The sequence below is a fragment of the Atractosteus spatula genome, chromosome 25, assembly GCF_055471065.1.
Source record: "Atractosteus spatula isolate fAtrSpa1 chromosome 25, fAtrSpa1.hap1, whole genome shotgun sequence".
NCBI classification, from domain to species: Eukaryota; Metazoa; Chordata; class Actinopteri; order Semionotiformes; family Lepisosteidae; genus Atractosteus; species Atractosteus spatula.
This window is the reverse complement of record NC_142730.1, coordinates 8,367,040-8,436,544: the sequence shown is the minus strand read 5'-3', so window position 1 is coordinate 8,436,544 and position 69,505 is coordinate 8,367,040. Positions and strand designations below refer to the sequence as shown.

The window sequence follows — 69,505 nt, the reverse complement described above, 5'->3', positions numbered from 1 at the left end:
GACCCGTCACTGTCTCGGGGCAGCTGAAAATAAGTGAATTGGAGAGGGTGGGTCACAGTTCTGGATGTAATTCTTGCCTTTAAGGATTAAATGAGCCAGTTCTGCCCACCTGCCGAACGCCAGTTGCAAACATAGAGCTGAGGTTTGTGCTGATCTCTGAGTCTCTCGTTATCGCCTGCCTTGCTCTGCCTTTTCTGTCACCCCCCCCCCGTGTGTCCATCATGGCTCTGGAAAGTGAATGAAGGAAACGCAAAAACAGGCCATCAACCCCACTTACTGTACGAGCTCAATGCCACCCCTTCATCAGCAACACACTGCTTGTTCAGTACAGCCCAGTAGGTTAATCTGTAATCGTGTGCACAGATAAAGTATACCACAGCTCTGGAAAGCTACCACAGAAGAAACGCCTGCTGTCTCTTATCCAATAGTGGTCTCTGTGCTCTTGGAAACAACTGCATGGGTGTAACTGAAAGTACCCCCAGAATAATTATGCTATTGGGCAACTAAGAGCAGGTGGAGCTTCTGCATAAAGGTGTTACTGGGAAACCAGTGTAGCGGCGAGGCTTAATAATAAGGCAGAATTAAGTGTTTCTGAGCTTCCCAAATGAGGCCCCATTTCTCTGTTCATCTCTGTGGTGCAGCCACAGAGAGACCATTAGGGTGATTTAAGGTTTCCTAGGACAGCTCCCAAAGGGGGGTGCACTTAGCTAAGCCTGGCTATCATGATCAATGGTCGTCCATTGGCGCCTTTATGTCTAGGGAGTGCCAGTTGGACATCTGGACTGCATTACTAAGTGTCAGGACTAAGTGACTCATATCTCACCTTAATCAACCAATCAGGGACTGGTAGGGCCGAGTAACCCACGTGGGACTCTGATGCCCATGGAACTTTCAGCCAATCAACAAGCTGAAGTTCCTCCAGGTAAAAACAGGCAACACAGAGAGCCTGAGAGATTCAACAAGATTCAGATTCAACAAGATTCAGATTCAACAAGATTCAGATTCGGGAGATTCAGTAAGATTCTGGAGAGGATTCTGTGGACTGTTCTAAAGGGAATTCAAAGGAGAATTCCAGGGCAGGACGGCCCAGGAGCAGAAGGCTCCCAAGGGCAGGACATTCTCGCAGCGCGCCTCCTGACCATCCTGAGACTCAGCCCGGACAACCACGGAACGGCCAGTGTGTCCGAGTGCCAGAACTTTCCTTTGTTCTAAGAGTCTAGAGTGGAGGTTGCCAGAGAGTAACCAGCAGCAGGCCTCGTGAACAGATCGGAACTGTGGACAGCTGAATCACTATTCAGAACTAGCTCTTCATCAGGAACGAACCGGTCCTCTTCCTGACTTGCTGGGATCCACAGTCATCTTTTCTCCTGTGCACAAACTTTGCTAGTTAAAGCCAACACTAACTAGCCGGTCAGTGAGCATCAGCAGCGCACCGTCGCAAGCCGCACAGCACAGCCTGGCACGGAGCCAGAGAGCGCGGATTGGACAGCAACAAGCCTGCAGCTGATTGTTTGTGCCTGCAGGAGATCTGAATCCCCAGAAATTGGATGAGTATTCAACTTCAATGCATTACAGCTCGAGAATTCAATTGTTATCCCAACCAGTTGATATCAATTTAATTCCTAAGAGTTATGTACTTGTTTTGAGTATCTAATGTAGAAGTTGTAACCAAGTTCACTTTACGAAACGGTCTTAATGAATGATATACTGAACGTATGTCCTCTTGATGTGTAACACTTCGTAACTGATTGAATATATACCTTTTGTATTCTGATAACCCTCACGATAAGATCTGTTAGGTTTATATGCATATTCTATGTATTAATAAATTTATCCTCGTGTATTAGTACCTGTGTGTGCGCGTTGTTTGAGTTATGTCGCGTGGTTGGATTCTAAAGCCATCAAAAGAATCAACTTTGTGATTTACTGCTACAATTAATAATTGTCTCAGTAAATGCCCAAACCCTACAGAACTGGTGCCTTCAGAGAGCCACTATGATTACATATTTGGCGTCCCTGAACGGCTATGAAACACTACATTTATGGCGTCCCTGGGTGGGCGTGGCAAGACTGAAATGAATCAACCAAGCGGAATAATTCATATAAAACGCCGCGGGTTTCATACACGACAATACAGTGTGCTGAAAGCCGAAAGGAAAAAAGTTCCCCTTGCTCTTTAAGCAGTGCTTGATTGTTTTGTGATCTTTTGCAATCTACCGGGTTGATTGCATACTTGATCTTGTGGTTTTCTATGGTAAAACTGTGATTTCGTACTTAAAAGTAATACTCTTTAAGTTTAACGATGGTTGCTAAAAGGTCTGAATTCGAGTCGCTATTAAGCACTCTCTCTAGCAGCGACAAGTCTGACCACGATCTCTTCCATATCTCCGTCAGCGGAGAAGCTAGAAGAATAAATCTCCATTCATTGAGAGAGCTAGCGAAGGACATAGAGAGATTTGACCCCGCAGTGTCAGAGAATAATATCGAGAGTTATATTCAAGACCTCAGGTATAACCTGCAGTTCCTGCCAAACGCCACAGAACAGGAGAAAGTGTTTCTGGTCAGGAAAACTACCAGCAGAGCTGTACATGAGTGGATGGCTAGGCAGATGAAAGAAGTCTGTAATGACTTTGAGCAGCTATGTCAAGCACTTATCGAAGAATACAGTGCGTTTATTGACCCGACTGCTGCGATAGCCGCCGCTCTTAACATTAAGCACGAGAGAGCAGAGTCCCCTCGCGAATATTACGAGAGACTTAGACGAACTTATTTTGCAGGACGAAATGATGAGGGTTGCGAAGAGAACATACATTTCAAGGGTTTATTCATTGCGAATCTCCACCCATCAGTCAGAAAGATGATCTTAATGCATACAGATGCACAGACCATGAAAGTGACTGATATTAAGAGATTCGTGCAGAAAGCCTGGGAGTATGATGTCCAAAGTCGCTCTGAGCAAAAAGCTGCTAAAGCGACTGTGTTCGCTGTCAGAGCCAGCAGGGTTAATTCCCCCCTGCTCGAAGGAGCACAGGCTCCTGAGCTGGCTAAGCCCCGTTCCAAAGCACTCACATAGGACCGCACCCAGCGTCCTAAGTGCCATGAGAACACCGGGGAAGGGAAAGGGCTAGAAAAGGCTGAACAAAAGGATTCAGTAGCCGCCCGCCTGGCCAGGCTTGAACAAGCTTTATTAGGACAGGGACAACCGCTCCCCAAGGCTGCCGGAAGCGTGAATGAGCTGATACTCTCCACTGGAGGAGGCGGAGACCCGCCCCCTCTCCCTCCCTCAGTCTATCTGATTGAGCGGAAGGGTTCCTGCCTGGATGAGGTCGGCCACTCCCAAGCGAGTGCTGACTCCACCCCTGAAGTCACAGAGCAGGCAGTAAAACACAGAGGAAAAGCACGAAGCTTTTACCTCAAGGCTGCCATGGGAGATGTCTTACCCAGTGAGACACTGATTGACACTGAGGTTGAAAGGTGTTTGATGTCACACGGCAAGCTCAAACGGGTAGAAAAAGAAAAGGGTATGCGACTCAGAGTGGAACCTTTGGTGGATCACCAGAAAGGCAAAGTGTGGAAACAGGTCAAGCCTCCTAAGCCTTCTGTACAGAAGGAAAGGGGGGCCAAGAGGCAGACTGTGCTTACACAGTGCCCACCGAACACAGAAGCCTATGCGGAGATTCCTTCTGTTCCCTCTGGACAAGAAATAAAAATATTTTCTTGTTCCCCGGATATACAGGGAAGTCGTGCCCTGGCCAAGGTCCCAACAGCCTCCATGCCACAGGAGCGGTGCTCCGAGCAGCCGCCTGATCCACCAGGTAAAGCACACACCTTTTACATCCCTAAAGAGGAGCAGATCTCCCCACCTGGCGATGAAAAGGAGCTTTCCCTGTGCACCCTGGCACCCAAGAGGGGTCAGGACCACCACCCTGCAGTGGTGGAAGGGATCCAGATGGCAGGAGAGCAGGTTGGTGATGTAGCCCTCGCCCTTAGCCCTGAGAGGTCCTCTATTAGTGAGGATCTGCTTGAGCAGCTGTCACAGGGCCACCGCCAGGTGCCCCTGGTGCAACATTCACAGGTTAGACAGGAGGTCCAGCTGGACGCTGAGACTACTGCGCTGTGGACACACCTGATCCCAGATGCCGATTCCCTCTGCTGTGACCCAGGGAACCTGCAGTCAGGTAACATTATTTCTCACAACTACCAGGTAGTGAGTGAGACTGACCTGATTGTTCCTGCCTCAACGGCAGGGTTGCCAACACACCCAGTCCCCCAGAAGGGACAGGGAATGAAAGCCGAGCCGGTTTTCTTACAGCCACCAGCTCAGTCTGTCAGTCTGAGTCTGACCAACAGTGGTTCAGCCAGACTGGAGCTGGATGGTCAAGTCACCCGCCTGCCAGTGCAGGACATCGCAAAGAGGGGTGTCAGAATCCCCGCCTGCACTGACATGGGCCTGGTGGGTGATAGCGAGTTCGAAGACAGTGAACTAGCTATCCCAGTGCTGGGGCAGCTCCCTGAACCCCTAGCGAGGGAAGGGGGGAGCGAGCAGGTGTCCTACACCCACGCCCAGCGAACGATTGTAAACATGCCAATAGAGGGATTCCTCAATCAGGAAGTGTGCAGGGTGGACCTGAACAGTGAGAATGGGATAACAATCTCAGATCACTCAGGTGCTCCAGATGACCACTCAGCCGAGGGTCAGGCATGCTCCACCGCTGCACCACCCCCTGCAGGGTTCCTAGAGCACAGGCATGAACAAATCGAAAAAGCAGATGCCCTGGAAATGGAGGAGCAGCATCAGCCGCTGCGTCAGATCTCCCCAGATTTCCAGGATGTTGGTGCCCAAGATGCCACATGGCATACTGAGAAAGACACCATGTACACGCTGCGCCAGCTTAGAAAGGCGACAGTCACTCAGAAGGAGATGACTGGGATCAGCCACCCGAAAAGACTTTTGGGAGGACTGATTGCTGCCGCCACTGTTGCACGTTTGCTTTTTCTGGTAGGTTTGTGTGCTACTGGCACTCTCACCCTGACTGCCCCAAGAAAGCAGGTGTCAGAGATACCAGAGGGTAGTGACAGACTGTATCGACAGCATCAAAAGTTGGAAAGCTTAGGGAAAACCCTACAGGCAATTTCCTATGCAACAGGGTTAAACCTTATTCCCCAACCAGTGGACATGATTGTTGGTGTTATACAGTGGGTTTATGCTTGTGTGCAACAGGCCAGAATGTTGACACAAGACCTGTTAAGGGAGCTTAGTGCCACTGTAGCCAGTCTAACCACGGCACAATTCCCAACCCACTTGATTCCACTCTTCTCAGTAGAGGAGTGTGTGACATTAACCCCATCGTTCATAGCTCACCCAGAAGGCAAACCAAGATTGAATTCGGTTCCAAATCTTGAGATGGGTATGGCTACCAAAGCTATCCATTGGCTGTGTCTAAACGATTCACCAATGAAGGGTGTAAAGCTACTAATGAGCAGAGGAAGGTTAATGAACCCCATGAAGAGCAGGTGGGAAGTAAATGGCTGGTCAGCACACCACGTTTAACTGACACTGTGACTTGTGACAGGCATGATGCAGCTACCTAATAAAACAGTTCCTTTAAGTTCCTGAGGAGGCCATAGTACAGCATGGTAACTTAACACTGTACGGTCTAGAACCAGACAACATAAGACCAAACTTGAGGTCATGGATGCCTTCAGGTGCCACACTAAGGAATTGGATAGAAATCCAAGAAACAGTAAGCCCTGAAGAGGTACAGGTAGTTAGTTTGCTTTAATGGAACAAACCTCCAAACCACCCTAGCAGATACCCAACACAGGTGTTGTGGTTTATCGGGGGGCTGGGAACAGGAACTGGTGTTATTGTAACACTGCTGCCGGGTAGCTGGATCATGACTGACAGTGTACTCTGAATGATGTACTCTTACATCAAGATGTACTCCGGGTAGCATGAATGAGTCAAAGGTAGCATGCCAAAGAAAGGAAGTGACTTCTCCCCAAATATCTACCACAGAGGTATCAGATATTGACAGTGAACTTCCTGATGTGTAATTCCTAGACTTAGATAATGTCTCCTACCGTGTTTATACATACTCCAGATGTTATTCATCCTGTTTGTATCCAATGCTGGTTCTGGTATGAATTCTCGAGGAGTAATGTGGACATTTAAGATTAATGTTCTAATGGCAAGGGACATCACTTAACTCTGTTTTTGTTTTGAAGGCAACAACGCCTCAGGACCTCGTGACCTTCAAAAAGGGGGGATATGTAGCGGCGAGGCTTAATAATAAGGCAGAATTAAGTGTTTCTGAGCTTCCCAAATGAGGCCCCATTTCTCTGTTCATCTCTGTGGTGCAGCCACAGAGAGACCATTAGGGTGATTTAAGGTTTCCTAGGACAGCTCCCAAAGGGGGGTGCACTTAGCTAAGCCTGGCTATCATGATCAATGGTCGTCCATTGGCGCCTTTATGTCTAGGGAGTGCCAGTTGGACATCTGGACTGCATTACTAAGTGTCAGGACTAAGTGACTCATATCTCACCTTAATCAACCAATCAGGGACTGGTAGGGCCGAGTAACCCACGTGGGACTCTGATGCCCATGGAACTTTCAGCCAATCAACAAGCTGAAGTTCCTCCAGGTAAAAACAGGCAACACAGAGAGCCTGAGAGATTCAACAAGATTCAGATTCAACAAGATTCAGATTCAACAAGATTCAGATTCGGGAGATTCAGTAAGATTCTGGAGAGGATTCTGTGGACTGTTCTAAAGGGAATTCAAAGGAGAATTCCAGGGCAGGACGGCCCAGGAGCAGAAGGCTCCCAAGGGCAGGACATTCTCGCAGCGCGCCTCCTGACCATCCTGAGACTCAGCCCGGACAACCACGGAACGGCCAGTGTGTCCGAGTGCCAGAACTTTCCTTTGTTCTAAGAGTCTAGAGTGGAGGTTGCCAGAGAGTAACCAGCAGCAGGCCTCGTGAACAGATCGGAACTGTGGACAGCTGAATCACTATTCAGAACTAGCTCTTCATCAGGAACGAACCGGTCCTCTTCCTGACTTGCTGGGATCCACAGTCATCTTTTCTCCTGTGCACAAACTTTGCTAGTTAAAGCCAACACTAACTAGCCGGTCAGTGAGCATCAGCAGCGCACCGTCGCAAGCCGCACAGCACAGCCTGGCACGGAGCCAGAGAGCGCGGATTGGACAGCAACAAGCCTGCAGCTGATTGTTTGTGCCTGCAGGAGATCTGAATCCCCAGAAATTGGATGAGTATTCAACTTCAATGCATTACAGCTCGAGAATTCAATTGTTATCCCAACCAGTTGATATCAATTTAATTCCTAAGAGTTATGTACTTGTTTTGAGTATCTAATGTAGAAGTTGTAACCAAGTTCACTTTACGAAACGGTCTTAATGAATGATATACTGAACGTATGTCCTCTTGATGTGTAACACTTCGTAACTGATTGAATATATACCTTTTGTATTCTGATAACCCTCACGATAAGATCTGTTAGGTTTATATGCATATTCTATGTATTAATAAATTTATCCTCGTGTATTAGTACCTGTGTGTGCGCGTTGTTTGAGTTATGTCGCGTGGTTGGATTCTAAAGCCATCAAAAGAATCAACTTTGTGATTTACTGCTACAATTAATAATTGTCTCAGTAAATGCCCAAACCCTACAGAACTGGTGCCTTCAGAGAGCCACTATGATTACATATTTGGCGTCCCTGAACGGCTATGAAACACTACACCAGTATGCAGAAGGAAAGGACGAGGGACCAGAAGCAGGGGAAGGAGACGATGAGAAAGCAGAAGGACCAGGCTTGAGCCTGTAGACATGAAGGCCGGGTGAAGAGGAAGACCCGATCTGGATATGTTTGAAACCGAAGAATGAGCGCACTGCTGGAAGCTAATTTCCTGGGAACTCCTTCCGAAACCTGGTCCCATCAGAAGCTTGGATCAAGAAGAGTTTAGCTGTGCAACCAATACAGAGTCGGTGGGCTGCAGAGCTTCCCTAACCGGGAGGGAATTCTACAGAATTAAACAAACTAGTCTTCGTCAAGGAGCGGCCTTGCTTGTAACACCCTTGAATGTTTGCATGTGCTTGGTCCTGGGCTTGTGGCGATGCCCCCCCCCCCCCCACATGCCCCCCCCTTGCCCGAGCCTTTCACGTGTCCACTAATGCTGGAAAACGCTCATGCGCAGGCAAGCCCGGCCAATTAATCCCTCTCTCTCATCTGCAGGAGCCTCATCCTTCCTGTCTCATTTCCCTCTAATCTGATCGGCGTGCTCCTCCATTGACAGTGACCTTTGCAGTCCAAACAGACCGTGCCCTGCCAATTACAGCTCGAGTGAGACTCTGCTTGTTTGCTTTTACGACTGTTGAAAGTCAAAGTCAGCTAATTAAAAAGAAGAAGCCTTGATTGCCTCTCTATATACGTTTCAGTCCTTTATGACGGCCCGCTCCGCTCTCCAGGAAATGCTTGCTGCAGAATTCCCTGCAGGTTTTTATTGGTGCCGCCTTTCAACCTCGATAGTTTCACGTTCTTCATGGTTGAAGGAGGCAGGCCTGCACGCACACGTACCAGGAGGAGACGGCCTGGATTCTTTCTCTACCAGACGGCAGGCTCCCGGGGATCCCTGGGAAATCACTTTCGCCCTACAACAGCCTTGTGAGGTTAGTTCTCGACGTTTGCAAGGGTTTGGTGCAGAGAACTGTTGCCGTCAGGCAAATCTGCATGTAGACAAGTCCACCCCCATACTGTCACGCAATGTACTACACTGTACAGTATGTATTGAAAAGACTATAAGGAAAAATTCCCATAGTCCATCCATCCCTTTGCTAACCTCAATCCAATACAGGGGGGCGGGTATAATAATAATTCCTTACACTTATATAGCGCTTTTCTGGACACTCCATTCAAAGCGCTTTACAGGTAATGGGGACTCCCCTCCACCACCACCAGTGTGTATCCCCCACCTGGATGATGCTCCAGTCTGCTCCCCACACACCAGCTCTCAGTGGGGAGGAGAGCAGAGTGATGAAGCCAGTTCAGAGAGGGGGGTTATTAGGAGGCCATGATTGGTAAGGGCCAATGGGAAATTTGGCCGGGACGCCGGGGTTACACCCCTACTCTTTCCGAGAAGCGCCCTGGGATTTTTAATGACCACAGAGAGTCAGGACCTCGGTTTTATGTCTCATCCGAAGGACGGCGCCTGTTTACAGTATAGTGTCCCCGTCGCTATACTGGGGCATTAGGACCCACATAGACCGAGTCTATTCCAGCAAACCAGTCCGTCACAGGCCACACACAGACACACTCACACGAGGGCCGGTTTTCCCACAAGCCAGTTAACCCCCCAGTGTGTCTTTGGACTGTGAGGGGGGGGGGGGATCACCACTCAAACCTGGGGAGAACATGCAAACTCCCCACAGACAGCACCCCCAGTGCGGGATGGAACTAAGAGCTCCAACACTGCGAGGCAGGAATGCTGCCCACTGCCCCACTGTGCTGTCCGTCCCTCCCTTATTCGGACTATGAAAGTCCGAATGTGTTGGCTTGACGTTAAATAGCCCTGATCAACTAGAAAGAACAACTGTAATCACGAACGTATAGGAATCAGTTAAATGAAACGGCATGAGTTCGTCCTCTGCGTCTGTGATCATCACACCCCACTATAAGGAAGTGGGCTGTAACTGTCAGTGGGCCTAGAGTCGACTCTAGTCGCTCCCCACACTGCTGACACAGAACCTGGAGCATCGGTACCATAGCAACCAGACCAGGCTGAGATGCAGAAGCTGGGTAGTGGGTACTTGGGCACGGGGCAGCTAGTGAGAGGCTCCCTCATGAGCTACATTCATCTGGCGGTCCTCGTCTGTTGCACCACCAATATGAAAGTTGTGCTCAACAACCTTCAATTAGCTTTTGTCCTGCTCTACTCTGTACGGGATTGTTGTTATTCTGCCCTACAATTGCCCCTACGTGAAGAATTCCATGACTCATTTTTTGTGTTCCTCCTTATCTGTACCGTGTCCTTAATTTCACGACCGCTCGGAGTCAGGCACCCTGCACTTGTTCAAACTCTTGGCGGCCTCCTTCAGCGCTGCTCAGACCTCCAGGTCTGGATCAGTCATGGTGAGCCCCAAAACGGGCAGCACTAGTCCCTCCTGGGTTGGTCTTTTCAGATCTCGGACTCTCCGCGGGGCTGGACCGGGTCAGGACTGGGATGGGAGACTGAGGGCGATCAGGTTGGTGTTTCACATGGCTCTGGTGGACCAGTAGGTGGCGCTCTTTCCTTCTGGACTGCAGTTTCCTAACCCTGGCCCCAGCTCCTGACTGGGCACACTCTCCTGTCCTTCTAAGTCAAGGTGATGACACTACTTGGGAAGTTAAAGGTCTGGTCATAAGAGTTGTGTTTTTAACCCCTATGTCCTGGCTGAAACCACTCCGTACTTGTACAATCTCTTCTTAACTTCCCCCTTAATTCACCGGGTGCAGCAGTTTCTCTCCTCTTCCTGCCAGGCTGAGCAGTGGGGCTCCTGGTGCTCAAAGACCGGCTTGGGTCACCCAGATAGGGCTGCTCTTCAGTGGGGGACAGAGTGGGTCCCTCCTAAACGCTAAGCACTGCAGGATCCGCTAACATGAGGCTCTGATTTCCTGATAATTAAAGGTCATTAAAGGCCCTGTTTGTAAAAGTGGGGATGGCAGAGCTGTTGTCCTGGATAAATTCCCTTCGAGGCTTGAATAATAGGGCCTCTCTGAGGTTCGGAATTCATTTAGGGGAGTCCTTTCTTGCAGTGCTGGGGCCCTGGGTTCAATTTCCGGGGTGTTGTCTGGGTGGAGTTTGCATGGTCCCCTCGTGTTCGCATGGGTTTCCTCCAGGTGCTCGGGATCTCTCCCACAATTCAAAGACATGCTGGTGGGTTAATTGGCTGCTGGGAGAACTGGTTCTGGAGTGAGTGTGTGCTCTTTGAAGGACTGGCGTTCTGTCCGTATCCTGCTTTGCGCCCGTTGCTTCCTGTGGGATAAACTCTGGCCGCTAGGACCCTGAAATGAACAAGCGGTTGTTGAGAGTGATGTGATTTCCCACTTCATCTGCGCTAATGTTTAGTGGGATTAATGGTGCAGAATGGCTTGTTTGCGTCACTCAAGTGGATGCTGAATTTCAGCTGTAAAAGCTCTATATAACTACAGTTAAATATTATAATGAATCGCGGGAATCCCACAGCAGAGCGAAACTGTAAAAGGGATATATCCTTGTTTAATTCACCGCGGGGAACTTTCGGATACGGACCACACACCCCCTCGTAGTCAGGAAAAATATTGACTTTTCAAACACATTAACGTCGTTAATTTATCGCGGCTGTGCGCGGCAGCATCTGTCGAAACATCGAAGCCGATTACTGGCTCGGTTCCTGCAGCTCGCCTCGTTAACGGAGACTCAGCGGTTCACACGAAGACATTGCTCTGCTCCGTCGCGTACTGTTCTGTAATTAATGGCCCCCCTGTCAAACAAATTTGATTTTTTTTAAAGAAAAAAAAAGGCTCCCATAACTCAATAAGAAATTACCTTCCACCGTGACTGCGCTCTTGCGACGACGTCTTGTTTATGTGTCATACTACAGTATTTAAACGTGTCTGACAAAAACACTTAAACTCAAGTCAGCATTACAGTGTGTTGTAGACGACACACTGTACAGATCTCATAAAGCAGACCGGAGGAGATTAAACAGAACCTCACACCTCTCTCTCCAAACGTTCCTTTATTATAAAATAACTTGCTTTTGGAAATTAAGCTGTTATTATTACTGAAACACGCGTTGAGCGTTATGAAAAAAGTCTCGCACCCAGAGAAGTGGGTTCCTTTAGCCGTTGTTGAGCGGGTGCAAGTAACTCCTGCAATGACAGTAAACCATTATAGTTTAACCTTTGCTGGATACGTTCCCAGTAGATTTGCATGGGGCAATATGTTTGCTAAAATTGCAAACGTGCGGCTCCCGAGGGTTAGTCATTCATTTCTGAAACAGATCAAACGTGCGCCTGTCCTTGACCTCCTCCAGTAGCTGCGACGGGGCGCTCTTATCGGTTAAGGTCTGTCCAGCCCGCTCTCGGCAGCCCTGACGCGCACTGGAGAGCCGCCATCCCGGCTGCCGCCGCCGCCGCCGCCGTCGCACCCCACAGCGGACCCACTAACATCCCGCGGGCAGAAAATCAAAGTTCAATTCGTTTCACACCAACAGCTTGCACCGGGTGATGTCATTTCTCAACCAGGCACAGGTTCCCTCTGGACCGGCGACGCTCTTATATCGGAAGGTAAGAATTTTTCCACCGTCTATATTTTGAGCCACCTCTAACGCTTCAGGTTAGAGGTTTCGTTTAACCTCATTACGGGACATTGCAAATGCTACTTAAAGCCCTTTTTAAAGTTGTTTCATTTGAAAACTCAAGAGAAATGTCTGTCTGAAGCCGGAGTCTATCCCGGCAAGCAACTGGCGTAAGGCGGGGTACACCCTGGTGGGGACACCAGTCCGTTGCTGGGCAGACATAGAGACAAACACACGCTTACACACACACACAAACACCCACCCGCGTGTCTTTGGCCGGTGGAAAGAAACCGGGAGGAAACCCACACAAACACGGGGAGGACATACAAGCTCCACACAGAGAGCACCCCAGGAATTGAGCCCAGGGTCCCCACGCTGTGAGATCGCAATCTTAACCTTAACTACGCGGACAGCTGGCCACCCCGCTAACCGTAGATAAGAGTTTCTATCACTACAAATCCGCCTTTTCTCTCAGTAGAGGATATTATGGCCCTGGTGTGCTTTTTAATAACTTGATGGATTTAATTTCTATACAACAGGGGGGTAGTGGCTGTGTCGTCTCCGCTCGACCCCGACAGAACCAGTCCACCCGGGTGATAAACCGGGTCTGAGCGGGTGATGCTGCAGCGGCCACTAGTGGTAGAATCCTGTAATGGCAGCCCGCTGAGCACGACTGTCGCGGCGTGTGCGCTTGGCTCAAGCACGGAGTCACTCATTTCAAAATACATAAAGCGTCCCGTCTAATAGAAATAAATATTCAATGATTATATACTTATATATATTAATAATTCCATAAAAACGACCAAAAACGGCGTGTTATCTGTCTCTGTTCATGTTTTTTTTCCGTCAAAAAATAACGAGACAATTACTGTGGGTTTATAACAGTAGTGTGATTATCGGACCCGGGTGCGCCAGGTAGCACCGTCTCGAAACTGGCTTCTGTTTTTTGTCTTCGTTCTTCTGCGCGTCCTAAAACCAGCCCTCTCTCTTCAGATCGGCTCCTGGATGGTTAAACTTTACTGGGAAGAGAGATGGGGGGGGGGTAACATTACAGACGCAGAGAAAACAGGAGCTACAGCCTCGTAAAACTCGAGGGCTTAACGAATTTATCTCCATCCCCTCGCGCTGACCTGTGGCGCGCGGGAGGGGAGGGGGGGGGTCGGAGCCGGTTCGACTCCTATAAATGACGCAGACACCGCTGGAGCCCATCGCATCCCCTCCTCTCTCCTGTACATCACACACGGGTTAGACCCCACCGGAGAGCGCTGGAGTCCGTATAGGGTTAGTGCGGAGGACTGACTGAGAGTCGCCTTCTCGCCACTAGGACAGCGCAGACCAGGTGAGACCCACCGCTTTCAGCATCATCACCATCATCATCATAAAAATAATCATAATTCATAAAAGTAGATGAAGTAGGTGGCTCGGCTGACTCCGAAGAAGGCTCCACAGCCGAAACGTTGTTTCTTTTCAGCTTGGAATAAACCTTTACTTGTTCCATTATCATAATAATAATAATAATAATAATAATAATACAACTTTATATAGCGCCTTTAAAAGTAATATCTCACAGCGCTTTACGGTTGGTGTAGGGAAAAAATCAGTCACAACGATAGCAAGTCACAAGCTAAGGACATATACGAAAGAATTAGACAATGGAGCAGACACAGAGACAGGTCAATGCCTTTCGGGGGAAAAAACCGCTTCTGAGGAGTCCGTTGGAGTGCCTTTCTCCTTTTGAAGGCGGATGGTTTAGCGGCATAAACATAATTCTTTGTGCTTTTCGCGACGGTAACTTTTCGGGATTGTACGCGGGATTGCGACGGATTTATTCTTCCTGAGCGACAGCGCCCGACACAGGAGCAGGTTTGGAGTCCGTTTGCCGTGCTTTGCCAGGTGTGAGCTGCCGTCGACTGCAGCCCGTTCGGGCGCTGACCGCCGCGGTGATCCGTTTGAAAATGGCGTTTTATCTCACAGACCTCCTAGGTCTCCGGGTGGACTGGGTCGCCGGTCAGTCAGTCCTGAAAACACGCTGCGGGTTTATAAAATGATCAAATCCAGCTATTATTTTTCAAAAATCTGAATATTTCAAAACCTGTGACGTGGTATTAGGTCCCGACCGCTTCTGTAAAGTTGCAGCGGCCGGGGTTTATTCAACAGTTTTTATAAGCTGTCATGAAAAAGTTTGCCGTAGTCGCTTTATCTCCGTTTTACATTGAAACCACAGTATGTGACTGGGGCGGAATATCAATTCATACAGTTCACTGGAACAACTTTTCTCGCTTATATTTACACCGAAATCGCAAGTCGTGAAAACGAATTTATCAGGGTCAAGTCAATTCTACATCTTGTACCGTTGCAAAGTCGGTGAACGAGTTACCGCGAGGTAGCAATACTCAGCGACTGGTATTCCGCGGAGTAGTAGCAGATATACTTTTGCTGTAATTTTTAAGGACTATATTTAATAAAAACCATGTTAATGTTAAGCTTAGAATAAGTCTTTAGAAAACGGAAAGATGTAAATTTTAATAACATTGCTGTGTGAATTTGGTCATTTGTTTTTTACTGCTATGGCATACTATATGTTACACTACCCTTCAGAAAAAAAAGTATTATTCCTGCAATATGTATAACGGGTATTGCAGCTACAGTAGACCACTGGCCAAAGAGTGCAGAGATCTAAAACTACCAAAGGGGTAACATCAGTGTGCTGGGGTTCGAGGGACAGTAGTAACCTCCCCTTCAGACTGCAGATTGGGGTGCCTCAGGTCAGAGGCTAATTAATCTTGGTATGTCATCAGGGGTCCCTGGGTCTGGATATCGTCCTCGGTCTTGTTCTGACTCTGCAGACATTTCCATCCTGTATATGTCATCGTTTTCGACTATGTGTTACTAAGCAGTTTGAGAGCACAACGTCAGAGTTCCTCTCATCAGGACAGTGTCCTATATCCCAAAGGGTCTCCAAGTGCTGTACATATAGCAGGGCACCCACCTCATCCCCCACAGAGGACAAGGGTCGGGGAGGAGGGAGACACTGCTGCAGTACACAGTGGAATATATCCACTGGGCAGAGCAGTGGGACTGTGGCTCAGGATCTGTGCCTGTAGCTGGAAGGTTGCTGGTTCAAATCCTGTGACTGGCAGAGGAATCCTACTCTGTTGGGCCTCTGAGCAAGGCCGTTCACCCCAACTGCTCCAGGGGCGCCGTATAAATGGCTGACCCTGCGCTCTGACCCCCAGCTTCTCTCCCTGTCTGTGCCTCTTATGGAGAGCAAGTTGGGGTCTGCGAAAAAGACAAATTCCTAATGCAAGAAATTGTATCTGATCTGATCTTATATCCTGGACACTGGGGTTAAAACTGCAGTGTGATTTGGTGGTATACTGGTTGCTATCTATTAGCTGACTTGAGTTTGATGTCTAGCCAAGGCATTGCTAAACTGGAGCAGCAGGGAGGGGTCAGTGCTTTTTTTTACTAGAGGGTTGTGGGTTCAAATCCCTGGTGTCGACACAGCTCCGTCGCCTGGCTTGCTCCAGTAAAATGCCCGGGAGCCTACCGTGGTTTGTTTCTTCCTGTGAAACTCCCAGCACGGCCCGTCGCATGCGTCTGGATCTGCACGCTGAGCGTCACAAGACGTCGCACAGGAGAGCTTTCTCCAGATGCTCCAGAAAAAGCTCAAATGACACCGACTCCGCTGTTGTGGGTCTAATTCTTATGCGATCACTGCTCCAGGTCCCACGTGGTTCGGGTTTCATCTACAAAGGAAAGCTGCCGTTCGGCATGCCCTCTTATTTAACAGGAAATCCTCGAAATAGTTCCCATTGTGTTTTGCGTGGGGAGTATTTTCCAAAGAGACTGATAATTATTTGATTCGGTTTCTCCGGGTGTTTGGTAATATGGCACGGATTTAACAAACACAGCACCGTCCTGCCAGCCACGAAGGTTCTGTTGTGGAAAATAATAGGGTTAGGGGATTTGAAGTCACGATTCGGCTATTTAAATCCCTCAAACGTTTTTTTAACACTTTTTTAAAGTAAAACAATAACATCAGAGTCAACAAAAACAAAAATTTCCTTCTACGTTCATCACGGATCTAAATCGCTTGCAAACAAAGGACTCTTCACCTTTTCTCATTCCTCATACTCCCTCTCACAGAGCCCTTTTAATAAATTAATTTATTACTATTTAGCGAAGGAATATCACTTTTAATTTCAGAAATAAGTCACTGCCGCAATCTGCATTTGCAAATGTCAATAGCCGTCAAAGTGCAGTGCAGTACAGTGCACTAATATGCGCAGAGCACTTCACGAATGCGAGAGAAATTGCGGGCGAGTCACTCTCGGGCAGGAGGCGGACTGAGAAAGAGCGAGAGCGGATCTCCTGGCTGCTCGCTCGCTCTTCCACCCCCCCGCAGACACTCAGAATCTGGGGGGGTCGAGCGAGGAAATATGGTATATAGAAAACTTCAAAACCACGTAAGGTGAATTCGCGCACAGCAAGGTATTACAATATATAGTTTCCCCACTTTTTCAGTTGCAGTTAATTTGCTTATCCGCGGCGGTGTTTACCGTGCTGTTGCCGAGTCTCACGCATGATTGGAGCTGACAGCGTAAACGTCTTCCACACGGCATCACTAAACCCCAGCCGTTTTAATTGAAATCAGAGCCTACTGTCTTGAACCCCCACCTCCGATCCGATGGTCCTACAGCTGGGGTGGGTCATACCTGACCTGCCAACGCCACACAGCTGCCTGAATTTTAAAAGCCCCCCTATTTAATTCAATGGGGGAGCAAACGTATTGCAATTCAGTGCAATGGCTGCTGGCATTATCGTGCAAAAAAAAGGATTGAAATCGGTAATTAATGAACATTAAGCTTTAGATTAAAATGGTCGTGAGCACTGTGTTTACAAAATGAATAAAAATGTCTTTGTGTTGCATTAACAGAACAGGAAATTTTTCTAGAAGGGAGAAAGACCAAGGGTAATGCCATCATCTGATGATTAAGGCATTACGAGATCCGATGAGATAAAGTGTGCGGTGGGAAGCTTATGGGTTTTTCCAAGTGAGAGTTTACCGGGGCCTGTCAATAAATGTTTGCAATCTACTAAGCCCAGCAGCAACCATAATCACAAGTTATGTACACAGTGGGAAACCCACTGGAGCTCAGCAGGTGTGAGCCTGGCCAGTACCTGGATGGGAGACTCCTGGGAAAAACTAAGGCTGCTGCTGGAAGAGGTGTTTGTGTGACCAGTAGGGGGTGCTCACCCTGAGGTCTGTGTGGGTCCTAATGCCCCAGTATAGTGAAGGGGGCACTATACTGTAAACAGGCGCCGCCCTTCAGATGAGATGTAAAACTGAGGTCCTGACTCTCTGTGGGCATTAAAAATCCCAGGGTGTTTCTACAGTATATAAGAGTAGGGGTGTTACCCTGGTGTCCTGGCCAAATTTCCCCCTGGCATTTACTTGTCACGGCCTCCTAATAACCCCCCATCTCTGAACTGGCTTCATCACTCTGCTCTCCTCCCCACTGAAAGCTGGTGTGTGGGGAGCGGACTGGCCCATCGTCCAGGTGGGGCTGCACACTGCTGCTGGTGGAGGGGATCCCCATGACCTGTAAAGCGCTTTGAGTGGAGTGTCCAGAAAAGTGCTATAGTATAAGTATAAGCAATTATTATTATTATTACTTGAATATGCTTCTTTCTTTTCCAGGAGCGCCTGCTATGGTGGTGACCAGCCCACTAACCAACTCATGACTGACTGGTGATCCTCACGTCCAGACAGGGCGCCATCCCATACCTGTCCGTGAGATGACCTGAGAGCTTCACCCCGAATTCCAGCTCCAAGGAAACCTCGTCCACACCAGACAGAGATCCTCTCCAGCTCCCATTCCCCAGGCTGCAAGAGCACAGGAGCAGACTGTACCAGCGCAGGATTCCTTGTGGCTCTCGGCCCCCAAGCGGTGTTTCCGGAAGGGGACATTGGACAAATTATGGGCTCCGTAGCAGAGAGGATGGCCAGGCCCACCGACCTTGATTCGCTCCACCAGCTGAACGAGTCTCTGACGCTGTGCCAGAGAACCGCGGCTTGCAACATCTCCGAGTTACAGTACCACAATTACGACAGCTTGGACGTCATTGGGGTGCCGGGGGATGGATCCCCAGCGCTGCTTACCGCCATTTCCCTGGTCTACTGTCTGGTGAGTGCCGTGGGGCTGATGGGCAACCTGCTGGTGCTGTACCTGCTGCGCTCCAGCAAGAGCACGGAGAAGTCCACCATCAACGTCTTCGTCTTCAACCTGGCCTTCGCCGACCTGCAGTTCTCGCTCATTCTCCCATTCTGGGCGGCGGAGGTGGCCCTGGACTTCAGCTGGCCCTTCGGGCACTTCATGTGCAAGCTGGTGTCGCTGGTGAACATGGTCAACGTCTACGCCAGCGTCTTCTTCCTGACCGCCATGAGCGTGACCCGCTACTGCACGGTGGCCACCGCCCTGCAGCCGCTCCGTCCCCGGGTGCAAACAGCGTGCACCGCCAAGCTGGTGACCAGCCTGATCTGGGGGGCCTCCTGGCTGGCCGCGTTGCCCGTCTTCGTCTTCTCCTCCCTGGCCACGGTTGGAGGAGAGCCGACCTGCCTCCTCCGATTCCCAGGAGGCGCGTCCTGGTTGGCCGCCTACCACCTCCTGCGGATTGCCCTGGGCTTCCTCCTCCCTTACGGCATCATCCTTGTCTCCTACCTCTTGCTGCTCAGGTTCCTGGCCAACCACAGCAGCTCTCTGAACCCCCAGAGGCAGACTCGGGTCACCAAGTCGGTGGCGGTGGTGGTCCTTGCCTTCTTCTTCAGCTGGCTGCCCAACCAGGTCATGACCTTCTGGGGCGTCCTGGTCAAGCTGGACGTGCTGCAGTTTGACGGCGCCTTCTACTTCGCCCACACCTTTTGCTTCCCCGTCTCCCTCTGCCTGGCTCACGCCAACAGCTGCCTCAACCCCGTCATCTACTGCCTGATGCGGCAGGAGTTCAGGAAGGCGCTGAAGAACCTGCTGTGGAGGTTGTCCACCGCCTCCGTGTTCAAGTCCTGCCTGTCCACCGTGGGCCTGGAACGCTCGGACGGCCAAGTGACCATTCCACTCAACAACGTGGACAGCCAGAGCGTGCCAGCCTTGCTCTCCTACACCAAGAGGTCCAACGTCCCCTCCCTGACCGCCACCAGCAACCAGAGACACTCCAGTCCCCTGATTAACGGAACCCCTTGAGAACAACCCCAGCACTGGAACTTCAGGACAAGCCAGTAACTTTGTGTATAATGGAAAAAACTGAAGAAGTGGAGAACTTAAAAAAAGCAGGGAAACAAGACTCCCATTGCTTAGCAGTTTAATCCAGGTCAGGTTTTACTCACTACAGTCCCTCATTCAGCAAGTGAAAGCCCTGTAGCTTCCAAGTACTTACAGTTGGCATCATATTTTTATCGCAGCCAGTATGCTTCTCCATGCAAAATAATGCATGTGTCTTATTCAGCACCTGGAATTGTCTCATATGCAAGATTGTGATGCTTGTGACAACTGTAACTGTTTAATCTGATTAAGCTTAACTGTTTAAGATGATGAGAATCCCCTCGTTATCCGTGTTCAGATTATAGCAGCCTAAGCCTCTATGCAGTGCTTAGATCATGTAACCTATGTAGTGACACATAGTAATGGATAGATCAGCTTGCCGGCCAATCGGTTTGAAACCAGATGAATTCAAAATGTCTGTCTTCCCCGTGGAGAAGATGCACAGAGCTGCCATCTGAGGACGTGCACAGAATTTCTGAAAGGTGTGGGGGGTGTATTGAAGTCCTGGTTTAAGTCAGGGGCAGGTGTGTGTGTGGGGGGGAGAGGGCAGGAGAAAGACGCTTAGTCCTGTGTGATTGTACTCAGTGAGACTCTTGCTTGCTAAAATTAAAAAACTGAAAAATGATAAAAGAACAGGACATTTAAGGGTTTAATAGTGAGGCTACTACCCCTTGTATTTAAAAACATGAAACAGGAGAAAGTAAATGTTCACTCTTTGAATAAGGATTGAGAAGATTGAACCATGGGAGAAGATTAAGGAGGTTTTGCAGAAAGCAGATCATTTCCTGGTTTCTGAAACACTCCTTTGTTTTCTCTGCGGCTATCAGTGATGTTTACATGGAGAGCAAAGGGGAATTGGATTTGTTGGCAAGTATACAGAGGGATGGTCTCTTTGGTCATTTGAATGTTGCGCTATCGTGGTGCAACACTGAAATGCTTCCCCCAGTCACTTCCTTAGAGATGAGAAGCCCATTCAAAGTGCATGTTGTGCAAGAATGGTCAGCTAACAACACCAGATAACATCACAACACTGCCTCACCAGGCAAATACACACTACCAGAATAAGAATCAGGAAGGAGACGTCTGGATTTCAGTACAGCTGAGCTCCAAATCATATTGAAGTGCTTCAATACTAATTAGTGGCCTTACAAGTGTGAGTTAACATGTGCAAGTCTTTAAAAAAATCAAATTACAAATAATCTTTACACTTATATAGTACTTTTCTGGATCCCCTCCACCACCACCAGTGTGCAGCCCCACCTGGATGATGTGCCAGTTCGCTCCCCACACACCAGCTCTCAGTGGGGAGGAGAGCAGAGTGATGGAGCCAGTTCAGAGATGGGGATTATTAGGAGGCCATGACTGGTAAAGGCCAGGGGGGAAATTTGGCCAGGACACCAGGGTAACACCCTTACTCTTCTCGAGAAACACCCTGGGATTTTTAATGACCACAGAGAGTCAGGACTTCAGTTTTATATCTCATCAGAAGGAAGATGCCCTTTTACAGTGTAGTGTCCCGTCACTATACTGGGGCATTAGGACCTACAGGGTGAGCGCCCCCTAGTGGCTCCATTAACCTCTTCCAGCAGCAACCTTAGCTTTCCCAGGAGTCTCCCATCCTGCTACTGACCAGGCTCAGTCTATTGCCAGTTGTGAGTTGCAGGGTGATATACTGTAGCTGCTGGCTACTGTACTCATTAAATGCTCTCTGTAAACGTTGCATCTTGACCGGATTCCAGCTTTAATGCAGGGCTGTACAAGTATAAGAAGTGACACCCAGTCATCGTGTGCTCCCTCATTGTCTTTACGGTTCTGTGTATTTAAGACCGAATGTTGTTACGATCCTGTCTATTTACAGTGTCGTCCTGCTTTCACCTTAAAACTGGAGGCCTGGTGGCGCCGCGGCCGCTGTTCCAACTGTACTAAGCGTGTTAAGTGTTTCTTGTTTTTGTGTGTTCGGTTGTGTCACGGGCCGTCCGCACGGCCGCTGTAAGACAGCACAGGTCTTCTGTAAATAAAAACGATGTCAGTGGAGCTGTAATCGTTCTGGTATTTTATTTTCTCCCCTGTGCACGGAACGGTCTTGCTCGTTGGATGTTTGCGCCAGGTGCCATAGCTTCAGGCGAGATCCGGCAAAGATGGTGTCAGACGATCTGGCAGCGTGCTTTCAGCGCTCCAGTGTTCCTTTATTGGATAAAATGTTTATAGACTCGCGTTGCATCTTTTAAAGCTCCGGATATCCGATGGTCTCGTTCCTCTGTTGGCGTCGCCCCTCGCGTTCATGCTCCGTCCCGCTGTGCGCCCCCCCGTGGGGGCGACTTCGCGATAATGACCTCCTGCGGCTCCGGTTCGATTCCGAGCCCACACTAATTATCCCCCGCGACCGCCGGGCCCCGAGTGGGACGGAGAAGCCGGGGAGAGGTGGTCGGCACTGCGCTGTCGGGCTGCGGGAGCCTTACAGAGTGTTTCCCGAAGCGGTGAGAGTGATGGACTTCGCGCTTCATTTTCCGTGATCCGTGAATCCGAGGGGATTCCGTGCTCCAGCCCCTGTTGTGTGCAGAATCCTTTCCGATTGGATTATTATGATACTAAACACGCTGTAAAGCATATAAATATCATCAAAGTTTATTATAATTACCTGTGCGTGATTCTGCTGGGAAACTAGCTAGATGGCCGCTCTTACACTCCCGTCTTTTGTGTGATACAAAAGGTGAGGCCTGGTCTCATTTAACAACAATAATACTACTGCTGCTGCTAAATACTACTAATTTCTCACACTTATATAGCCCATTTTTATGACGTATTTCTGTTGTAACTCGTCTCGTTTTGAACCATCGGCGATTGAGCTCGGGTTATGTACAACTGAGGTGTCTGTAGTTTTTTAGATGCTTCCTCCTTTAAAGTTGCAGCACTGAAGAGCTGGAGGACGTTGGTCAATATCGCAAATACTCGCAAAATACGAGTTGATGAGCTCATTGAGTTCTGCCTTGGAATGAAAACCCACAGACGGCAGCCCCGTTTTAATTTTTTAAGATCAGTTATCAAGACCGTCCTAAAGGCAGAGGAAAATCTTCGCAGGAAGACAACAGAAAGCAGCATTTTACTGCCTGATGGGGTAGGGGGGGGGGTTTGTTTGTTAATTCCTCAGGCAGGTGGATCCCAGTGGAACAGTGTAACTCAATCCTACAGTCGCAAGACCTGACAGCGGAGTCGCGGAGTCTGGGTGGGGTCAGTTAGGGGCGAAAAGACCACCCAGGTGTAAATCGCGCCAGGAAGCATTTATTCAGGGTGCAAATGAGTTTCATCGCCGCTGTGTTTCACGATCCTTTGGCAAGCCAGCGAAACGCAGAATTCAGTCGTGACCCGAAATTTAAAAGCACCCGTGTGTTATGTATTAATACTTCTACTTAAACGCCAAGACAGAATGCGTATTCTGATGTTTAGCTGTTGGCGAATACCACTCTTCAGACAGCTAAATGTGTCCCTTCCAGAGTCCAACAATACTGTAGCTCTGCTCCCTGCTTTCAACATGAGGAGACGAGCCCTGGCTGAAATCTACAAAGGCTGGGTTGTCCAGTTCTGGTGTGGAAGGCTCGGTGTGCGCGTTTTTAAAGCCTCTTTTCAGGTGCAGCACCTTGAGCAGCCCCGAGAAGCTGTTGACTGGATCTGCAAAGCCGAGGGACCTGCTGTTTCAGCTGGCGGAGAGCTCAGTTGGAATGAACGCCCGCAGACGCACGCCGGCCCCGTTGTGTGGACAAAGGTACCACGCGTCGGGTTGCAGAGATAAATTGTTTGCATTAAACGAACATTTATCGGCCCCTACAAGGGAATTTGTCTTGTACACCAAGAGCTCGTAAACATATGACATATACGACATCATACAATACAACAACACTACAATATTATGATTTAACTCCATCGCTCAGCTGTTTGGACAGTTTATCAGTCCGTGGCCTTTACGTGTTAACCCAGTATCCTGGGCAAATTTCCCCCTGGTCTTTACCCATCATGGCCTCCTAATAACCCCCCTCTCTGAACTGGCTTCATCACTCTGCTCTCCTCCCCGCTGAGAGCTGGTGTGTGGGGGGCGGACACATGTGGTGGTGGAGGGGATCCCCATGACCTGTAAAGCGCTTTGAGTGGAGTGTCCAGAAAAAAACGCTAAAGTGTAAGGATACTTTATTGGATATATCACACATTTTCGACAAATCCGCAGAAACCTTCGCGGGTGTTTAAGCACTGTCCCGGGCGTACAGTCAATGCGCAAACGCACCATTGTAACATACAGCAACAGGTCCTCTACAGCCAAGAGGATGTAGGTTTACACGGATCTCCGTCTCGGCCTGCCCAGACTTGTCCTTTAAAAGCGCAAAGGCCGAAATTATCCAGTACCATAGGCAACGGGATTGACTAGCGTCCGCGTGCAAGGCGGGTTGTCACGCGCGGAGAGACGAAGGTTCAAGGGCCCGTCACGCGGCGGCCGCGGGCCACATCGATGACGTGAGGGGGAACGTCTAAGGTCAGTCTCGCGCCGACAGAGCCTCACGGGCAGCATTTTAACCCCCTCCAGAGGCGGAACCTGCACCGTATTTTCTGAAAGTGAGGGTAAATAAGAATTGTCCCAATCTTGGAAAACGGATTGTGTACATTAATAAATTACCACCGAATAAAATCAATAATCTTTCTAAAAATGAGCTGCTGGTTGCTTTTGCTCAAATTAATTCCACTTTCCCGTGACTTCCCTTGGGCGTTACTGCACTAGGCTTTATTGCGCTGCCTTTGCCATTATTTTACTGTGTTTGCACTGTGTTTTGACTTATGCTTTACTGCACATTACTCTTCTTTTACCACATTTTCTCTGGGCTTTAGTGTGCTTTTTACCATGAAGTCTCTGGGCTTTGCTTAACTCTTCTGTGCTTTTATCTTGATTTTCCTAGCGCTTTGCTAGGCTTACCATGGCAGAGTGCAATAAAACTTCATAAGAGGAGGCTGCCTCCTTAATTCTTCAGCGCCCATCAGTTCCTGCTTAAACGGATATGGTTTGCCAAGCATTTGCAAAGATTTATAACCAAAGCAACAGTTCCATCCAGTGGGGTGGGTGGGGTTATATAATGTTTAGCATCAGTTTCCTATCCTGGAAATCCATGTGCTCAGGAAGACGGGAACTCTTGAGTCAGGAGCAGAGCCTGTACACTGAGCCGGTTGAGAGATAACAGGGTCACACACAGAGCCACCTATCCTCTGGAGCTACACCACTACAGACACCTGCCTGTCCCAGAATGCAATTCTCTTACAAGGCATGGCTCTTTCAAAGCAGCTGACAGCTCGGAGCACGTTTTGCGCTTGAAATGGGGGAAAAGCTGAAGGTGGGGTTGGGCAGGGGGAGTGACTAATCATGTGAAGGGCTGTGGCTGAATGTTAATTACTTACCCCTGATCACCTTCCCGGTAAGTGGGAGATAAGTGGGAACAGGGAGTAGATTCTCAATACTGGGTGGAAGGAATTGTGGGGTTTGGTCTGACTGTGAAATGGATTAGCTCCGTGCATGCTGAGAAGAGGAGAGAGACTCCTGTCATGGGGAATGTTTGTGGAAAGAATATGGGACATTTCTGGACAGGGGAGAAAGTGGAAATGACATTCTGTGTTAGTGTTAAAATATTCCTGTACCATCTATGTGCTGTGCCTTTTCTGTCTAAGGTTTCTGCCCAGGTGTCTCATTCCTAAATGAGACCTGGACGGTCTATTTGAACTCACCCCTGCTTCAAGCCCGTCGTCTATCCAGGAAATCACATGGTTGCTGGGAGGCCACTGCTGTAATGTGATAATGATACCGGCAGCTACAGAGAAGATCCTCAGCAGGTACCTCAGGTATTCTGAGCTCTGTTTGCTTATCTGAGCGGTGTGAAACCAGCTCCTTATGGAGGGCTACCACCCTCCCAGATGCAAGCTGTCAGATTTGCCTTTGCTAACCAAGGAGTCTGGAGGAGACCTGATCGCGGAGCTCTGGGATGCCGTGGGCTTTACCCAGGAACGTGGTTCTTTCTGGTGATGGGTGGATGAATGGAAGAATCTAAAAAGAAAATCTGGTGCAGATATGACTGTCTTGCTAAGAAGAGTGAGGCATGATTACTCTGTGTACGGCCCAGGCCAGACTCGGTAATGATGACGCTGCTGAATTTTTGGCGCCTGCGTGACTAGATCGTAAACTGGCCATATAAAACAGCTTTCAAAAAGCCATTTGTAATGACGGAGAGATCAGACGACGAGCAAGGTCTCTTCAATTCGATTAGGCCCGGCCCCAATTAAATACGACTTTGCCCTGCGCCTTTTTTTTTTCCTGCAAGCTGGCCGTTTGAAAGGCTTTCGGAAGAAGGTGCTCCGGAATTCACCGGGAAGAGGCATCGGACAGCGCAGAGCTCCTGCTTCCGTGTCTCAGTGTCCGTGCTCCCCGACAGCCGGTCCGAAGCACAGGGACACATCTGGATGAGATGAGCTCATCTCTGGTTTTGATTCTTCACCCGCTGTTTCACCCGCTGGACATGTTTGTTTTTAAGTTCCATTTTCTCTGTAAAATGATTATTTTATTGGCTGGACAGTAACAAAGGCATTTCCGAGCCCGTTTTGTCCTGATGAAGGTCGACAAGACCTTTTCCCCTGTTGGAGGAGCTGGCCGATCACCTTCCCAGGACTGAGACAGCCAACGTTGCGAGGATTGAACCTGAGGTGAGTCACAACAGGAGGCGGGCAGTGTGGAGATGGTAACCCACAGGGCTGCGCTTCTTCCTCTCCCCAAACTTGGAATCGCTTGGTCACTTTGGAATCGCTTGGAATCGCCTGGTCTGCGCCCAGTCAGTATTCGCCACTTGCTAGTAGTTGGGCTTCGTGACTGCTATTCTCTATCCCTTCTCGGGACAGAGTGAGACATGTGACACTGGACAGTCCTCCCCCCTGTGCTTCTGTAAGAACCAAGGCTGGGTCCACCAAATGTGTGGCGCCCCCTGGTGGTCAGGGGTGGTTTGATCTCATTTAAATAATCCAATTTATTTAGTGATAAGATGCCTCTTCTCCCTGACCAGTATTTTTAATCGATTAATCTTTTTATCTAAAGTGCATTTATTTTTGTCCCGGTTTATACAGCTGGGCAAGTACCTTCCTCACAATTACAACAGTTCTGCCCCCTACCTGCAATTTGAACCCACAACCTTCCAGCTCAGAGCCCCAAGCCCTCACCCCTCAGTCCTGCATGAACAACATTGAGCCCACCCTGAGCCTGTCAATGCCTGTGTGGGGGTCAGTGTTGTTGTCCTCGGACCTGTGGCTAGATGAAACTCAAATGGGAGGGGTTGCGTCTGGGGAGCAATGTTATAACATCTGTGAGGAGATGGGGACTGAAAACTAATCTGCATTTTTGCTAGTCTCCCTGCTGGGATGATCCCCTCCCCATTCACACTCTCCTCTCACTGACCCTGTGTCCACAATCCCACAATGCCAAAGGGCGTTCTGTGCAACATGTGGTCTGCTGGGATATTCTTTGTTCGTTTCAGAAAAAACGAGGATTACGGACCCATTTCTGTCCCACTGCACACTTGAGATGAAAAACACAGGACACCTTTTCATTTTAATATCTGTAGGGACCTTTCACTTAACTTCTGAGCAAAAAGATTTGTCTCGTACCGCGGCACCTGAAAGTATAATTATAATTTTTATTTTGAAGCATGCACTCTTGAGCTCTGAGGCTGACAAATGAACAATCCGCCTCCTTAAAGGGCCTCACCGAGGAATCGGACTGGGACTCGTCTCGAGCCAAGCAAAGCCTTTTCTTTGAGGCTGCCTGTGTGGTGGCTCATCTTTCAGGAACCGCCGGCCCACAGACCTCCCTAGCAGGAGTGACGGAGAGAAAGGCGGAGAGATGGTACTTCTGCCAAAATCCAAGAGCTTGTTCCAGCCAGCCACGCTGTTTCCTTCTCAGATGAAACTCCAGCACAGCTTTTCATCAGACCTTGACTGACCTGGAAAGGCCGAGCCCTTCAAGTCGTTCATCATTCCTTCTCTGGCGGGTGGGGGGGGGGGGCTTTCAGTGACATGAAAGGTTTGTTTTTCTTGCAAAGCCTTGCTCTCAGGCAAAGCCCAAGGATGGGAGTGGGCTGGGGGTGGGGTTACCGGCAGTCATCCAAGGAATGCACATCATCTGGACTGTGTGAACAGCATGGCACACTGCTAACCACACACCTAAGCTTGATGCAGTGACCCATCCATTCAGAAGTCAACACGAGCCCCTGCATGGACGGGCTAATGGAACTGGACAGCATTGGCATGGTCCATATACTCAAGCACAGGGTGCCCATAGAGCTTGCTTCCATGAAAGCTGTGCACTGTGCAGCAGTGAAATTTGATGCACATACAAGTGTAGCCATGGCCTGCATGTTTGCACAGACAGTGAAGATGCAACTTGGGGGGCTCTGCTTGGGCAGAGTGGGCCCTGTGTGTGCCCACGCTAACGTGTCTGTCTAGAAGGACTTTGCATACTCCAGTATGTAGATTCCACACCCACTTTCCTTACCCATGAGACAGCGGTACCCCTGCTTTTGCCTGTCCCCCCTCATTTATTCAGGTTGCCCCCAGAATCAATGGGGACAAGGCAGGGTGCGCTCAGGACAGGATGCCAGTCCATCGTAGGGCCAAACACTCGCACTCACACCTGGGCCACTTTTCCCAGGAGCCATTTAGCCCACCAGCATGTCTTGAGCCTGTGAGGGGAAACCCACACAAACATGAGGAGAACACGCAAATGTCACACAGACAGCAATCCAGGTCAGGAATTGAACCCAAGGCAGGGTACACCCTGGAGAGGATGCCCGTCCTTTGCAAGGCACATACACAGACGCACACACACACACTCACATCAGGTCTAATATTCCCAGAAGCCAATTAACCCACCAGCATGTCTTTGGACTGTGAGAGGAAAAGCACGCAAACCCCAGAAAACACGCAAACTCCACACAGACAGCACCCCAGGTCAGGGATTGAACCCATGGCGGTCCCCCCACTCATGCCTGTCCCCCCCTCCCGTTCATTCCAGTGCCCAGTTGCCTGCCTCTGCGGCTCAGGAGTTGTGTGTGTGTGTGTGTGTGTGTGTGTGTGTGTGTGTGCTCTTTCAGGAGAGCCAGCTGACTCTTTCAGCACCTCGTACGCACCGCACGGTTGTAAGTTGTAAAGGGCGTCATTGGGAATGTCTTCAATCAGCCCGGGGCTGCAATTCGATCGCGTTACAACACCGACTCCAGCTGGATCCGATGGGAGCTGGAAGGAAGGATTCGGGGGTGGGTGGGGGCAGGAGGCAGGGGTCCCTGTTGGAACTAGACAGATAGCAGGAGCTCTGGTGGAGATGCAGGTTACTGTATTCAACCTGAGAGTGGGTGTCAAAGTCCTTGAAACATTCCGTCTAATGTTGTTGGCGTTGTGACCTGTCCACTGTCGAATCGACAGGGTCTGTCAGTGTCAGGCAATAGGAGGAGAGCACCAATAGGACTTATGTCCTGTCTCAGAGCAATCCCAGAGATCCTCTGCCTTGTAAAAACCAGTGGGAAAGATAGAACATGCATATTCCTGTTTATCCCATTATCCCTTATCACAGCCTCAGCTGGAGGCCATCCTGCCTGTTCAGGGTTATCCCTATTCCTGAAAAAAAGGTAGCATCTCCTGTTCCCTCTTCCTAGAAGGTCTTATGATGATGCATGAAAAAGAACGTCTTCTCTGCCCAAGGCTGCAGAGATTCCTACTAGCGGGACGTGTCTGTCGTATACGAATCCTCCAAGGTGATGACATAGTCAGCCCAGTGGAATGCCAACCATAGGACGCAAGCGGAAACTATTGGGGGTGTTTATTTAAAACTGAGAACAGGAAGTGCTTCTGAACACAGAGGGTGGTGGGGGTATGTAACAAGACATGATGTCGAATATAATAACCCCTGGCGTCTCAAAGAGAACCAGTTGGATGAGGTTCTCAGGGCAGTTACCTCCAATACATACTAGTGAGTTAGATGAGGCGAATGTCGTCTAATACTTCGTAGGCTTTATGTTCTTATATGGTCAGCATGGTGGGGCAGTGGTTAGCATTACTGCCTTGCAGTGCTGCATCTTTGATTCACGTCTGGACCTGGGGTGCTGTCTGTGTGGAGTTTATATGTTCTCCCCATGTTCATGTGGGTCTCCTCCCACAGTCTGTAGACATGCTGGTTGGTTAGTTGACTTCTGGGAAAATTGGCTCTGGTGTGTTAGCCTCACAATGGACTGGTGTCCAGTCCAGGTGTGTATTCTGCTTTGCGCCTGTTGCTTGCCAGGATAGGCTCCAGCTCCCCACACGACCCTGAATCGGATGGATGTTCTTATATAAACGCTGCAGAGTCATGGCCTTCCGGGACCAAGGAGAACACGGGAAGCATTGTGGGATACGTGTGACTTCCTGTTTGAACAGCTCTCAGACTGGTGAGGATTTCCAGTATGTAGTTAAGTGCGCGTGGATCCAGTCGACTGAAAAACTTGCTGAGTAGTGGATCCAGCCTTTCATACTTTTTGGCCACCTCTTTATCAAATGGCCTTAATATTACACTTTTGTTTCTCTCAAATGGTAGTCTACGTTTCTGTTAGTGTGTGTTGTATTTCTACACTGACGTATGTGCTAGAATTATAGGTTGTGTAGGTCCCACTGTATGTGCAGTATAATTAGAGGGCCACCTCTCACTCTGTTTGCTTAATAATAGGGCTGCTATCTGCAGCTGAGCTCCCCTGCAAAAGGCAGCTTCAATTTTTTACTTGTGTTTCTGTGGCCTGGTTTGGGGGGTTTGTTTGTGAAGAGAGAAATGTGCCTACACACACTTAGTTAGCAAATATTTCTCCTTCTTTCATCTTCCATCCATCAACATTTAGATCACTTCTTCCAGTTCAGGGTTGTGGGGAAGCACGAGCCTATCCCAGCAAGCAACAGGCACAAGGCAGGGTACATCCCGGATGGGGACGCCTGTTCATCGCAGGACATCACACGCACACACACTCACGCCAGAGCCAGTTTTTCCAGATGTCAATTAACCTACCAGCATGTCTTTGGACTGTGGGGGGAAACCCACACCAACGCAAGGAGAACATGCAAACTCCACACAGACAGCATCCTAGGTCAGGAATTGAACCAGGGGCCCCAGCGCCACATTGCAGCAATGCTCACCGCTGTGTCACCATGTTCTGGGTGGAGTTTTCATGTTTCTCCAGGTGCTCCCGTTTCCTCCCACAGCCCAAAGACATGCCGGTAGGTTAATTGGCTTTTGTAAAAACTGGGCCAGGTGTGAGTGTGTGTGTATGTGTATTTGCGTCTGTATCTGTAGCCCAACAATGGACTGGTGTCCCATCCAGGGTGTATCCCGCCTTACATCCGTTGCTTGCTGGGGTAGGCTCTGGCTCCCCCATGACCCTGTATTGGAAGAAGCGGTTCGACAGTGTACTCAACAGGCATGGAAGGAGTCGGATTTGTGTGGGTCTTCCACACACCAGCCGCAGAAGTCCCGACACCCGAGCTGAAGTCAGAAGGAGCTCTTTGGGAAGCGATTCGGACTTTTCCCATTTTTACTCCAGAACGCAAAGATGAAACCACAGCCTTCTTCCCGGCTGGATTCCTGCACCCCAGATGTCTGTAGAAATCTCCCAGCACCCCATAAAAGACGACACGATGTGAACGAACTGCAGGCAGTCGTAACGGTCTCGCGTTTTCAACCAGTATTTCATCTGGTGTAGAGGCTTTTCTTGTGCACCGGCCAGAGTGTGGAGATGTTCTTGGCTCTGAAACACTTTTTCCCCTAATAAAATAAAATGAAAATTGTTCCTGTTTAGGCTGTGCAGTGATAACCCGTTCCATTCCAGACCTGTGCTGTTTTTAGTAAGGAATTACTGAGCATTATCACTGATAATACTCCGCCTGGACTTGATTTCCTGGACGGTTCTCTTACGGTTCTGCGTTCATCTGGCCAGGAGTTGGGGTTTGTGTAGATTCCGCGCAACGCGGCACAAAAGGCGATTTTTCTTCTTTTCCCGTGTTTTTGTTTTTCTTCTCTGTCGTCTCCCGCTGCCAAGCATCCGGGACGTGTCGGGACCTGCAGTGTGAGGCAGAGCCAGGTGTGTGTGTGTGTGTGTGTGTGTGTGAGTGAGTGGTATGTGTTTTCGGAAAGGGGAAGAGAGAGAGAGAGGCAGCAGAGTAAGGCCACAAAAAAGAGCCCTGAGGGAGACGGAGCACAGCTTCTACCATCTCTCCACCTCCAACCCCCCCCAGCAGAAAAAGAAAGGAGAATCACGCCCATATTTTCTACTACAGACACAAAACTCCAGCAGGCAGGCTCCTGAGGAGCAGTGCCTGTGCGAGGGAGAGAAAGAGGCAGGCAGGAGGAGAGGGCGAGGGACAGGGGGACACAAGGCTTCCCAGACCAACTATTCCTCTCGCTTTTCCTCCCAAAAGGATGAGCCCGATCCCCTGTCCCGCTTCCCAGGCTCAATCCCAAACCGGAGGCGGAGAAGGGCCGGTCCAGGAGGTGTGTCTTTGTCGTCGTCATCACCGTCGCCTGGGTCTCTGCCTCCCGGCCATGCGGGGCAGCTGGAACGTGAGCTAGACGCGGCCTCGTCGGACCCTCTTCCCGGGCCGGTCGGATCCTTGCCTGTGGCGACAGGGAAAACGCACGGGCTCTCATGAAGAGGCTGTTCTTGTGCTCGGCGGCGCCTTCGGCTGTGAGTACGGTCCTCATCCCCCCGGTTCCGATCCGTTTCTCATGATGAGTGGTGTGCTGGTGTGACTGAGGCCTGGGCGGCGCTGTTGCCAGGTTCTGTCGGGTCGGTATCGGTGGAGACGAGAAGCACGAGTTGTTCTCCGCCTCTCCAGCTGTGCATCCTGGTTCAGACTCAGTGGAAGCAACTGTTTCCGGCTTGCTGCCTATGTATCCATGCATCCAGAGCGGTCAAGTCTGTCTCCCGGCACCCAGTGGTCGGGGAGCCTGTAGCTCTTAGCTAGCCTGGCCAGGGGCTCTCGCTGTGCAGGTGCAGGTTTCAGGGAAATGGCAAGTCTGAAACACGCCCAGGGCTTTGCCACGGTGACATTAATTGTGTCCCTGGAATGGCAGTATCTGACAAGACTGGTTCCTCCTGAAGACAAGTCATCCACGCATTCTTTTGCCAAGTTGGTACTTGCACGTTGGATGTTTTGATACCTGCGTACCTGGCCTGGGAAACACACCAGACCACTCACAACCACTGGGGAACCTCCAGCTTTAACATCCTTCATGTCCTTTTCTGGGAAACATCTGTAGCAATGGAGTGGATGGCCTTTAAGGCCAATTTTGGCTGCTGCTTGCAGTGGTGTTGGTGTACCAGTAGGAGGCACTCTTTCCTCCGGCCCAAAAATCGAAAACAATGCTACACTATGGTGATTGAGGGAGATTTGCTGTAGGAGGTGTGCTCTCATGATTGTTCATTACCACGTTAAATATTATGATTATTCAGTCATTAAGGTACCAATTAAATTAGTGTGCTGGTTAAATTCCAAATGAAATTCTTAACAATCCTCGTCTTCCTGCTCTGGTTGAGTTGGCTAAGTGATTCCACTCTTCCCCAGTGTGTCGGCTCAGTTCAGATTGGCCTCCTGAGCCACCACCACCAGGGGGAGCTCCACACATTAGGGGACGTTGTAAACCCTACTTACCTGTGAAGTACTTTATGAACTGTTAGAAATTTACAAACCGTTCTAGATCTCCTGGGATCTCCCATAAAGGCATTCAATGATCTAGATGTCCCGGGTTCGAGTCATGGAACTAGAGCACTGTTACTACGTTTCCCCAAGCACTCCAGGGGATGGGGGATGGGGGAGAAGGGGGTTAGTCGGCCAGGGCTCTCTTTGTGACACAGCGCCACCTTGTGACCTTCGGGGTGCTTGCAGTTCAGCAGTACTGTCGAGGTTGGACGCTCCTCTCCTGCAGATATTTGACACAGAGTATCCTGTGACGTTTTTAAAGACAAGAGGCTCAAGATGGCCTTTGGGTTACTGGGAGTTGTGAGGGCATAAGGTAGTGGATTCCTGAGGAGTCCCCAATCCAGTTATTCTTAAGGGTCGCCCCCAATCACCTCTTATTTACAGATCAGAAACCCTTGTGTAAGCAGCCGATCAATTATGCAAGTAATGCTTCAATGAAGGGAACACTGGTGGCAGAGAGCTGAAGGATGTTCTGACTGGTGGTCCCAGTGGTCTCTGCATCCTTGCCTTGCGCCCATTGCTTGCTGGGATAGGCTGCTGCTCCTCCACGACCCTGAATTAGAAGAACCAGCTAGAAAATGGATGGATAAGATAAGATAAGATCACTTTATTGGCCATATACAATTTCTTGCATTAGGAATTTGTCTTTTCGCAGACCCCAGCTTGCTCTCCATGAGACACACAGGCACACAGACAGAGAGAAGCTTGAGGTCAGAGCGCAGGGTCAGCCATTTATACGGCACCTCTGGAGCAGCTTGGATTAAGGGCCTTGCTCTGGAGCCCAACGGAGTAGGATTCCTCTGCCAGCTGCGGGATTTGAACCGGCAACCTTCCAGCCACAGGTGCAGGTGCAGGTCCTTAGCCACAGTGCCTCCACTCCGCCCCGTCTGATGTCTAAATGACTTAATTGAACACATCACCTCATTAATTGTAGACATCTAAATTGCTCAAGGGCTCTGAGAAATCAATGGTTTAAAGGCTGCCTATGAGACCTGCTGGGTTGAGGTCCAGTATCAGGGTTAAAGGCCCCTGGTACTCCGAGTAATGGGGTGCCTCTGCTGTATGAGGTGTCATAGTCTGTGTATGTGAATACTCAGACTGCTGTATAGTTTAATATAAATTCAGCCCTGCGTGGGGGTCTGGAGTGAACTATGTTTCTATGTGAGTCTTCCTGGACTCCCCTGCCTGGATGGGTCAGCAGTAATCTGCTCAGAGTGTCTTTCAAGGGCACATGGACTGGGGGTGGGAGTCAACTACTGTGAGAAGGTTCTACTGTCAAAGCCACATGCTGTAGGTATTTAGATTAGGTAAGTGTTTGTGGTGAAGTACACTTGTAGTTTCTTCAGGATAAAATAACTTCAAATTGTTTCTGCATTAATCTCAGTTTTACACTCCTAAGCCTCCCCCTCCACTCCGATTTCTAATGCTGCTGTTGTCTGCTCACACCTGTGAGGCCACGGGCTAAGCTCAGAAGAGTCATAGCCACACAGAAAACTGGCTCGGTGTCTGTGTGTGTTTTATTAGCTGTGGGTTTGGGTGTGTGGGAGAGAGAGACGGTGAGTAAAGTGTTTTCGTAAGATTCCCTGGAACGGCTGCTGTGGCACATGTTGTCCGTGTCTGCGAGGCAGGTATTTCCGACTCTGCGGTATTCACCGAGAGCAGATCAGACGCTGGGTGTTCTGCGCAGCCGATGACGACAGAGAAACCAGCAACAATGAGGGTTTCTTTTCGCCAGATGTTGTCAGGATCCCAAACTTAGCTTCAGATAGACAGTCCAGCCCGGAAGAGAGGCAGCCTGCGGTTCTCTGACGATGGCTCTCTGCCAGTCAGATTTAAGGATGCTCACTTGCTTTCTCTAGGCAGTGCCACACTCACTACAACTGTGGTCAAGCATTCAGCATCATCCAAGTGCTGTTAGCATCGAGGAAGGGTTACAAATCAGGATTGAAGCTCATCACACTAATCAGGTTGCTAATAGCTTATTGAAGGATCCAGAGAATCTGCTTCAATCCAAGGTACAGAGAGCTTGTTACAAGCTTCCCCCACTCTTGGTGCAAAGATGTTTTGTCAGGCCTCAGTCCTCAACCTTTTGTGCTCTTGATTTCCCAGCTCTACAGTGCCTTACAGACAGTGCTTGGGTCTTGGTCCAGGCAGTGGTGGTGAGTGGTGTGTTGTGTAGGATGTAACACAAAGGCAGTTTGCTTGAGTACCATAGCAATCCCAGTGAAAACTTAACTGCAGTTTTGACTCCATGAGTTTTGGTTAATTCTTGTACTTTAACAGTTTATTCCCAAACTATTCTGTTCTCCTAATGGATGCTCACTGTTCTTCCTAATGACTGACTAAAGGCAAAGTGCATTTAGAACTGAGAACAAGATGCACTTCTTTACACAAAGAGAAGTGGGTGTCCAGAACAAGCTGTCCACCCACTACTGAAGAAGGTTCCCTTGAATCTTTCAAGAACTGACAGATGAGATCCAGCAATGGGACATCCTTGAGTGTGTGGTTTGTGCTGGGCTCAGATGACCCGACCTTTCTCCCTTCTGCGCATGACAGCTCAACGAAATTTAAGAATATCGCTGCAAATTATAGTCAAATTTGAGTCCTGTACCGTGACTCCGGTCATTGTTATATTTCATTGCTGTTAAAGCTCTTACTGTAATAGCTCATCCATTTTATAACTTAACCTCCTTAAGTATCCCTAGAAATACATAGTGTTGCACTGGCTTAATGAATTACAATCTAATAGCCTTAAAATGTTTATAAATGCAGGAACAATTCCAATATTTGTTTTCATGGAAATTAGAATCCAAAGAATCAAGGAGGCTGCCGGTCTTGGATTCTCCATGAAATCCTCCGGACGTAAACACCAGCCCACACAGACACCCGGGGTCGTTAAAAGACTAGATAAATTGCTTCTAATTGGCCGGAGGCGTGAGCACTTCGGCGAGTAATTACAGAGCAGCAGGGCATCATGGCTGGAGTCAGATAGCTGCCTGTTGAGCACAATCCCCTCCAGTAATCCCTGGTCCCACAGTTCACTGCTTCATCGCTCAGGAATGACCCTGCCTGTTTGTCCGATCATAATTAATGCTGGAGCAATCTAAAAGCGCCAAGCCAGCCCTGCCTCGAACTGTGACTCCAAACGCTTCTCCTAACCCCAGGCCTGACCACTGCTTTAATCCTGCCAATCTCCCTCATGGCCCAACATCCATCTGAGGAATGCAAGAGCTGTGCTGTATCGAATGTCACTGAATCAGCCCACCCCAGCACTTCAGTTTAGTTCAGTTCATTGTCATAGGCACGAGTGCAATGAAATGCTTATTTGCATGTGTGCTCCAATACAAAGACATTAAGGAAACATCTCAAAAACATAAACACAGAACAGCAGCAGCAACAACAAGTTAAATAACATACATACAAGTGAATAACAGCAAAGCAAATATCACTGTGAGCCAGTGGTGGGGGTTGAGTTCAGTAATCTGACAGCTTGTGGGAAGAAACTGTCTCTGAGTCTGGACGTTCGTACTTATATGCTCCTGTAACGCTTACCAGAGGGAAGGGGGGAGAAAAATGAGAAGCCAGGATGACTTGTGTCCTTAGCGATACTTCCAGCCTTCCTGAGACAGCGAGTTGTGAAAATGTCCACAACAGAGGGGAGCTGTACCCCAGTGATGGACTGGGCTGACCTGATCACCCCCTGTCACGCCTTCCGGTCAGACGAGCTGCTGCCAAACCACACTGTGATCCCACACGCGAGCACACCCTCAATAGCGCACCTGGAAAATGTGTTTGCAGCAGAGGGGAGCACAGGCGCTGTCCTTGCGGCCACAGGGGGGCGTCAGACCTGACTGTGCCCTGGCCACCTCAAACTCTCCCAGAAAACCGGGGCAGAAGGAGGCTGGGACTGGGGACTGGAGTCAGAGAGCCCGCACCCCGAGACGGCCGGGTCACCTGTTGATTTGTGTTTTTTTGGGGGTTCCCCAGACAGAGCGGTGGGGCAAGGATGACCAGAAGCTTCTCAAGGCCGTGGACCAGGGGGACGTGGGGAAGATCTCGGCCGTCCTGTCCCGCCGATCCGTACGCCCCACCAAGCTGGACGAGCAGGGTCGATCCTCGTGAGTCTGTTTCGGGGGCTCGATGTGAAAAGGAAGAGGTGGTGTCTAAAGGATGTCCACAGATATGCATCTAGCCTGATCCCTGTGTCTGGAGCACCAGGAAATAAGGCCCTCAGTGCTTTTCTTTTCTTAATCGTTTTCTAAGAAATTGTTTTGGTAGGGCATTAGTTTACTTTGAACCTGCAGCTGGGAAAACCCAAAATGGATCCAACCGCTGTGCAATGGGGGTCTGAGCTGTTTCCCTGACAGCAGAGGCATGGAGTATGTTTACACGAGGAGATGTGTGTGTGGAAGCAGATCTGCTTGTCTGTGCAGCCTTTATTAAGCTTTTGTTTCCATGCTGTTACAGGGTATACCCAATCTATCTTCGCCAATATGGAGAAATCTCCCTTGTTTGTATTCTGCCTCCTACTCGAGGAGGATGTTAAAATTCCATGTCAAGTGTTTATTTTGTAAGTAAGCGAATTAATACAGTAACTCATTGGTTCATAATTGCATTAGTCAGTAATTGCACTGCTCGCTTCATTTACCTCTCGATCAACCTCTTGCTCTTCCAATCTCTCTCTCTCTCTCCCCCTCTCTCATTGCCTCTCCCTCCTTTATTCTTTCAAACCTGCTTTCCCTCTGACTTTCTCATCCTCTCCCCCTGCCTCCCACTCTCTCTCCCCCGTCTCTCTCTCAGGTTCCACCTGGCAGCATCCCGGGGGATCGTGGAGTGTCTGGACCTGATGCTGGGACAAGGAGTGGACACCCAGGCCAGAGACACAGAGGGTAAAAGCTTTGTGTTTTTTATATTCTTAGTGCATTGCTATCCAATATGACATGGGCTCTGCAACACCATCCTGAACTGCCCAGGCAAAGTGGGGGACTGGTAGACAGTCACCCCTGACACTCCCCCTGTTCATCTTGTGATTGGCTGGGAGCTCCACAGAGCCTTACAGGTGAGTTAGCTCTGATAGGAAGAGCGGCGCATGCCTTGCTGATGTCACTGCACCTGGCCAATCACAGGAGTGGCTTACCCTGGTTCTTACCCTGGTTCTTTGTCAGTTTTCTGCTGCTGCTTGGGGAATCCCAGAATACTTCTCAGAAGCTTTGAGTTACCTTTGTGAACTGTAAAACCAAGCAAATTCATTTTGTTTAACCTCTGCGCGGGTGGGCAATTGATCTGGAATCTCTTTCCAGGGCGGGACAGGTTTTTTTTTTGCTTGTGATTTCTTTCTCCGTGCAATTTTTTTCAAACGCGTAAGAAGCCGAAACTGGTGTTTTGGCAAACTCCTCCATGTTGCCTGTGCCAGCTCTCATTCAGTTTGCCGCTGGACAGAGACAGCTGTGCGTGGCTTTGTCCATCAGGTTGCTGTGTTGCTCTCTCTCTTCCCAGGATGCAGTGCTCTACACTTGGCAGCGAGGTATGGCCAGCCTGAAAGCGTGAAAACTCTGCTACAGGTGAGCACTGCTCTGGTTTCCAGAATGAGCAGCATAGATCAGTCCTGTGAGGAGATAATCATTACTGAGGCCCTGGACCTCACGGGTTAGAAACAGGAAAATGAGGTTTATTTGTCCCATGGAGTAATACCATTATTTCAAATCAGAAACTGCACTAATGTAGCTGGAAAACCAGACCCCTGTATCACAGCGGGACTCCTGTATTGTTACCAGAGACCCTGGGACCTCTGTACTCCTAACAGAGTCTCTGGGTGTCTTGTTCTATTAATTAAGACTCCATATACTATTTTAAAAGCTAGGTCTCTATTCCATTAATACAATTGTGAAGTCCCTGTACTATTTATACAGACTCTGGATCTCCTGATGTGTTACAGTGAGTTCTTAATGAATGGCAATTGAGGAGCTGAAGGATACTGTGGGTGTGTGAGGTGTATCTCTGTGTCTTTCAGCACAATGTGCCTGTGGACCTCACTGACAACAGGGGGCGCACTGCCCTGCACCATGCTGGTGAGCTCCTCTTCTTCTGTCATCTCTCCTTTTCCTTCTTCTTTTGCTTTTGCTAAAAGGGAAGGAAAGACATTTAGAATCATCAATATTACTCGCTTTCTGTTCCTAAAGAGAACCAGCTGATCCTAAAGCTACTGGCTTTGGGCTTTAGGATCAGCTGGTCTGGAGTCTCAATTCACACACTCTCATGTCTCCGTGTGTTCAGTGTGTGTCTATGCTCGTGTCTCTGTGTGTTCAGTGTGTGTCTGTGCTTGTGTCTCCGTGTGTTCAGTGTGTATCTGTGCTCATGTCTCTGTGTGTTCGGCTTGTGTCTGCGCTCGTGTCTCTGTGTGTTCAGTGTGTGACTGCGCTCGTGTCTCTGTGTGTTCAGTGTGTGTCTGTGCTCGTGTCTCAGGGTTCAGTGTGCATTCTGTACACGTGTGTGTCTGTGCGTTTGGTGTATGTCTTGCTTGTGTCTCTGTGTGGTCAGTGTGTTCAGTGTGTGTCTGTGCTTGTGTCTCTGTGTTCAGTGTGTTCCTATGTTGTTTCTTATACAGTCAATTCAGCTATAATGTGTTTTCACAGTGTGATTTGGAATGTGAAGAATTTATTACTACCAATGTCTTTTACAGTGTGTCTATTACAGGCAGTCATAAATTCTTAGCATTTATAATGCGATTGAGTGTACAGACACAAGTCTCACATGAGCAGGAATAAACACTCCTGTAGGTCAACGATATCACCCATCATTGACTACTCCCAAGTTTTGGGAAGGAGCCTGAAAAGTAAAACACATGTTGGAAAATGTAAAACCCAGAAAGAGGAAATAGGGAGGTTTATGCAGGAGCAGCTGGTAACTGCGTTGCAATTGTGTGTGTGTGTGTGTGTGTGTGTGTGCAGGCTTGTCGCAGTTTCTCTGCTCTGACTGGCGTGTTGTTTTTCCCAGCAATTTCGGGGTGTGTCTCCTCGGTCAGTCTGCTTTGTGAACATGGAGTCCCCCTTGAGGCCAGCGACCAGGTGAGGGTGACCTCATCTCCTCACAGCCTGCAGGCATGGAGCAGGAGGCTGCTGAGAGACGATGATGCCTTACAGATCAGATGTCAGAGCTCTATACCCGTCACCCTATATGGAGGTGTGGGGGGATGTTGTAGGCTCTTGATGTCTGATGGGACTTTGGAGTTTAATGGAAATAAAGCCCCAAAAGTCTGGACCACGTCCTGGGGTGGGTGTAAAGGGGGTGGGACAAAATTAACATGCTAGTTACTATGGGAAGAGAGAATCCCCCTGATTGCTATTCTTTCACCCTTCTCCCCAGCCTGTGAAATCACACTCCTAGTGAAGACGAAAGACAACCAAGAGAAATCAGATCAGCAGACATATTTTCCCATCAGTCCTCTTTAGTGTGTAGTTTTTCTTGGTGGGCAAGCAAATTGTTGCCGTGCTATTTCAACAAACATCAGAATATTTCACTCAACGCTGAGATCCTGAACGCACATAAAGAATGACCCTGAACAAGCTCTTTTAAGAGGGACCTGTGTTGTCCCCAAAAGGTCCCGCAATCTCCGAATGACTCTGTCTGTAATTCGATGTGTGTCCAGCAAGCTCCAGCAGTCGGCATGCTTGAGCCTCACTTAGAATTCGTTCAAATTCCTCAGTTAAAGAAGAGCACAGAAAATCAAGCTGTGATGTTACACAGGAGACAAAACAGTGCAAAAAATGGCAGAAGTCCCAGGCATGAATTGTGGGACACAAAGGTACACTCCTGACAGGCGGTGACAGATTCCAGATTAGTGCGCTAGTTCCCTTGTCTTGTAAAACTGGGAGACGCTCTGAATCTACTCACACCAGATAGACACAGCGGGGGCGAAGAGGAACTTTCCTGTTAACGTTTATGTTCTGAAATATAAAAATTAAAGAATTCGGGGCATGAAACTTGGGGAGTTGTGGGAACAGCTGTGCGTGCTGCAAGCCCAAACCTGTCAGGTCTTATCGCCGTATCGTCTTTCTTTATAATGGAGGATATTTCTGAACATTGCCTTCTCTCTCTGCGTTATAGGTAGTGGCTGATCCCTCCTCTGCTCTGTCAGTGCACCCAGGCTCCTGGGACTGTAATTGCATTAGGGATTTGTTAAGCCTGACCTCATACTGTATGTGTCTGCAGGTGCTATAAGCAGGAGCTGTCAGGCTCCAGCAAAACAGGGGTTCGTTTGCAGAAATCGGTGTTATTTCCACCATGTTGCTGCTTGATTATAGGACAATAAATCTTTTAGATTGAGGACGACGGGCAGTGGGTGAAATAAAACGGAACAATCTGAAAAATCTGGAACAAGCCCATCCAGGATTAAAAGCTGCAGTCATCTCACCTCGCGCGTGGGCCGACCTGATTGTGAATGTGTGATTTAGTATTCTCTAATGCTGCACGTGCTCACTGGCGCTTTGGTCCAAAAAGTTCTCGGTGTTGAGGAAGAGGAAGTTCTCCCGAAGCCGTCGGAGAGTACGATGGGGTCTGAAATGCTGTCTTCCTGTTGGAAGGTCACACATGAAGGTCGCCTTCCTATGACCTGATGATGTACCTGGAAAAGGGTTACGGCTGCACCCCTTTTCAGCCTCTGTCAGTTTGATGGTGTGAGTGTTTTTTTAAAAACTTAGGGGTATGAGCAGTGGAAATGAGGTCACCGCTCAACCCACCGGGGCTGGGGGGGTTTCAATCCCAGGAGAGCCTGGAGGTACAGTCCCACACCTGTGGATCTGGGGGAGCCAGGAGAGGAGGCTCGGGCACCTGGCATAAGGACAGCCTCTCCCTGGAGGCTTCTGCTGGAGCCCCACCGGGCCGTCCCAGGATGCACCAGCAGGACGCGAGCTCCCGGCTGCCCTGGGAAAGCTTGGGAATGCCACAGGCGGACCTGGAATCTGTTGCGGATGTCTGGTCCTCATGGCACATGGGAAAACCCTAAATGAGCTCAGGCCCCAATGCAGGCTGCCACTGGACTTTCCCTTGCTGGCGAGATGAGGGGTGGCGTTAATTACCCCCTCTCTGTGTCTGCTGCAGGAGGGGATCACCGCGCTGATGCTGGCGGCTGTGCACAGGCGGCGGGCAGTGTGCGAGGAGCTGGCACGCAGAGGAGCGCGCTTGAATGCTGCCGACGGGCGGGGCAGGTAGGGCCACACCAGTGGGGAAGCAGTGACTCCTGCTGGCCAGAAATGCCACCCTGGATGGCACATCCCTCCACCCATTTTCTAACCCCTTTATCCAAATCAGGGTGGGGTGGGGGAGGGGCTGGAGCCTATCACGGCAAGCAACGGGCTCAAGGCAGGGTACACCCTGGACAGGACGCCAGTCCATCACAGGGCACACAGACACGCACTCACACCAGGGCCATTTTTCCCAGAAGCCAATTAACCTACCAGCTTGTCATTGGACCGTGCAATTAGATCAATCCTGGGAATCTTGATAATCTTCTTCCTATTTAGAGTCATAGGGGAGTTGGAGTTGGCAGGCAGTGGGTGCAATGCAGGGTACACCCTGGACAAGGCGCCAGGCCATCACAGGGCACACGCAGTCCAGACACAAACAAAGACACACCAGGACCAGTTTTCCCAGAAGCCAATTAATCCATCAGCATGTCTTTGGACTCTGGGAGGAAACCGGAGCACCTGGAGGAAAGGGTCCCCAACCTCAGCTGCTCTTTTGGATGTGCATCTAGAGTAAGCTTGTGCACTTGAGTCGAGAACATGCAAGCTCCACACAGACAGGCGTTCCCAGGCCAGAATCAAACCCAGGACCCTGGAGCTGCGAGGCAGCAGTGCATCAGTTTGTCATTAGTAGTAGTGAAGCAGACGTCTGTCCAGTGGAACCCACACTTTAAGGAAAAATCCCGCCTTCTCAATGTACAGATTGTGTGTTTAGCATGTACAGCAAATATCTTAGCTTGTAAGGCTTAAATCTGCAAAATAAGTATAGAAGTAGACAAAACTGTTGCCTATGTCTCTTTTAAGGTCTTGTTAGATCTTAGATGTTGGATCTTTAGATCTTGTCGGGAAGATAGTAATGAGAACTGACCTCAAAGACGATAGTTGTGGGTGAGTGTGTCACGCAAGTTTCAGCGAGCGCTTGTCTGATGTCTAGCTGTGGGTGTGTGTCAATGTCAGAGTGCGTGTCTGATGCAGATTGCCATGGTAGAAATGCTATGGAGGGCAGTGAGGCACATGTACCACCAAAGCCTACTGTGTCAGTCTTGTGTAGGGTTGTGTCTACGCAGGAGCTGTCCAAGGGGGGGGTGTACGTGGGCACGCCTGTGTGTCCCAGTCACACAATGGTCCTCCTTACAGGACGCCACTGATGCTGGCCGCAGGCGCAGGGTGTTTGGACACAGTGGCAGGGCTGCTGAAGTTGGGTGCCGACCCCACACCCCTAGACCAGCTGGGTAGAGATGCTGTCCACTACGCCAGGGAGGCTGAGAAGCACGAGATCTCTGGTCTGCTGAGTGCCCCGCGCCAGGTGCCCGCAGGTAACAAATTACTGAGCGCAAGTTACCCACATCTCTGCTTATCAGTTCCTATTGATCCACTGGTCTCTACTGGAACGAACTCAGTTGATCTTTTTATATTAAATGGCACAAAAAATGAAAGGTATTGACACATACTGTACCGCAGCCCTGAGGATGACTTCAGGGCCAACAGGGAAACAGTGGGTTTAAACCTGGAAACAGGAGGTGTGTCTTTACACAAAGGGTAGTGGGGGTCTGGAGCAAACTGGCCAGTCCTGACAAATGAGCTAGATGTACCAAATGTTTGTATTTGTAACCTTTTCCTGTTCCCTATTGTGTTGTCTGCTCCAATACGCTGTCCTTTGTCCTTCCAGGACCAGAAGAGGTGACAGCAAACAATGCAGAGAACACAAGGGTAAGGCAGTGATGATGAAGAGGTGACTCCTTGAGCAATGTCATAGAGCAATTCATCATCTTCAGCATAATAGGAATAAACAAGTGCACACAGGACTCCCTAATACTCTTCTGACTGATCTGGCCTTTCTTGTCCAATTGGCTTCTGCAGACTCAGTGATGTCCTCTTGCCTTCTTTTAGAAGGTCTTCATTTTAATTGGTCTTGCTCCCTTGATTCAGTGTGTTATTTCCTTGGTTTAACAAACTTTCTTTTCTGTGTGTCCAGTCCATTTCCATTTTAGTGTCTTGACTCTTGATAATCATGGTGCATATTCTTAAACTTGTATAAATCACACTATACAAAGTGCTGCACAACAACATGTCAGTGTTTGAATAGTATAGGAAAGGGTGATGCAAATGAAATGAAATGTCAATTGATTATGTTAAGAGTAGATATTCATTCTCGGGCCTCTTCAAAGGGAATCCCCAGTGTCGCAGTTGAGCCACTGCCTGGGGAGGTCGCAGAGGAGAAGGCCACAGACCGGCACTTGAGGCCCAGGCAGGAGGAGAGCAGGGAGGCCGCCCAGCTGAGACGGGAGCTGAGTCTGAGACGGAGGCGGTGCGAGAGCCTGGCCAGGGAGGTCGACGCCCTGCGAGGCAGGCTGGGGCAGCAGGCCGGGGCTCTGCAGGCCTTGCTGGAGCAGGAGGGGGAGGGAGGTGGAGAGGGAGAGGCGGAGGAGCTCCTGGAGAGGCTGGCCGCACTCCTGCGGGAGAGGAGAGGGGGCAAGGGGAGTCCGAGGAGGCCGGAGGACGTGAGGAGGGAAGTGGAAGTGAAGAGGAGGAAGAAAAGAGAGGTACTTCCTTTGGGAGAGAGACTGAACTGTCTCACTATTCACGGTCTTGCTGTGAATGGCTCCGTCAAAGGGGGGGGGGCACCCCTTTTCCTGGAGAACCGGTGTCCGGCAGGATTTAGAGGGATCTAGGATGGAAATTGACCCTAAAAACCTGAACACCAAAGCTAACATTGCCTATTAGCTCACTGATTGGCAACAGCTTAGATCAGACAAAAATCCAGAGCACAGAAGAAGAGCTGCCCCACTCTGCCAAACAACTGGTTCAGAGACGGGGTTTCTAGGCGTTCTGCACCATTTTTAGCCTGCTGTTTCAATGTATCCAAGATGTGTTTAGGTTTTTTGACCTGCCAGGGCCTGGGACACATAGCGACAGAATTCCGGTTCCAGAATCCCTGAGCTTCACTCAGGTCCTGGCTTGTGTTTCCAGGTGTACAAGTACGAACTTCGATGAGGGTATTGAATCATGTGTTTTGGGAATCACAAGTATTTACAAGCTCAGCAAACTCAGATGTTTACTGTCTTAGGAAACCTAGATTTTATAGTCTTAGGAAACCCAGTTTTATACGGGCCTAGGAAACCCAGACATTTTCTTTTGGCAACCCTGACCACATTACACAACATTACATTGCACAACATTTCTTGGCTTAGCCCTCCTCAGACACAGTGAGCGTTGCCCAATCCAACAGTGTGATTGTGCTCTTGGCCTGGGGGAGCTGACTGAGCCCCTGTGTGATTGTGCTCTCGGCCTGGGGGAGCTGACTGAGCCCCTGTGTGATTGTGCTCTTGGCGTGGGGGAGCTGACTGAGGACTGAGCCCCTGTGTGATTGTGCTCTCGGCCTGGGGGAGCTGACTGAGCCCCTGTGTGATTGTGCTCTCGGCCTGGGGGAGCTGACTGAGCCCCTGTGTGATTGTGCTCTCGGCCTGGGGGAGCTGACTGAGCCCCTGTGTGCTTGTGCTCTCGGCCTGGGGGAGCTGACTGAGGACTGAGCCCCTGTGTGATTGTGCTCTTGGCCTGGAGGAGCTGACTGAGCGCCTGTGTGATTGTGCTCTTCGAGCAGAGCGTGGAGGAGGAGCGCCTGGAGGCGGCGCGGAGGCTGGAGGAGGCCCTGGAGGGCAAGAGCAGCGCGGAGAGGCGGCTGGCCGAGATTGAGGGCCACCTGGAGAACATGCGGGCCGTGCTGGGGCAGTACGAGACGCGCAAGAGGATGCAGAGCACCGTCATCGCCGACCTGGAGGGGCAGGTCCGGGTCTGCGGGGGCAGAGGGGTGGGGTGGTGTCCGTGTGCTTTGTTTTAGGAAAAAGCTGTACTGATCTGCTAAAATTCCTACCATTCCTTATTAGATTATATAGACAGCTGAGAGTCCAGCAGTATGCTGGCATGCTGGCACTAAGTCTTAAAGGCTTCTTCTGATTCATCCAGCACTACCACTGCTGCACGATGAGAATGCATGCAATTAGATCAATCCTGGCAATCTTGGTAATCTTCTTCCTTTTTAGAATCGTAGAGGAGCTGGAGCCTGACCTGGCGAGCAATGGGTGCAAGGCAGGGTACACCCTGGACAAGGTGCCAGGCCATCACAGGGCAGACACAGACCAGACACACACACAGACACACTCACACCAGGGCCAGTTTTCCCAGAAGCCAGTTAACCCACCAGCATGTCTTTGGACTGTGGGAGGAAACCGGAGCACCTGGAGGAAAGGGTCCCCAACCTCAGCTCCTCTTTTGGATGTGCATCTAGAGAAAAGTCGAGAACATGCAAACTCCACCCAGACAGGCACTCCCGTCTATGGCTCGACTGGTAGTCTCTATAAGAACACCAATCCGCTCTGATTCAGATGAAAAGTTCCCGGTCTATATACGTACAGCGGTGGCCCTAATGCTCCTCGGACGCGTCTTGTACTGTAGATTTCCGAGTCGGCAGAGGAGAAGGAGGCGCTGGAGTCGAGGCTGCAGGAGCTGGAGCGGACCCTACAGGAAGAGAGGCAGCGGGCTCAGGGCAGCGTGCCCGGGGGGCAGCTGGAGAGAGGCAGGCAGGTGCTGGGGGGCACCATCGCGGAGCTGAGGGCGCTGCTGAGGGAGATGAGGCAGAGCTACCGCGAGGCTGTTGGCGAGCGCACGTCGAGGCGGAGGCTCAGCGAGGCACTGCAGGGGGAGCTGGACAGGCTCAAGGTGAGCAGGGGGCACCCAAGGTCCGGGAAAAATCGAGAACGCTTTAAAGGGGAACCACAGTTCCCATTCCTCAGACCGGTTATTAAATCTCGTTGACATAATTCATTAATTGACCGTATGGAAGAATTTGACAGATTTCGAATTGAGCACAAAATCCCGAACTTTGTGAAAGACCTGTAAGTCGCCATGTTGTTGCAAATGTGCATTTGAGTTCCCATGAATGCGGCCCTTCCTGCTCACTAGTCACTGTACTAGTCAAGGAACTTCAAAAATACAGACCTTTACTCAGTCAGCACTAATTCACTTCCAGGTCCTCACTATGCACTGCTTTGAGTTTAGCACGAGTTTGATGTGCTGTATGGTGCTATTCAAGGTTATAAAAATACTATAAATGCACCACTCCATTTTCACCACAGGAATATGCTGTAGTAAATCCCAGTATTGTCCTAACCTGGTGTAGTAGAGTGTTGTAAAAGCTGTGGTGAAATCTTAGGAAAGCTGGCTGGTGTAAGGAATCCAAGTGTGGAAGTAGGAGGATCCTCTGCAGACGAGAGAGAGAATAGAGGCAGCAAGAACACAGGTGTCCAATCCAAATCGTCAGACATGTCCGTGGTCAAGAGCAAGACTAAGTCCAAAAAGCCGAAAGGGGTTTTTCAAAAGGGCGAGGTAGGAGAGTACCGAGCAGAGAGTAGAGAGTTGAGGGTTTAAATAGAGCTGAGTGCAGAACGGTACAGCGGGTGGTGATGGTTTAACACGTGCGGGGGCACTTGTTGTGATTAGTCTGCTGCTGGAACTGATGAGCTCGTTTGTGGGTAGATCTCTGATGACTGGCGGTCGTGACAGTTGGGAGCTAAATGTGACTGGAAAGGTGGTGCACTAAGTGACCCTGGGGCCAAAGATCCGAGCTGATTGTAGTCTCCCCCGTTTCTCCGCCCTGCAAGGGAAAGCTGGCGTCTGAATACGTCTCACTGGAGGACCACCAGCGGTGCAAGGCATCGTGGGAGACCAGCGTGCAGGAGCTGGAGCGGCTGACGTTGAAGCTCACGGCGCAGAACCAGCACCTGCGCGGCGAGCTGGGGCGCAGGAGCCCCAAAACCGACGGGCCGGAGCCGGCCCACCCCCGGCGCCGGCAGGACAGATCCTCGCGCCCCGTCTCCGTGGGCGACTTCGGCAACGCCCAGGCTGTCCCGGGCCAGATGCGGCCCTGGAAGTCGGAGAAGGGGCTGTGGGAGGGGCAGAACGGAACGGGGCCGGGGAACGGGGAGAAATTCATTCTGCACGGCCTGGCGGTGTACCCCCAGTTCTCCCCCAGAGCCAGTGACCTCAGAGCCAGTCTGGGACCCCCGACTGGAGCTCCCTTCCCCGCCCCTGGGGGAGACTCCAGGCTCTGGCAGAAGCGGATGGGCCGGATTTTCCAGCCCCTCTCTCCGGAAACCCCGGGGGGCGCCCTCGAGTCCACGCCGGCCCCCGCAGGCAGCCGGGACTGCTGTCGGGACGAGGGCCAGCGCCGGTCTCCCTCTGGCGGCGCCGAGGGAGAGCTCGCGGAGGTCACAGCCCAGGAGGAGCAGCTGAGAGAGGTGTCGCGGCTGGAGGAGGACCTGGCCGGAGAGAAGGAGGTAAGTATATCGGACCCGGGTCCAGCACACAGGGACTACTCCTCCAAAGGAGTAAATCTTTAGTCTATGGGCTCCCTAACACTCTTCTCAGTGGATCACTCCTACACTACAATTCACTCCTACGTTACTTTAGGGCCAGCGCTTACAGTATGTATATAGACAGGGATCTTTTCATCCGAATCAGAGAGGATTGATGTATTATGTTCTTATAGAGATTACCAGTCGGGCCATAGACAGACCTGGAGTGCTGTCTGTGTGGAGTTTGCGTGTAATGGGGATCCCCTCCACCACCACCAGTGCGCAGCCCCACCTGGATGATGCGCCAGTCCGCTCCCCACACACCAGCTCTCAGTGGGGAGGAGAGCAGAGTGATGAAGCCAGTTCAGAGAGGGGGGTTATTAGGAGGCCATGATGGGTAAAGGACAGGGGGAAATTTGGCCAAGACACTGGGGTAACACCCCTTCTATTTTTGAGAAACTCCTTGGGATTTTTAATGACCGCAGAGAGTCAGGACCTCGGTTTTATGTCTCATCCAAAGGACAGCGCCTTTATACAGTGTAGTGTCCCCGTCACTATACTGGAGCATTAGGACCCACACTACAGGGTGAGTGCTCCCTACTGGCCCCACTAACACCTCTTCCAGCAGCAGCCTTAGCTTTCCCAGGAGTCTCACCTCCAGGTACTGACCAGGCTCACACCTGCTGAGCTCCAGTGGCCTGCAGGCTGTGAGTTGCAGGGTGAAATTGTTACTGACTTTTAAGGCTTTAAATGATCTGTCTCCTTCATACCTCTCTGAACTCCTCCATGTATACACTCCCACATTTAGGCTCCACTCAGTTGAGGCTGGTCCCTTGTTCACTGTACTAGGGACTAAATCTCGGACTCTGAGAGCCTTCTGCCTTTCCTCTTGCTGCTCCATTGTTATGGAATGCCCTTACCTCAGACTCTATGGGAAACATATTCCTTGACTCTCTTCAAATCCAAACTCAAAACTCGCCTTTCCACCAGGGCCTACGTCTGATTGCCCTGAATTCGATCCTTATGAACCTGTTCTCTTCTGTTTCGTCTTTTTTCTTTCTTGTGCTTTTCATTGTGCTTCTTTTGTCTTTTTCTTTATCGTCACGTACAGCGTCCTAGAGCTTGGAAAGGCCCTTTAAAAATAACAGTTACAGCCCCGAGAGAGCATAGTCTAGACTCCACCAGTAACTCATTCCTGGAAAACTGATCCCATTCGCTGAACGGCATGCCGAATAAGTCCTAGGAAATACAGTGATCTCTGCTACTTACGCGAGTTTCCAAAACACAAATTGGCTCATTATGCAATTCGTAAGTAGGGGAAAGATGTCTGTACAACGAGAAACTCGCCTTGGCTTGTGCGCGATTTCATCCCCGACACGTTTACGTTTTGCGTCACGTTGTGAGTAACACAACTGAAGGCGGCGGTCTGCGGAGGAAAACGCGTGATGCTCTGTTGTCCCATGTGCTTTGTTTTGGAAGTGCTAGTTGGAAGGTGCTCCTCAATTTTCGTGCTGTTTTCCCTAAATCTCCTGCATTGCCGCAAAAATGGCTGGACAAGGTGACAAGAATGTTGTCTAAGACGCGTGCTGGCGATAAAATTTCAGGGGGTGAACTTCACTTTTTTCCAAGGGAAAGTCTGAAATTGTTAAATTTGGCAAAGCTTTGGTTAGGTTCTGAGTGGTCTGCCCCAACCCTATTTTTCCCATAAGCCCTGTTATTTTTATTGGGCGACTTTGCACAACGCGAGGTTTAACGGGGACTCACCTGTCGCGTGACGGCAGAGACGCCTGCACTGGAGCCTGGGACCTGTGACCGGCTTGCTGGAGGCTTTCGGCAGCACGTGCCACCTGTGCTGGCATCTGCCCTCCGGTGTAGCGAGCCTTGCTTGGCCCCAACCAGCCCTGTGTCCGCAGGTCTCCAGGAAGCTGCGGGCCAGGCTGCAGCAGCAGGACGCCGAGATCCGAGCACTGGGGGACTGCTTCCCCCCGGACCCCCAGGAGGCGCAGGAGGAAGGGGGGGAGGACGGCTCGGGGACGGGGTTCCAGTCGCGGGCGGTGGAGGCGCTGTTCGTGAAGGTCCGCGGCCTGGTTCAGAGGCACCAGGAGGCCCAGGCGGTGCTGCGGGCCCAGGCGGCCCAGCTGACGGAGCTGGCGGAGGCCCGGCGCTGGCCCCCGGCCCCGGAGCAGGCCGGCGGGGGGGAGACGGTTAGCAAGGCGGAGCACCAGCGGGCCGTGGCGGGCCTGGAGAGGGAGCTGGGCGGCCTGCGCGCCGAGGTGGAGGGCTTGACGGGGGACCTGGGCCGGAGGAAGGCCGAGGTGGGCCGCCTGCAGGCCGAGGTGGGCCGGGCCTTCGCCGAGGTGCGCGGCCTGGAGGCGCGGGAGCGGAGCCAGCTGGCGGAGGCCGAGGGGCTGGCGGCCGCCCGGCAGGGGGAGCTGCGGCGCCTGTCCGCCCAGTGCGAGGCCGCGCGGCGGGAGGCGGCCGAGGAGAGGCGGCGGGGCGCGGAGCTGGGCGGCCGCGTGGCGGCCCTGGAGGCGCGGCTGGGGGAGAGGGAGCGGGAGGCGCGCGGGCTGATGGAGAACGTGCTGCTGCTCCGCTCCAGGGAAGAGAAGCTCGGCAGGGCCTGCCAGGACAAGACCCACACGGTAGGCTTGACCGATCAGCCATCGCCCATCTCTCAGATCTTCCACAGGTGGAGGAGATCACCCATCGCTGGGTAGGACAGGCAATAACAATGAACCTTATTCTGCAGCTTTAATCCCTGAGGATCCCAGACACCCAGGGATCTCAGATCCCTGAGGATCCCAGACACCCAGCTTTAAGTATAAGGAACTAGTAGTAGGTTTATTCCATGCTGAAAAGAGAAGAGAGAAAACACAACATTTCGGCTGTGAATAAACCTATTACTTGTTCCTTTGCAGAATACGCATGCCGACGCAGCTGCCCACCTGGACTGGTTTAAATATAAGGGCCCATTTCATTCCCCACTGAAGTGCTGCTCCTCTTGGGGGCACAGCAGCCCTGCTGCCCAGCAGATCAGGGGGAGGGGTGAGAAACTGCAGCGCCAATTGAATCAAGGGGGGAACAAAGCGTGCAAGCGCCACCTACTGGTCCACCAGCACCACTTCCCGTAATAATTTAGCTTTCCTCAGTAGTTTCTCATCCCAGGTCAGGCTCACGTTTTCCTTAGCTCCCGATCAGACTGTAAGCTAGGAGCACCGGACTTCATAGGTATGAGAACGTAAGACAGGCTACAAACCGGCTTAGTCTGAGTGCTGTCATCATGCAGCCTTTATCGAGATCTAGGAAATTATTTGGGCAAGTTAGAGAAAAAAGTGCGCCGTTCGACTGAGGAAAATGAGCCCCAGACCTGTGAAGTCTCGGCAGGGGAATATGTGCTCATGATCTGTGCTTTCCAGATGGTGGTGAGTAGCATCCTAGTATAGACAAGCACCTCTAAACCCCTTCAATCCCTGACACCCCAGCAGCTCCTCCCCCACCTCCCCAGACAAGAAGAGGAATTCCGCTCACAGGTTTTCAAAAGTCGCCCGGTTCACACCACTGTTCGGCCAGCCTGAAACCCAGACATCTCCCTTTCCTGCTCCCAGATCAGTGTGCTGCAGTCAGAGCTGGAGACCCTGTCGACCCAGACAGCCTCCCTCAGAGAAGAGACGCGCTTGCTGAGGGAGCAGATCCAGGTGAGGTCAGATGAGGGGGGGAATGTGCGTGTGTGGAGGGGCGTTAAACCAGACAGGTAATAGGGATGGAGAGAGGTGGTGGCGGAGGATAAGTGTGTTTGTGCCTCCTCTCTTTTGTGCTTGGCATTGTGTTGTTGTCGCATTATCTCTAAGTCAAGTTCATATTGCCACTTTCAGAAGCACATCACAAGAGTGGATACATTCTTAAACAGAATCTATGGAGATGGAGCACAGTTGGTGCTGGAGTACTGTGAAGTTTAAAGGGGAATTGCAATGTTATTTTTATAGTTCGGGGTTAGAATGAATCAGCATTGATGAGTGCATTACAAACCACAATGAAAGTAAATGTACACAGGATCATGTAGAACTTCCAATTTATACAAAATAGACCAAATTTCCAGGGATGCACAGCATCATTTTTCTGCGATTCCGAATGAGGCAACAAAACTTCCAGTGAAGTGAAGCAGCCATATTACACTGTAAACAAGCAGGTTTGTGAATATATCTCCTTTAATCCAATAGAAATATTGCCCTCGACTTTGAGACGGTTTTGCCAAGAAATACTACTTGTTTACTCTGCACGGACCTTTTCTGTGGTGAAATGCCTGCTGCACAACCTGTACTCATTCACTTGTACGTCACAGTACATTAGGCATTACAGTGACTAGTGAGCAGGAAGGGCCGCATCGCGTCACAATTCTCACCACCTCTCGACAACATGGCGACTGTAAAGAACGTTCACCAAATTCATGACTTTGTGTTTAATTTGGAATTTGTCACGTTTTGCGATACCATCGGTTTGTTACTGAGATCTAATAATGGAATTGAGAAATTTGGGACTGCAGATCTCCTTTAACTTTTGACAACTAGTGGTTGCCTGTTTACGGCCTGTAGAGTGGGGTCAGTCATCTTTGCGTCTTTCAGTACTTACCATCCACCCATTTTCCGACCACTTCATCCAATTTAGGGTTGTGGGGAGCTGGAGACTATCTCAGCAAGCAATGGCCACAGAAGAGCTGCATCCTGCCAATCCATTAATTACTGAACTGAGCCTTAATTGCCTAATTAGCCCAGATGGTAAAGACCACTCCGCTATTTAAAGATTTGAGACTAAGGCTTGCAATAGAATGGAATAAAGCAAAGGTTGTCTTTAGAATAATACACCCCTGTAAACTTTTATTAAGGAAAGACACACCACCTGTGCCAGTTCTGTCTGCTGTTTATTGTGGGTGGGGAGGTCTTAATGACCAGGATCTGCCTCTGTACCCTGTATCAATGTTCAGGGGAGGGGAGAAGGGGGAGTCTATGGACAGGGGTGTCTCCTGTAAAACAATACAGCTCCCTTGCAGAGACCAGACCCTTTGGGTTTCAAGTGGCCGAGGAGCAGTCTGACACTGGCGCGTGTGAGAGAGATCGGCACTGCAGCTCAGCTGCTGTGTTCCTCACCGCTGTTTGTGGGCTGAGCTGGGCTGAGCTGCAGCAAGTCTTGGCAGTGTGAAGGAGATGCCCTGGCACTGCACAACGGAGATAATAAAGATAACGAAGGGGAAAAGGGCATCCTGCCCGTGAGACTCGCTCCTAATCCTGGTTACTGATTGATCCCAGGAGCTCATCACAGTATTCCTTGGAAAATCCCAGTTGAGTCCAGTTTAGGGTTCGCTGTTCCGGGAATCCGCTGGTAGCACACACCCACCCACGCACTCTCTCTCCTTCTTTTCCTCTTCTCCTCCCTCTCCCTCTCCTTCTCTCTTCCTTTCCCTCCCCTCTCCTCCCTTGCCTTCTCTCTTTCACCACTCCTCTTTGGGAATTAGAGCCTGCCATTTTGGCTGCACAGTGGAACAGTCGCACAGTGCGTTGCTGTCTTGCGGCAATTGGGCCCCGGGTTCAATTCCGGACCTGGGATGGTGCTGTCTGTATGGAGTTTGCATGTTCTCACCATGTTTGCATGGGTTTCCTTTGAGTGTTCCAGTTTCCTACTATAGTCCATGCTGGTAGGTTAATTGGCTTCTGGGGAAATTGGCCCTGGTGTGAGTGTGTGCCTGTCTGTGTCTGTCCTGCAATAGACTGACGTCCCGCCCAGGGTGTATCCCGCCTTGCACTCGCTGCTTGCTGCTGGCTCCGGCTGTGGCTCCTGCCCTGTACTGGGTAAAGCATTTAGAAATGGATGCATATTTTGGCCCTCCGGACATCTCTCTGTGCTTTTTTGAGATTGGGGTTACATTGCAAGAATAAGCTGTTTGGGGAGCCTGCATATTTACCTTTAAGTAGCTTATTTATTGATGAACTCCAGGGAGATTGCTTCAGCAATACGTCGGGTGATTTGTCACAGACACCCACACCTCCTGGCGTAAAGATGTGCCTCCTGTGTTTAGTACCAAGAGCAAGCGTCCTTTTAGCGGTAACTTGAAAAGCCTCAGAATGGCAAAATGCTTTTTTTTCTTCACTTAATCCCAGCTGGAATTTCCCTCTCTTTGCAAGGACGTCAGGAAACAGCATCGGGACATAGTTTCAGTGTACAGGACTCACCTGCTGAGCGCAGCACAGGTAATGTCCATAAAGATACATGCTCTCTCATAGACAGACACACAAATGCATTTAGTGACTAAGCCTGCTGTAGACGTAATGCATTGGTCACCCCCAGTTTCTCAACAAAATAAGAACCCAAACCTGGAAAATCTTTGATTCCCCAGGACAATTCCTGGTTCTGCAGAGCCACACTCCAGAGCATTTTAGTTGGCCACCTTACAAAGACCTGGAGATCATGTAATTGTTTTATCAATATAGCAAATAATCCATGCGATGAGTCAGTAATTTGTTATGGGCAAGCTGGAAACCTTCGGGTAAGGAAAAAAAGTTGTTTTTTCCAAATCATCCCCCAATTAAGCATCTTAATTTTACAGATTCAAACTATTTGTTCCACATCTTTAGGACGTTTCATCATTTCAGTGCGTGATCTGTGAATCCTGCTGGCCACTCTGGCATGTAACGGAACAGACAGCTCCCACAGTGCCACCCGGTGGTGGGCAACAGTAATAGCCTTTCTTCTTCTGCAGGGGATGATGGACGAGGAGGTCTACTCCATGCTTCTGTGCATCCATGGCATGCAGAGAGAGGCTGTGTGCTGAGAGACTGACACCATCCCCACTCCCACAATGCACTCCTCCAAGTCAGAGCCCACACTTCCTCTTGACCAATAAGGACTGTGGAAGACAGCAGACGTGCATGGAGAGGGTACTGTGATTGATGGACACTGTGGTCTAAGACAGCAGCATATATGAAGCAGTCCTGACTGATCACTGTTACCATGTTTTTCTCCATATCAAACTGAAGCCTGTTCACTGTTGTCTCTGGTTTCTCCTTACACTGTGACATACCCACAAAAAGTGCTGAAATGTTTGTTCTTCAGATTAAATGTCTCACTTTGTTTTTCACATAATCTAACATTGCTCCAAACTTTTAAGTTTCTTGCACGTTTATCCCTTTCTGTAAAATAATTGAAAATTGCTTTGGATCAAGTGCATTCTCATATGTTTGGTTCTGGCGTGTTACCCCAGCATCGTGACCAAATTCCCCCCTGGCCTTTACCAATCACAGCCTCCTATTAACCCCCATCTCTGAACTGGCGTCATCACTCTGCTCTCTTCCCCACTGAGAGCTGGTGTGTGGGGAGCGGACTGGCACATCATCCAGGTGGGGCTGCACACTGGTGGTGGTGGTGGAGGGGATACCCATTACATGCAAACTCCACACAGACAGCACTCCAGGTCTGCCTATGGCTCGACTGGTAATCTCTATAAGAACATAATACATCAATCCTCTCTGATTCAGATGAAAAGATCCCTGTCAATATACATACTGTAAGCGCTGGCCCTAAAGTAAAAGTAAAGTGCTTTGAGTGGAGTGTCCAGAAAAGAGCTGTTTGAGAAAAGCACTACATTACTACTACTGATGTCTGCCGTTGTGCTCTGTTGCCACCTGCTTGCTTGTCTTGTAAAACACACCTAATTGTTTGTTTGATGGAGACATCAAAGATCAATCACCAATTTGAAGTTATAAAAGGGTGAATTATGATGCTAGAGTGCTGTGCTCCATGCCCTTGACTTCATAGTTCTGGTAACAGAGGTCACCTCCAACTGATAATGTATTTGCTACAAATGAAAGAAAATGCATTCTGATTGTGATTGCACTGGATAGTTACATCTCATTTCCTATCAGCAACATATCCCAGCTGCCCCTGTCATGGGTTCACTGTGGCCAGGGTGTGTGTGTGTGTGTGTGTGTGTGTCTTCAATGCCCTGGTGTGATTGGCTGGCCAGGGGATGTGTCTTCAATACCCTGGTGTGATTGGCTGGCCAGGGGGTGTGTCTTCAATGCCCTGGTGTGATTGGCTGACCAAGAAGTGCTTTTCAGTCAATTTCAATCAGTCAATGATTGGCTACCCAATATACTGTCAGTCACAGTCCGGGCATTTGTCATTTGTCACTTGTCACTACTTTGAGCCCTCATATTAATTTTTAGAATTTGCTCCCTCAGACAAAATTCCCTTTTACTATTAAAGTGTAGTTTCACATGTTCCAATAGGAACAAGTGAAGGTTTACTCCATGCGGGAAAGAAAAGAGACTTTTCTTTTTGGCTGCAGGGCATACTGCAGGCATCTTGTGGACCCGAAGAAGGCTCCACAGCTGAAACGTTGTGTCTGTTTTATTCTAGCATGGACTAAACCTTTACTTGTTCCTTTGCAGCCTACGCATGCAGACGCAGCCACGTACTTACTCCTTAAGATGGCTGCAGGGGTACTCAGCCCAGGTCTTGGGGAGCCCCAGTCCAGTCAGTCTGATAGGTCACCTGTTTCTTAAATCTAGCAACCCCTGTGAGCTACTGATGAATCAAGCAAGCTGTCTGTTCATTTGAGAGAACTCGGGTCCTTGAGGCCTGAGGATAATGAGGTTTTTCATTTTAAATGACCTATAAATGACTTAATTTAACTGGGGCTCTTCAGGACCAGTACCCAGACACTCCTGCCAGAGGGTATCAGCTCTGAATACAGCTGGGAGGATTGTTGTAGACTCCACAGCCCCTCATGTAAAAAGATTAAAGTGCCTGCTGTTCTCCTTTTTAAATGTATTTTCCTCTCATTCCGAAGAAGCCCAGAGATCATCTCTGCATTAACATGAGCGTGCGAGTAGACGCTGAGTCCAGCACGGCTCCGGGTCGCTGTGACACTCAGCTGGACAGTCAATGGGCGCCGGCCGGGTATGTCAAGTATGAGCTGCAGTTCATTTAACTCGTCTATTCCCCAGGCGGACGGCAGAGGTCGCTATTTCCTACACGAATCCCTTATTGCCGACAGGAACCAGGAAGCGACGCCGACTTGGTTCCTGTGCGTTGAGCCCGAGTGCAAATTTCTTCTGTAACTCCTGAGGAATTAACGCAGCAGAAGAGGAGGGGTGTCAATGGATTATTCGGGAAAACGTGACCTCCCATCCCGAATTAGAGCGTCTAGAAATGTGGTCTGTCCAAATGTGTGCTGCAGATACAAATATTTTTTTTTGCACGGTATTTAAAATACTGACGTGATTGTATGAGGTCTGCAATGAGCACATTCGTAGCACTCAGCCTTCTTCTGAAGTAAGGGCTGGTGTTATTTAAAATATCAGAGAGTTATTGTGGGAATTGGGACGATACATCACAGGCGTTTGGCAAATAACCGGTGCATTTCGGGTCTGGGGGCGCTGCGGGATAGCACGAACGGGGCAGTCTTCACTGGAGCCTCCGTGTGCCGGCTTGCGTTCACACTTGTACTGGACCCACCGGTAGGTTCCGGACTCACTCTGCTGGGTCCCAGAAGCAGGAATCGCAGTGCAGCGGTGGGGTTCTGTTCGTGATCTCCTGGGGTGGAAAAAAACCACGTGTTGTGCTGCCAGCAGGGGGCGATGGCGAGCGCGAAGAGAGTCCTGGTCTACCTGGCGGAAGGAAACCGCCTGCCCCAGTGCGCCCGGTTCGTACAGGTGTGTAACCCCGGGCGCCTCGGGTCATTCCTGCAAAACTGCTGCGGTACACATCTCGGCATAGTTGAAGTGTAGACGGTTAGAAGGCTGGGCTCAGCTGTAGTAATAGAACGTGAGAATTTAGGAAGATGTGTAAAAAGATGGTTGAAGCCAATTCGTTTCAGGGTAAATTTTTAGGACAAAAATATGGTACCTCTTGCAAATGCTCCCTATTTCTCCAGTTCTCCCCCCCCCCCCCTTCTCCCTTGTGTAATGTTCCCTTTCTCTCCTCCTCGTGTCTCCCAGAGCATCACGGGCGCGCTCTCGGGTTGCCATGCCGACCAGGTGGAGGTGAGCTGCTCTCTGGAGGGCCAGCACTTTGTGCTGTCGGCGGGGGAGAGAGAGGGGGCCAGCCGGGTCCTTCTCCGGGTCAGTGGCTCTCCCGCCTTTGGGTCGGGGACAGAGAAGGAAATCGTGCTAACAGACCGTCCTTTTCCCTCTTAATGACACTTGGAGAGCGAAGCCCAGTTCAAGCGCTGGGATGCCGAATGAGGAAATGTGTTGCCTGGTTAGTAAGCAGTGTTGGGTAAAACTGTAGATTTCCAGATCTGGGTCGTCTTCTGGCAGAAAGAGCAGCTGTCAGGCCCTTGATCAATGAGCATTGTGCTGTATAAAGATGTGAGTGAAACAGATTCACCAGCCCAGTGTGGACAAGGAGCTCTTCCCAGCTGTGCTCTGTGTCATTATCTTGGCCAAATCCAACGCTATCCATCCTTAAGAATAGCAGTTTGACGTGGATGACTTGATTGGGAAAACTGGACAGCAAATACAAAAGAAAATCAAGGAATAAAGCTCATCGATTGATCATTTTGAGCACAATTTTGTATTTTCCAAAAGACGACAGCTTCACTGGGCAGCACATAATAGAAAGAGTGGGAGGTCTCACGCACACACTTGTGCAGAAGAAAGGAATCAGGGGTCTGATTCAACAGGTTTTTAAGAAAAGGCAAAGACATCTGTTTACCTTGTTGTTCGGAACCCCAGATCTGAATATCCAAATATGAACATAAGTTTACAAATGAGATCTGGCCCATCTAGTAGTTAGCAGTTAATTGATCCCAGGATCTCATCCAGATGTTTCCTGGGGTAAGCCAGGATATCAGCTTCTTCAACATGGCTGGCCTGCTTGTTCCACACTCCCCCCACCCTTTGCGTAAAGTAGTGCCTCCTGCTCTTGGTTTTAAATGTACTTCCACTTAAAACTGAGACCAGGTGGCACTTCTTTACACAAAGGGTTGTGGGAGCATGCAACAGATGCCCTCTTTCTCTCCAGAGAGCTCCGTTCTGCCCCTTCAAGTGCCTCTCCGCCACCGAGGCCGCTTCCCTCCCGTCGGATGTCCAGGCCCGGGGGGTGGACGTGGGCGTGGCCGTCCTGCTGCAGACTGCCGATCAGAAGACCCTGCTGACCCGGCGGGCAGCCGCTCTTACCATCTTCCCCAACATCTGGGTGCCCCCAGGTAGGGAACAGCATGGCACAACTGGCACAGACTGACTGCCTGCTACTGTTTCATCATCTGCCCCCTGCTGGCTGCAAGCAGGAATGGCATATATGTAAGAGCTTTTCATCTGCAGTGGGAGTATCCCCTTCTAGGCAGGGAGCTTGTGAGTTTGTATCTTGCGTGGAAACTGTGATCCTTCCAGCTCATGCTCTTGCACTGTTCGCTACACCTAATATCAAAAACAAAATCCACACACTGTAACAATCAGAAGACAAACCAGGAGGAGGGTTGCCCCTGTGCCAGCTGGACTAAGCGCTGTTCTCTCTGTCTTTCAGGTGGCCATGTGGAGCTGGGTGAGAAGGTAAAGGCTTTTGTGTGTGATCATAGCCGTGCTGTTGGCAGCATCGATACAGCCCAGCCGCCCCCTTTCGCTTTATAAGATTAATGCAGATTTTCTCTCTCCTGCTCCCTAATTTTTTTAATCGGGAGTTTTCATCTGGGGCGGCTCGGTGGGGCAGTGGCCGGCATTGCTGTCTCACAGCGCTGAAGCCATGAATTCAGTTCTGGACCTGGGGTGCTGTCTGTGTGGAGTTTGCATGTTCTTCACTGGTTCCAGAGCGTTTCCTCCGGTTCCTCCCACAGTCCAAAGAGATGCTCGTAGGTGAAATGGTTTTTGATCCAATTGGCCCTGGTGTGATCGTGTCCATGTCCATGTCTGTCTCTGTCTGCCCTGCGTTGGACTGGCGTCCCGTTGCTTGCTGGGATAGACTCCGGCTCCACTTTGATCCTGACTTGAAAGAAGTGGTTAGAAGATTGATGATTTACGATTTATGATCTATTTTTATGTTTTAGTTTTAGAAAGAATCAACATTGTTGACAGCATTTCAAACCACAATAAAACATAAAATGTTCCTAGTAACTTGTAAAACCTCCTAGCCTCTTATATCACAAAATAGATTTAATGTCCAGGTATGCGCCCAACCATATTGCTGTCATGTTCTGTGATTCAGAATGAGGCAATAAAACCTCTGCTGAGGTGAAGCAGCCCTATTACACTGTAAACAAGCAGGCTTGTGAAAACATCTCCATTAATCCAAGAGGAATATTGCTCTTGACATTGAGACGGTTTTGCTGATAAATGGAAATTCTTTGTTAATTCTGCCTGCAGGTCATGCTGGAACATTTCTGCGGTCAAATATGTGCTGCACAGCCTGTACTTACTCACTCGGACATCACAGTACGCTTGTCATTAGTGTGACTAGTGAGCAGGAAGGGCTGCTTCACGTCACAATTCTCGTGAACCAGGGCCTTGCAACGACATGGCGACTTACAGTACTTTCACAACGTTCACGACTTTGTGCTCAGTTCAGAATTTGTCAAATTTTTCTCTGTCGTCAATGACGTTTGTGATTGAGATTTAATAACCGGTCTCGGAAGACAGGCAGACAACCCAAAGAGAAAGCAGCTGACGGCAGGGGCTGCGTGCACCTCTTGCAGCTGCTGGACGCGGGGCTGAGGGAGCTGGGAGAGGAGACGGGACTGTGGCTGGGCCCGGACGAGTTCTCCTGCAGGCTGCTGGGACTGTGGGAGGTAGGTGGGCGCACCGGGAGGGGGAGGAGGGAAGCAGAGGGTGGCGTCGGCAACTGATGAAGATGAGGAATTCTGCATCTCTCGTGAGCTGAACGGGGCTCGACCTCCATGCAGATCCTGCAGCTTTATCACTGCGACCGCTGCTCTGAATGAATGTAACGGATTTCTCTGAGGGCAATTAGCGAAAGCTTTTAAATGATTCCAGGACAGAACCAATGAACCAGTGAGGCACAGCAGTTTCATTGCCGGCTCTCACTCTGTGCAGTAAGCAGTGTGGTTTAATGAAAGCTTGTCTTGGAACATGCCCTAGCAAATTAGACATACAGTACAGGTGTAGAAAAAATGGTCTTGAATAATATATGTAGAATGTGCAGAGAATAATCAAACAGCTGGATGACAGGGTAGCGTGAGAAATTATAGCGGTGGTAATCCTGGCTTCAGTAATAACATGAAGGAGGTGCCAAGCAGTGCAGGGTACCAGGCCTGACAGGGTACTGGGGCCCACAGGGTACCAGGCCTGACAGGGTACTGGGGCCCACAGGGTACCAGAGCCCACAGAGTACCAGAGCCCACAGAGTACCAGAGCCCACAGAGTACCAGAGTCCCCAGGGTACCGGGGCCGACAGAGTACCAGAGTCCCCAGGGTACCGGGGCCGACAGAGTACCAGAGTCCCCAGGGTACCGGGGCCGACAGAGTACCAGAGTCCCCAGGGTACCGGGGCCGACAGAGTACCAGAGCCCACAGGGCGCCGGGGCCGACAGAGTACCAGAGCCCACAGGGCGCCGGGGCCGACAGAGTACCAGAGCCCACAGGGCGCCGGGGCCGACAGAGTACCAGAGCCCACAGGGCGCCGGGGCCGACAGAGTACCGGGGCCCACAGTGATCAGGGGTCACGCGTGCGGTGAGATAAGATGGGCACTGAAGAGGAGCAGAGAGGCAGTGGGGCCGAGGCGGGAGTGTTCAGGCGCTGATGTCTGCAGGAGGCTGTGTGCTTGAGGACTAGGACCAGATAGAGAGGCAGGAGCCAGGGGGAACAGTCGCCGAGCAGCAAGGGGGAGTCGGGAGAGACGAGGGACTAGAGGTAGGAGGGAGCGCTGAGGGGTGGAGAGAGCAGGAATCTCGACTGGGATCCGCTCCGAGGTGATCGGAAAACAGGCGTGCGGGTGATAACTCGCCGATGGTAGCAGCAGTGCTGATTCTCTGTGTTATCTTGTGCTGTTCGTCTCAAACCCCCCCATCCCCCAAATCACTCCAGTCCGTGTACCCACCCATGCTGACCAGGGGGTTGCCACAGCGACACCACATCGTCACCTACCTGCTCCTGCGCAGCTGTCGCACGCACCTACAGCTCCAGGTGAGTCTCGGCCAGGTGCTTCCTCCTGACCCATCACAGCTCGGTGGGTGCGGGCTCGCTCTATCCCTGAACCCTGAACCCTGAACCGCTCTGTCTGTCTCCCTCAGGCGAGACTGAGGCCCGAACCCCAGGAGGTCAGCGGCTGTGTGTGGCTGGACGCTGTGCTGGCCAGGGCCATCGTGGCCTCTGTGGACGGGGCAGATGGCCTGGGGCAGCTGCCAGCCCACCTGCCCCCGACAGTCAGGTATGAAGCCCCTGCTGGAGTGTGCGTCTGCAAAGCTCTGTGTTTGTGTCTTTCTCACACCTCATAGCACTTTTCTGGACACTCCACTCCAAGCGCTTTACAGGTCATGGGGATCCCCTCCACCACCACCAGTGTGCAGCCCCACCTGGATGATGCGCCAGTACACTCCCCACACACCAGCTCTCAGTGAGGAGGAGAGCAGAGTGATGAAGCCAGTTCAGAGAGGGGGGTTATTAGGAGGCCATGATGGGTAAAGGACAGGGGGAAATTGAGCCAAGACACCGGGCTAACACCCCTACTCTTTTCAAGAAACACCCTGGGATATTTAATGACCACAGAAAGTCAGGACCTCAGTTTTACATCTCATTGGAAGGACAGCACCTTTTCTAAAGTATATGCAGTATATACAGTGTGTCTCCGTCACTATACTGGGGCATTAGTACCCACACAGATGGCAGGGTGAGCTCCCCCTACTTGTCTCACTAACACCTCTTCCAGCAGAACCCTTAGCTTTCCCAGGAGCTGAGCTCCAGTGGGCTGCCAGCTGGGAGCTGCAGGGTGATGTAGCTGCTGGCTATATATAGTGAGGGGCAGTGCAGGGCTGTTAAACCATAGAGAGCCAGCAGCCAAAGCCAAGGCAGGACTTGGAGAGAAGTGCACTGAAGCACCACTGACAAAAGGGAGTGTTTTGTATTCCGAAACCCAGACATCCTACCTGACACCCCACGTGTGACCGCATCCTGGATTTCCAGTGCCCTCGGAGCCTCCTCCTACTCCTCCCAGTTCAGGACTAAAGAGATTCAGTTCTTGGGGATGAGGCGGGTCGCTCTTCTCCGTCCTGCTCCCAGTCGGAGAGGGTAATGTTTCGGGGTGTCACTGTGGTTTCCGTGTGTGTGCTCTGTGTTCCAGGGTCTGGGAGGTGTCCAGCGCGGGGGGGCTCGTCGGGTCCACTCTGTCCACAGCGGTGCTGCTGAGCCAGGCGCCCGCGCAGGGCGGAGACCTGGAGCGGGTCAGCACCGGCACTAAGTTCGCTCTGGAGCTGTGGCTCGACACCCTGGGGGGAGATGAGCCCCCAGCCAGCTGACCAGGGCTCCCCAACATCCGGCAGGGGGTCATCGGGGGTCATCGGCACCGAGGGGCTCGGTGGTGCTGAAAAACCAGGGGAGACGCCGGGTGAAAGTGAGGGCTTCACAAAAAACATTTTCACGGCTGAGTTTGGAGCGCCTGTGGGTCACGTGAGCAGTCTCTCTCGTGACAGGACAGGCCTGTGAGATTCCGGCGTCACACCCTGACCTCAGCGTTCTGGGCAAGCTCATGTGAATTCTTACCCACCAACGTTTATGGTTCCTGGAAAAAAAAGAACAATTTTTTTCTGTGAGAAACCACCTGGATGAAACCTAAGAGGAAGATGGCTGCAAGTTTGTATTTAGATGTTCAAGAGACTGTTGTGTGTGCATTTAAAAAACGATCCGACTGGGGGGAATTAAGAAACCATTAAAAATGAAATGAAACTGGTAACGAAAGGATGGCTCCTGCTATTGATCTGGTTGTAGGCTATCTGAGCGTGTATTCCGTAGCCACATAAATGTGCCCTCAACGTTAATGTTACATCAAATGTTACATCGTTTCATCTCTTTCTGGTTAAAATGTCTGCCGGCTCCACTTGGGCTTGGCTGTTTGATCAGACTGCAGTACTCTGTGAGATCCACTAGGGGGCACTGCAGCCCAGTGTATGACACCACTGCACTGTACCATAGCTCTGTAAATGTTATCGCTCATGCCTTCGAGGAATTGAGGGTGATAAGATTTAAGATCGCTTTGTTGGCCATATACAATTTCTTGTATTTGGAATTTGTCTTTTCACAGACCCCAGCTTGCTCTCCATGAGACACACAGACGAGGAGAGAGAAGCTGGGGGTCAGAGCGCAGGGTCAGACATTTATACGGCACCTCTGGACCAGTGGGCCTTGCTCAGGGGCCCAACGGAGTAGGATTCCTCTGCCGGCTGTGGGATTTGAACCGGCAACCTTCCAGCCACAGGTGCAGATCCTGAGCCACAGAGCCACCACACTGCCCATGAGTTAGTGCCTTTAAGTGGTGATTTAGTAGTGATTTTTATCCCAGAGGATCCTGTGGCTGTAGAGGCCATGGCTGGGTGACACTCAGCAGCCCCACTGCTCCCTACTGGTCGGTGGACAAACCTGCTTCCCCAGCTGAATTGGGGGGGAAACTTCAGGCCAGGACGCAGGTGTGAGCACCCTGTCTTTCATGCACAGAGCCATGGAATCTTTAACGGACGAGTAATTAAGACCTTGATTTAAGACGTCATTTGTAGAAAGGTGCCTTCTACAGCGCACTGTCCCTGGGGCGTTGGTTTGGAAAATGCGCTCAGGAGACAAGAGCGCCACCTACTGGTCCACTGGTAACACGGCTGGTTTTTGCGCTGGCCTTCATTCCTGCTGAGCTCTCTGTTACATAATCCATCCCTTAATTGTCTTAACCAGTTGTATTCCGTTTAACGTGTTGGTGATTGCTACTTAACTAGAGCATTTCTTAATTAACTAACGACCAAAAAAAACTTGCAGAGGTTCGAGTCAATCAATATATCGGTTCAGTAACCAGCTGGTAATTGATCAGTTGGAATAACACAATGACTCCGGGATGCCCAGAGCCAGGATCTTGTGGGACCTCAATCACTCATATCAAGCAGGAATAATCACATTGGATTCGATGAGGTTTTTTTTTTCTGATATGAAGTGTTTATTCTAGAGTTTTTACAATTTGCCGGGTCTCAGCAAGTGGGCTCCTGTTGCAGGCAATGTACTTTTCCCACAGCTCCTGCGTTCCACACAGTGAGGGGTGTCTTTGTCGGTCCCGGACCTGTGTGCTTTAGATTAGCGTGAGAACCAGATGATAATGCAAAAACGCCGGGTACCCCAGGCGGGCCCACAGGGCTGCTCGCAGGTGTGCATAGGGATTTTTAGGGCCCCACGTGATTCTGCCCTTAGCTCCTTATCGCCCAGGTGTGTGCTACGCGCGCTATATGTGTGTATGTCCACTTGATCAAACAATGGCAGTCTGTTAATGCGATGGGTCGCAGGCGAGGTCACTGCCAAACACTGATCTGTTTTGCAGCTCAGCTTTGCACAGCAATTTTCCTACAGATAAGGGCCTATTGGGCGAACAACACAGCAGTGTGTTTCTCGTTTTGTTTATCAGGGTAACAAAAGCACACAATGGCTACAGGCAATCGGTCCCTTTTGCTCATGAGGCTGATGGTATTTTTATTTGAGTTCGCTTCAGAAACGCAACTGGGAGGGGTAGCTTGTTTCAGACACCCACCGCCCTTTGTGTAGCGGTGTTCAGGTGTTCAAGCCCATCTTCTTAGTTTCCTCCTGACTGTGCAAGCCTGGAGTGGAATTTAACACCGTGGTGTTTTTAATGACCAAGTCAGCGGGCCATTGGTTGAACACCAGCTTTGATGGACACCTCTTAAACCACAGTGTCCTCTGTCATCGTACTGTGGCACTGGCTGGCTGGCTCCGTCAAGTATCCGCTAAGATCCAGTGAGAGGAGCGTCCCCTTCTGGTCCACCACCATCGCAGCAGTCCCCTGGTTTTCCTTGTCCACACTTGCTTAGTCTTATTCAGGTATTCAAACTAATTTTGTGATGCCTTTTTAAATGTTCTTTGTGCCAGACTTCTTGCTAGATGACAGTTCTCTGACAAGCTAAGTAGGGGAATGGCTTTCCGAAAGAAGTTGTCCCTGAAAGGTTTTCAGGATGGAGCCCAATACATCAATTCTACAGGAAAGGGGGATGTTTTCATTGCTCCTTGATAAAATAATGCACAGCCTAAGCAACGTGCACAGTAGGTCCGGTAGCCAAGCCACAGTTGGACACATTGTCCTTTTTGACTTGCTTTAATGTGACGGAGCTGATAACACTTCATTGCTCCAAGCTGAGTTCTGAAATGCTCTGTGATCACATTAGTTTAATAATATTGTTACTTATATTTCTCCAGTCTTGGATCTGCTTTACCTGGATGGTCTTAGTGCAGTACAAGCTCTGCCAGGCTTCACTGTGAGAAAAGTAGCAGCTGATGAAGGAGCAATTTGAGTGCCCCAAACATTGTTCAAAGGCTTTTTTATAGAGTCATTTAGATATGATCTCTTTCGGCCTCGGGCTGCCTGTTTCTACAACAAAGCGGAGGGTAGACTCTGAAGGCAGTATGCCTGTGACACTGCAGTTATGATACAGCAGTATCAGGGGGCACATCTTTACACAAAGAGTGGTGGGGGTCCAGACCAAGTCGCTCAGCCATGTTGAAGTCAACACCAGCTAACTGGGTTGTGTGGCCTCCACTGGTATTATTTTCTTTCTTATGCGTTTGTTAGCTGTCTGGCTTCTCTAGAATGAAATGCTGGAAATGGGAGATAAGTCTGTGCTACAGCAGGTGTAGACTCTTAACAGCGGCCAGGTGCAGTCTTTTGCTTTCCTGCTTACAACCAGCGTGCCTCTTTCTTTCTCAGCTTGCTGGGCAGGTCTGGGTTTGGGATCCATTAGCCCCCAGGCAGAATCATGGAAACCTACTTCACCCCCCCTCCTGCCCCCTCCTCGTTTTCTTGCGTGATTTTGATTTTGAGTCTGTGCCCCGTCCCTAGGAAGGGAGGTGCGCTCCTGGCCAGGTGTGCGGTGCCTTGTTTTATATCACCAGCCCCCCCCCCCAGTGATCAGGGGCACCTGCTGCACCCGTCTGTGTTGACAGAGGTGACCTGATATCGCAGACACTTATTGCCCCCACTGCGCCATCGATAAATAGTGTTACATTACAGCACGAAGCACAAAGCAGCCAGGAGCTGTCAGGTCCCTTGGTTTTTGAAACTGCATTACCAGGCCTTTGTTAATAGGCTATATGGATTAGGGGATAGCCACACACAAAGATCAGATGCTGATATCTGACAAATATGCTCGTATTGTACTCAAGCCTATTTCCCGGCAACCAAGCCATTATCTGATTTTTGATCTGGTCAGCTGGGTTACTAATTTCCTTACAGACAGAACTCGAACAGTAAGAGTCAGTAATGCTTTGTCTGACTGTAGGCTGTATTCTACCACTGGTTCCCTGTATTGTCTCCCTTACTCTTTGTTCAATGTACAAATGGCTCCCACTCAGACCTGCCTCAGCAGTGAATCAGTGGAGATGGGGGGTAAATCAAAGTATTGAAGGACTGTTCTGGACTACAAGTTACATTTTGAGGCACCCATCGATTCTATTTTCAAAAAGTGAAATGGTGTCTATTTTTCTTCAGAAATCTTATGCATTTTAGGGTTTATAATTTGTTGTCGTTCATGTTTTATTAGACTTTTATCGAAAGCAGTTTTGCCCTGCTCCGCTGGTGTCCTGATCCACTAACTACTGCACCACCATGCTCCTGAATGAGATACATGGGCTGAGTGGATACGTACCTGGGACTTTTCTCAAGCTCTTAAATTCTTTTCTGGTTTTCTGAACCAGACTCACACATTTCTTTCACACCTGTGTGGTTAATCCCTTTATTGAACGTATAACGTCACTCTAATGTTCCTTTGGCTTTCCCAGCAAGGCAAGTTTAATTTCTCAGTAAATAATACCCAGCATGCCTGGTCATTGTTTGGTTACTCCTATTGTAAACAGAGGTTACGTTGAGTTCACCTGACGTTATTCTTTATTTACACCTCTGGTTTATTGTTCTCCAGGGAGATCCAATCATATAGTTCAAAGTGTCAAGCTCAAACACCAGAATGTATCCCAGGTGTGGGTCTCTGGTTTGAAGAAGCTAGAGTCTTGTCTGTATCACTCTATCACCATTACTATTTCTAGAAGTATGGTAGCAACATTGAAATTAATTTATTTTCCCTCCAGATCATTCCCTGGAACCTGTTTATCCTGCAGTCTAGTATTCCCCTGTCCTGCTGATAGCTGGCAGCCTTTCATCAGGAGAAGATTTGGCCAGGACACCGGGGTAACACCCCTACTCTTTTTGAGAAACACTCTTGAGATTTTTAATGACCATGGAGAGTTAGGGTCTGGGTTTCATCTGAAGGGCAGCACCTTTTTTGTAGAGTGTAGTGTC

General features: G+C 50.1%; 3 protein-coding genes across 14 annotated transcripts; all 3 read left to right on the top strand.

The window, feature by feature from the left end:
• The first annotated feature begins 12,256 nt into the window (after nt 1-12,256).
• Nucleotides 12,257-21,689, top strand: LOC148815311 (relaxin-3 receptor 1-like). The gene is made up of 2 exons (XM_088905606.1): nt 12,257-12,325; nt 18,041-21,689. Exon 2 carries the CDS (start codon nt 18,321-18,323, stop codon nt 19,575-19,577), a length of 1,257 nt encoding a protein of 418 aa, XP_088761732.1. The 5' UTR covers nt 12,257-12,325; nt 18,041-18,320; the 3' UTR covers nt 19,578-21,689.
• A 10,376-nt stretch (nt 21,690-32,065) lies between these two features.
• On the top strand, nt 32,066-56,151 carry LOC148815310 (uncharacterized). Of its 6 annotated transcripts, none has more exons than XM_088904925.1 (17): nt 32,066-32,416; nt 37,423-37,549; nt 38,232-38,320; nt 38,928-38,992; nt 39,442-39,499; nt 40,425-40,495; nt 42,528-42,634; nt 43,808-43,986; nt 44,340-44,380; nt 44,839-45,213; nt 46,272-46,454; nt 47,123-47,386; nt 48,328-49,002; nt 50,934-51,662; nt 52,626-52,715; nt 55,194-55,259; nt 55,769-56,151. In XM_088904925.1, the coding sequence occupies exons 3-17, from the start codon at nt 38,278-38,280 to the stop codon at nt 55,838-55,840; spliced, it is 3,018 nt and encodes a 1,005-aa protein (XP_088761051.1). In that variant the 5' UTR covers nt 32,066-32,416; nt 37,423-37,549; nt 38,232-38,277; the 3' UTR covers nt 55,841-56,151. The 6 variants fall into 6 exon arrangements, with proteins under 6 accessions (XP_088761051.1, XP_088761050.1, XP_088761053.1 ...); XM_088904924.1 differs by having other exon boundaries at nt 37,419-37,549; XM_088904927.1 differs by having other exon boundaries at nt 37,419-37,549; nt 55,170-55,259.
• Nucleotides 56,152-58,096: 1,945 nt separating this feature from the next.
• nudt17 (nudix (nucleoside diphosphate linked moiety X)-type motif 17) lies at nt 58,097-64,914 on the top strand. 7 transcript variants are annotated; one of them, XM_088905614.1, is made up of 9 exons: nt 58,101-58,226; nt 58,644-58,724; nt 59,010-59,054; nt 60,037-60,220; nt 60,538-60,563; nt 61,700-61,792; nt 63,049-63,147; nt 63,255-63,391; nt 64,301-64,914. In XM_088905614.1, exons 1-9 carry the CDS (start codon nt 58,170-58,172, stop codon nt 64,473-64,475), a joined length of 897 nt encoding a protein of 298 aa, XP_088761740.1. In that variant the 5' UTR covers nt 58,101-58,169; the 3' UTR covers nt 64,476-64,914. The 7 variants fall into 7 exon arrangements, with proteins under 7 accessions (XP_088761741.1, XP_088761742.1, XP_088761740.1 ...); XM_088905611.1 differs by having other exon boundaries at nt 59,010-59,132; XM_088905613.1 differs by having other exon boundaries at nt 58,103-58,529; nt 59,010-59,132.
• The last annotated feature ends 4,591 nt before the right edge of the window (nt 64,915-69,505 follow it).

What these genes read in the sequence shown, in the direction of transcription:
- LOC148815311 (XM_088905606.1), top strand. Translation starts at nt 18,321, where the DNA reads ATGGGCTCCGTAGCAGAGAGGATGGCCAGGCCCACCGACCTTGATTCG.
- LOC148815310 (XM_088904922.1), top strand. Translation starts at nt 37,984, where the DNA reads ATGTCAAGTGTTTATTTTGTAAGTAAGCGAATTAATACAGTAACTCAT. An exon ending in ACCTGGCCGGAGAGAAGGAG is followed by an intron (nt 49,003 to 50,933) that starts GTAAGTATATCG and finishes CTGTGTCCGCAG; the next exon opens with GTCTCCAGGAAGCTGCGGGC. An exon ending in ACCTGCTGAGCGCAGCACAG is followed by an intron (nt 55,260 to 55,768) that starts GTAATGTCCATA and finishes CTTCTTCTGCAG; the next exon opens with GGGATGATGGACGAGGAGGT.
- nudt17 (XM_088905611.1), top strand. Translation starts at nt 58,170, where the DNA reads ATGGATTATTCGGGAAAACGTGACCTCCCATCCCGAATTAGAGCGTCT. An exon ending in CAACATCTGGGTGCCCCCAG is followed by an intron (nt 60,221 to 60,537) that starts GTAGGGAACAGC and finishes TCTGTCTTTCAG; the next exon opens with GTGGCCATGTGGAGCTGGGT. An exon ending in CACCTGCCCCCGACAGTCAG is followed by an intron (nt 63,392 to 64,300) that starts GTATGAAGCCCC and finishes TCTGTGTTCCAG; the next exon opens with GGTCTGGGAGGTGTCCAGCG.